Source organism: Lycium barbarum, chromosome 12 (genome assembly GCF_019175385.1).
Source record: "Lycium barbarum isolate Lr01 chromosome 12, ASM1917538v2, whole genome shotgun sequence".
Lineage (NCBI taxonomy): Eukaryota > Viridiplantae > Streptophyta > Magnoliopsida > Solanales > Solanaceae > Lycium > Lycium barbarum.
The window spans coordinates 76,800,541-76,872,629 of NC_083348.1; the positions used below are offsets into that span (position 1 = coordinate 76,800,541).

At 36.2% G+C, this 72,089-nt stretch overlaps 7 protein-coding genes and 1 pseudogene across 11 annotated transcripts in view; 5 read left to right on the plus strand and 3 right to left on the minus strand.

Moving 5' to 3' along the window:
• Positions 1-5,769: 5,769 nt before the first annotated feature.
• LOC132622703 (probable carboxylesterase 17) lies at positions 5,770-7,135 on the minus strand. Its single transcript, XM_060337353.1, has one exon. The coding sequence runs from the start codon at positions 6,979-6,981 to the stop codon at positions 5,980-5,982; it is 1,002 nt and encodes a 333-aa protein (XP_060193336.1). The 5' UTR covers positions 6,982-7,135; the 3' UTR covers positions 5,770-5,979.
• Positions 7,136-9,489: 2,354 nt separating this feature from the next.
• On the minus strand, positions 9,490-23,480 carry LOC132622963 (protein ANTI-SILENCING 1-like). 5 transcript variants are annotated; one of them, XM_060337655.1, is made up of 18 exons: positions 23,302-23,480; positions 22,449-22,616; positions 17,030-17,419; positions 16,772-16,940; positions 15,120-15,269; positions 14,931-15,041; positions 14,710-14,829; positions 14,559-14,627; positions 14,315-14,452; positions 14,146-14,222; positions 13,507-13,533; positions 13,210-13,302; positions 12,020-12,098; positions 11,827-11,920; positions 10,171-10,279; positions 9,967-10,083; positions 9,788-9,862; positions 9,490-9,664 (listed from the first exon to the last, which is right to left on the minus strand). In XM_060337655.1, exons 3-17 carry the CDS (start codon positions 17,378-17,380, stop codon positions 9,809-9,811), a joined length of 1,758 nt encoding a protein of 585 aa, XP_060193638.1. In that variant the 5' UTR covers positions 17,381-17,419; positions 22,449-22,616; positions 23,302-23,480; the 3' UTR covers positions 9,490-9,664; positions 9,788-9,808. The 5 variants fall into 5 exon arrangements, with proteins under 5 accessions (XP_060193638.1, XP_060193637.1, XP_060193636.1 ...); XM_060337654.1 differs by lacking the exon at positions 22,449-22,616; XM_060337653.1 differs by lacking the exon at positions 23,302-23,480 and having other exon boundaries at positions 22,449-22,728.
• Positions 23,481-45,411: 21,931 nt separating this feature from the next.
• Positions 45,412-50,793, plus strand: LOC132622936 (uncharacterized). The gene is made up of 2 exons (XM_060337628.1): positions 45,412-45,596; positions 50,169-50,793. The coding sequence occupies exon 2, from the start codon at positions 50,175-50,177 to the stop codon at positions 50,607-50,609; it is 435 nt and encodes a 144-aa protein (XP_060193611.1). The 5' UTR covers positions 45,412-45,596; positions 50,169-50,174; the 3' UTR covers positions 50,610-50,793.
• Positions 46,556-47,749, plus strand: LOC132624470 (uncharacterized). The gene has a single exon (XM_060339247.1). The coding sequence runs from the start codon at positions 46,556-46,558 to the stop codon at positions 47,747-47,749; it is 1,194 nt and encodes a 397-aa protein (XP_060195230.1).
• Positions 50,794-61,848: 11,055 nt separating the features above from the next.
• On the plus strand, positions 61,849-63,154 carry LOC132624471 (putative germin-like protein 2-1). Its single transcript, XM_060339248.1, has 2 exons — positions 61,849-61,963; positions 62,622-63,154. Exons 1-2 carry the CDS (start codon positions 61,849-61,851, stop codon positions 63,152-63,154), a joined length of 648 nt encoding a protein of 215 aa, XP_060195231.1.
• A 5,160-nt stretch (positions 63,155-68,314) lies between these two features.
• Positions 68,315-69,385, plus strand: LOC132621288 (non-specific lipid-transfer protein 1-like). The gene is made up of 2 exons (XM_060335500.1): positions 68,315-68,738; positions 69,124-69,385. The coding sequence occupies exons 1-2, from the start codon at positions 68,407-68,409 to the stop codon at positions 69,131-69,133; spliced, it is 342 nt and encodes a 113-aa protein (XP_060191483.1). The 5' UTR covers positions 68,315-68,406; the 3' UTR covers positions 69,134-69,385.
• A 140-nt stretch (positions 69,386-69,525) lies between these two features.
• On the plus strand, positions 69,526-71,260 carry LOC132621285 (putative germin-like protein 2-1; annotated as a pseudogene).
• A 109-nt stretch (positions 71,261-71,369) lies between these two features.
• Positions 71,370-72,089, minus strand: part of LOC132621287 (kxDL motif-containing protein LO9-177) — a 3,098-nt gene continuing 2,378 nt past the window's right edge. The window contains exon 3 of the mRNA XM_060335499.1: positions 71,370-71,751. Within this exon, the coding sequence (XP_060191482.1) occupies positions 71,649-71,751 (103 nt within the window). The 3' untranslated portion in view covers positions 71,370-71,648. The remainder of the gene's footprint in view (positions 71,752-72,089) is intronic.

A 72,089-nucleotide genomic window follows, 5' to 3' on the forward strand; every position in this document is an offset into this window, starting at 1 on the left:
GCCACCATAGGATAAGGGTTGTCAGCAAGGAGGCAACACCTTCATTATGCAGTTTGGATCCTTACATGCTTATTATTACTTAAATCTCATACCCCTGGCAAGGTGTGAGTGTTCTGATGGTAGGACGCAAGTACCAGAATCATGTTGTCGGTTATACTATAGCATTCCCCACGTTACAAGCAGTTTTACATACATGTATTTCCATTGATTTACTGTTTTCAGACTTTACTCACGTTTTATGCTCATGTCCAAGTTACATTCAGTTTCAGTTCATGTCCTATACCTATACTGTGCCATGTTCTTCATTTCAGCAGGTTTTACATACTAGTACTATTCACCATGTACTAACGTCCCTTTTGCCCGGGGCCTGCACTTCACGGTGCAGATACCGATTTTCAGGAGCATACACCTGCGCAGTAGGATCACTTCAGTTATCAGCTTATTGGTGAGCCCCACTTCTCTCGGGGTTCAACATGGAGTCTGCATTAGTATTCAGTTTATGGTAGTCCAGGGCCAGGTCCTGATAGTTAGTATTCAGACATGTTTTTAGAGGTTTCATAGACAGATATTAGTTCACAGAGTCAGTGGTGTTTTTCCTGTTTGCAGACTATTATGTTTTCATGATATTTTATGCTATGAGATAAATTCAAGACTTTATTCCGCAAATTTACATTTTCATGATTTATTTAAATTGCATCATATAGATTATATTGTTTTGATGCCCATGTTGACAAGCAAGCCATGAGGTTCGCTCGGACACATGCAAGCAAGGCCCGAGTGCCGTGTTACGCCCAGGCCATGGTTCGGGGCGTGACATCTTCCGCATAACGCAAGGGGAGACCGAGTTGCTCCGTGACTTCGTCACCCGGTTCTAGAAGGAAAGGATGTTGCTGCCCGTGGTTCCGGATGAATGGGCAGTTGAGGCTTTCACCATGGGTCTCAACCCGCTGAGTTCAGATGCTTCATGAAAACTCAAGAAAAATCTGCTATAGAGTTCCGGGCAACGACGTGGGAAGATGTTCACAATAGGTATACGTCGAAGATTCGCGTAGAAGATGAACAGGTAAATATACCGACATCTCTTACGGCCCGAAATCAAGGTCAACTGAACTTTGATCAGAGGTATTCAAGACACTGGTTTGAACCATACCCGTCCGAACCACGGACTGACAAAAGGCAGGAGCGTTTCCGGAGCGAGTCACCGGAAAACAACTCAGATGAAGAACAATAATGTCTACAAACACTGGGACTGTTGCATCAAATCAGCGAAAACCACAACAATAAGTACCGGAAGCATATGAATGGCTCCCGAACAATAACAAAAAAAACATTGTGCCCAAAGGCATCATATCGGAGATAGCCCGAACTGGCTCCGGAATAAAGAAAAGAAGTAGGGGCTGCCAGATCAATCCCGAAAAAATAGAAGGAATCAGGATCAGGAATCAACTAGACCCAATAAATGTCAGCCCGGCCATAATTCTCTTGCAATGTATTTTTGTTCATTTCCTGTATAATGTCGTATACGCGAAGTTGTAAACTCTTGTGTACATTCGAGGAATGGAATGAAGCAAAACTTGCAGCTTCTAAATATTCCCGCATACGTCCAAATGAACAAAATCATTCTTAAATTTGCTCACGCTTAAAAGCAAAAAAGGATTACGAATCCAAACACTTGTGCCCAAATGAATATGAGACGTCTTCTTCATAAGCACCGAAATAAAAGGGCCCTCTCTTAAAAGCCATCTAGGCAAAAGGCTAAATCCGGATTCTTTGATTCCCGATCATAAAGTTAAACAGACATGTTATTCCGAACTTTACCAGAACCAGAAGATTTAAATTATTGGTCATTAATATCCCCAGCCTCCAAGGCTGCGAGGTTATCAAAGTTTCGGGTATACTAAAAACCCTAGAGTCAGGAACTCTAAAATTAAAAGTTAGGGGTACAACTAAAAACCCGAGAGTCTAAACTCAACAATAAAAGTTTTGGATAAATACTAAAAATCTGAGATCAAGCTTTCTATAGTGATGGTACTTTTTTTGTACCAACCAGCCATTGACAGAAGAAAAATCAGTGGCAGAGTTGTCATCTAAATCCCTAAGTCCTGCACTCTTTTTCCCTTGGCTCGGTTTTTGTCCTAATTGAATTTTTCCGACAAGGTTTTTAATCAGGTAGGCGGAAGAATGATTACATGACTTTTCGGCAAGAAGGGAAAAATCTTCCATTTCCCAGTCACATCTAAGCGAGTAACCAGAAAGTGGGGGGACTATATGCCTAGGGTAAAATCCGTCGACTCCAAGTGGACGTATCAAAGGATGACATGTGGTGATGGTTGTTACACCCCGTACTTTTATCCGTAAAGTTTCGTCGTGAGTTAGTTGACAAAGATTTAAAAAGGCAAGGTTGTCGTCAAGGTCATAAGGAATTATACATGCTCATTATTCATACATGAGAGCTTGGTATTAGTAAGTATCGGGAAGGTTGGATGTTAAGCGAATTGAAGAAATTAAGTTTGTTGAAACTTTGGGAAAATCTGGCAGAATTCCGGATAGAATTTTTGGGTCAACTTGTAAGAGGCATATCTCCATAAGCTATGCATTTATAAGTTCAGCGAGTCTAATTTCCAATGCAACTGGCAGATTTTCATTTGTACATCGAAGGTGGGAGATATGGACCGTCGAAGTGTCGATGATTCCATCGCTGCACATCGACGACCCGTCGATTTTCAGGCGGTGCAGGTGCTATATATATTCATCTATTTCCTGATTTTTCTTATTTCAACTCACACCAACAGACCCTAAACTCTCCCTAATCCTCCCCAATCCTCTCCCAACCTTTCTTTATCATCCAAGTAAGATCCGAGCCCCGAAAACCCGAGCTAGTGAAGGAAAAGTTGTTCCTAGGATTTTATTTAAGTTGTTGAGCTTAGGAGTTGGATTTGGAGTTTGGTTCTTGGAATTCCATCCCCTTTAAGGTATGTATACTATTCTTATCTTTGCTATTAAGTTGATTACCAAAAGTTTTAGTGATTTAAAGTGAAGGAAAAATAGTTATGAAAGCAGTAAGTTAGTTGAGTTAAATTAAGATTAGGGGCTGTTTTGGGAGATGTTTTTGGCATGGATTTGATTATATTTTGATATGTAAGTATTGACATAAGTTGTTTGTGAAGGAATTCCTTAGTTTAGAGTAAAGGAAAAACATGATATAAAGGGCCTAAACTAGTTTGTTGAAGTGGCCTTGAAGGCTGTTTTGATTGGAAATTTTGGAGAGATTTCTACTTGTGTATGTTGTTGTATATTGTTATTGTAGTTGTTGATGATGTTGTGTATGTTGTGAATCATTTGGCAGTTGGATTGGAGTAAGAATTATAGGGGAAATGCTGCCCGAATTTCTTTAAGCTTCATACGTACTTGAAATGGGTAGTAAGGGATATATATGACCTAATTGTAATTCATGTTATCTTGGTTGTAGTGCTACAAGCTCGGGAAGTAAGCATTGGACATTAGGTAGACTCCAAGGTATGTTAAGGCTATCCTTTCTTTCATTTTGGCATGATCTTATGATATGAACGAACAAACGAGGAAATGAGCTTCCATATTACTTTACTCTTAGAAGCACTAGGAGTACTTCAGTCTTTGATGTTCCTGTATCCCTTTTATGACTGTTCCTTCTGTTCATGGGTCTTGAGAGTTCTTATATTGATGATATTAGCTCAAAGATGTATATGGGAGGTAGTACGACCTTATGTCACTCCGAGAGTCCTATGTATTCATTTTATTTATGCATTGCATTCATTATACATATGCACATTGACCTATGACCAGAAAGCGTTATATACACGTATATTATATGTATATGGGGTATGGGGAAAGGGATAGGCGTTATATATGCATTACCACCTGATCAGCTGGTGCACAGTGATGATGATGATATATGGATCGGGCCGTATGCTCCTTGGCACTATAGGGTATATGGATCGGGTTGTACGTTCCACAGCACTAACAGTATATTATGACTTATGCATATGATTTTATAGAGAGCATGCATATTATACGCCCTGAGAGGCACCTTCAGCTATACAGAGTTATTCAGACAGTTTCAGATATACAGTCATACAGATATACAGATTGACTCTCATGTCAGAGACTTCTTTCATGATTCTTGTGTATATGCTATTTCATGTCTTACATACTCGGTACATTATTCATACTGACTCCCCTATTGCTCGGGGGGAGGGGGCTGCGTTTGATGCCCGCAGGTCTGCAACTATAGGTTAGTGATCCATCTATTAGGATGTCAGCTCAGCGGATGAAGTTGAGGCACTCCATTTGTTTTAGAGATGCCAGGAGTTAGCATGGTCTTAGGTATATATAGATATGTGCACACATATGTTTATGGGTATGGCGAGGCCCTGTCCCGGCCACGTTATGTTATGTTTCCAGTAGAGTCTTGTAGACAGTTATGTATAGTCAGATGGTGTCCATACTTGAAATTGCATTTGTCATCACGGTCGGTTATGATAGCCTTACCAGCTCATATAGCATGTTCAGTATTTTCATACAGATGAGTCTTTCAGAGCAGCTGATATATGCAGGTTCCCTGTGAGTTATTGTGAGTCACATGATGGCCCTATTGGCCCACCTATGTTCATATTTATGTCAGATGCATGTCAGGTGGTACTTGACTAGTACGGTTAAGTGTCCGTCATGGCCCTCCAGTTTGGGTCGTGAAAATGGTGACATGTCAGATTTGAGTCAGCAAGCAAGGGGCTCCGGGAAAGCATAATGACGCTCCGGAGGAGTAACTTGACAGCCTCTACCGGAGACAGAAACTACAAAGGGTTCAGAGAAGTATGATAACTCACCGGTCAAACGTTATTCAATGTGCAACCGTTACAGGAAATCCCAAGTCTTCCTCCCGTCTTAAATGTGCATTATTGCCCTTCACTGTCATAACATTAAATCCCTTTATTACCTTTAATTACCTTTGGCATTACTATTGGTAATGAAGAGGACATGATTTGTGAATCATGCACCTCATAGCTCTAGTATAAATAGATGTGCTCATCTCATTGTAGAGATCATCTGAAACTATATACAAGAATTACCTTGCTCTTATTTTGCTCTTAGTTTCTAATTGCTTTTGTTCAACTAAGCAAATATCTGATTACTCGCTTGTTCGAATACTCTAGCTCAAAAGCTTCTCCAAGGCTCAAGTTATTGCTTTAAATTCCTTTAGCTTTCTTTATAATTATCTTACTTAATTTTAGATATTATCTCATTATTCGGTCATTATTGATCTATGTGTCATTGACCACGTACACAAATTCAACGGTAACTATTTTCCGTGTAAACAAAGGCTACTTGAAAAATGTTGTACTAGCACTCATGATCCACAGTTCTACACTTAAACATCTTCATCTTAACACGTAACATTGACATTTCATGAACACCTTAAGTTGACATGAGTAAGTTAAGATTTCAACTTTTTACATTCGCAAAAAAGCTAAAGCTTCCGAGTACGAAAATTTTACTTCAAAATAATATTTGAACATTTTGTCTGTTTTTTAAAAAGGAAAAAAATTACAAATAAACTTTAAGTATCCGGAAAATGTATTTTTATGCAAAGAATACAAATTAAATTTGTTTTTGAATTTTTAAATTGTCAAAATAATTTAAAACAATTATTTTTAAAAATCACAATAAATAATTTGAAATTGAGGAAGTATCACTCTACAACAAAAGGCTAAAATAAGATTATGGATCATCTGCTAACACCAAAAAACTGAATACAGCAACTATATTTATTTCAATAATAATCTTGGCAATTAAAACGTGACAACAACAAAATTAAGATAGACAGTACACCAAAATCTTCAACCTGCAACAAACTAATACTCTTGCAAAGCTCACAAATACCCATGCTTAATTATTTTTGCCATAACCTTATAAATACTCATGCAAATATCTTTTCTCCTTCAATTAATGCTTGCTGATAAACTCTGCAATGGCTTCAAAAAGCTTCTCAGTTTCAGAACCAGTAACAGGATCCATTTCAACTGCAATTTTGTTCAAATAAAAACTATGTCCCACTCCATTATTAACAAACAGCTCAACATCTTTTCCCCCCTTTTTCATAACTTCGTAAAACTCCATTTCAGTATCCTTAAGCAAATCCTTATCAGCCATACAATACAAATATGGCGGCAATTTCAGTTCCTCAACCGCAGCCGCCACGTCACCCATCGGACAAGTTATCGGATGATCCTTATTGCTCCCTACCGGTAAAGCTAATCCGATAAACTTATCCACCATATCTAATGTTAAAAACGGTGTTTGCTCTTGTTCTAACTCCGATTTGCTCCGTTTCGATCTTACAAACCCTGGATGTATCGGAATTGCTCCGGCGAGTCTCACCGGAGATAAATCCTCCTCGCCGGCTCTGACGGCGACTTGATGAACTATGTTGCCGCCGGAGCTGTCTCCGATGAGAAAAATACGGCTGAAATCAGCGTATTCAGTGAGCCAGGGCTCGTTAAGTTGTTGCCGGGAAATGTCACGGAGGCGGAGGAGGGCGGCGAAGCCGGCGTCGCAGGCGGCGGGGAGGCGGTGCTCAGGCGAGAGAGGGAGGAAGACGGAGATGATGATTGATTTGGTCACGCGCGCTAGGCGCGTGTAGACAGTGTAGTACATGAACCAATCGGCTTGGCTAATGCAAAAGCCGCCGCCGTGGAAGTGAAGAATGACGGGGAGTTTGTTGTCGTTAAGTTGAGGTAAGTAAATGCGTAAACGGCTGTTAGAGTTTTCGTTAGTGAGGACTACGTCTTTAACGGCAACGCCGTTAATGAAGTCGTCATGTGGGGGGACTGGTTCGGACATGAATTTGACTTCGGGTGGACCGGTCCATGTCCGGTCTACTGAACCGTCTTCGAAAACTCTAAGCCAACCGGATACTTCCTCTATGACTTTCTTTTCATTAACCATTTTGGGATTTCAAGAAAGTTAAAAAAAAAAAAAAAAAAAGGAAGTGTTTTTTTAGAGTTATTAGAATTTTGTTTGTTGGGTACTTTGATTTGCATGAGTATTGGTTGGTATTTTATAATGGTGAGGGAAAAGAGTGGTTGTTTATAGGAAGGTTCAGTGAGTTTTACAGAATTTTGGAGTGTAGATAAAGGGAAAACAATGGCATTTTCAAAGCATTTTCGTGACAAGTTCATAATGAGTGATTATTCCACATTTGAAAAGTATATTTGGTGGAAGTCAAACTCAATATCAATGGTCGTTAAGTGCAAGATAGCAATTTAGATAACTATTTACTTTTTTATTTTTTGGTTAGACTAATAGTAACCATGCCACAATATGGTGGTTAAAAAGCTTCGATCACATTTAATGTAAAAAATAATAAATCACATTGAGAAAGAAAACGGGGAGTTTAAAGTTTTCTAAAAGCACATAAATTTGATTGAAACTATGATTGACCTACAAGAGATTACTCATGAACACAAGCTGATTTATAAGTACAAAGAATAGGAAATGAGAGTGCACGCATCTGAGCAGTATCGACTCTATATTATCATTCATCACTTTGCGCTATTTTAGAAAAAAAATTATGATAGGGTTTGTGCATGTTAATTTTATTATTTTTTGCATTTACGAAGCTATCTTAGATGTCATTCACTTCAAATAAGTAGATGACGTTGGATTCGAAAAAAAAATAAATGAACTGGTTGTCATGATGCTGGGAAGAAAGTTAAAAATCCGACCAATTTCAAGTTTTCAACTTATTTCTTACTGTTTCCAATTCATGTGGGATCATTTTACTTCGCAACGAGTTTAAAAAAGATATAGACTTTTAAAATTTGTGGTTCAAAATAAACCTTAAATATTTGTGTGATTGTAAATCACCTCATAAAGTTAAATTGCTTTTAAATATAAAAAAATGACATTCTTTATTGGGACAGAAAAATGTGCCACATAAATTGAGACAAAGGAAGTACTATTTACTACTCTTAAAAGCTGATCACACATGAGAAGAGAAAAAGGAGAGCAAATATCTCAAAAGGTCACTTAACTATGAGAAATTATATAACAAAGTTATTGAATTTTGTTTTGTATCAGTAAAGTCACTCAACTTAAAGCTTTTCTCTTATAAAATCACTCAATCAAATTTGTCATAAAAAAGTTCCACTTTGCCCCCTTAACATTTTGGGTTTGAGAAATAATATCCCCTTCACATTTTGAATGGGATAATAAACTCCTTTAATCTTAAATCAATGGCTAGAAATGAGTTGAATTATTACGTCCTTTGAACCAAATTTTCAGGAATAGCACTGTACTTCTTAAGAACAAAACCCTTTACAAGTAATAAAAGAACTGCATGCAAATACACGCATAATAATAATTTACATATTCAAATTCTTCTTAAAAATCACGATTATTTTAAACTCTCTTTCATAATTAGTAGAACCTATTTTTTTAAGTTGCTGGTAGATATAGCAAATTAGGTATAATTCCAGAAGTTCTGGTAGGCAATAGTAGTTTCATCGTCAGGTAAATAGAACCTTGGTGGACTAAGTAACATCCCTTCAGCCATATTTAAAAGAACATTAGGCATATCATTTTCCCCATCTTAGTAGTAAACTTTGGTTATTATCATAGCTAGCCACGAATAATACCTTGTAACACGCCACACTTCAAAGTTAACAAATTTTTCCAAAGTAAGTACTAGCAGCTACTTGTGTTTTAAAAATATATACAATAATCCAATTCATTTCTAGTCATTGATTTAAGATTAAGGGAGTTTATTACCCCCTTCATAATGTGAAGAGGATATTATTTCCCAAACCCAAAATGTTAAGGGATCAAAGTGGAGCTTTTTCATGACAAATTTGGTTGAGTGATTTTATAAGATAAAGGGCCTAAGTTGAGTGACTTTATTGATACGAAACAAAGTTCAATAACTTTGCTACATAATTCCTCATAGTTGAATGACCTTTTAAGATATTTACTCAGAAAAAGGATCATCTGGTAGCTTGTTAGAGTTATTCATGTATCAATAATGCAGAGATTAATTATGCAGAATTCTTCTATTCTACATAAAATAATACGTAAATTAACCCATTGCTTATACATGTTTTATTTATGTGGAATTATAAAATGATAACCAAACACCATACTTGGTGTACAGCATATGTAGAACAACTAAAAAACTACCCAACATGATATTAGGTAGTTATGCTAAAATTTAAGAGCATGAATACTTCCTAACAAGCAACCAAACGACCCCCAGAAAATGATCAAAATTATCCCTAAGTTAAAGGGTTGGTTTAACTATGCCCCTGTTATATATAACAATGAACATCAATACTCCTTTTAAGCTTGCAAAACAAGGACACTTTTGGTCCACCCAAACAAAAATGTCAAATTTTAACGGATCTAATGAGAACCTTCTTAAATCAAGGGCTGTTCCTAAAGAGGCTATTTGACTAATCCTATAGCTAACTGCCTACAACGTTGGAATTCACACCAACACACTGAATAATAAAAGATGCATTATTGTGCTGCACAAAAAGTTGCATTCTATCATCAAACAAAATATCTGTACTACTCTGTGCTTTGGTGCGCAACCCCATATCCATATCCACAAGAAAATCAACAAAACCAGTCCCTGTGTAAAAGAAATGAAATCAATTTTCTTAAACTTGACAATAATACAAGGACAAGATAAATAATAATCAGTGCAAAGGTAATCAAGACTAAAAGGAAATTAAAACTGGATTAAACTGTTTACCGTTAGATCCTATACAGAGTTCTAAATAAGGGTCTTCAACTTGCTACTAAGACGTTCAATTTCCGCTGCTTGTTCCTTGCAACAAGAAAAAACATAGACTTAGAAAGGACAGGCAAAAATCAGCAACTATTTGGAGAGAATAAAAAACAGATTGATGGGGATAAACACTTCATAATCACCTGATGTAGAGCTTTCCACCTCAGGCTAGACTCTTCCTGTAGGACACGCCAGTCGATGGCCATCTCATTTTCGATTGTGTTACTCTGGGAGTAGTGTGATGTTGATACCGCTTTTCTCTTTTCAAGAGAAATCAGACTATCAAAATTGGATCATCAAATAGCAAATTACGGGAGAGGAGGTTATTTGTGCAGTGAAATGCGTACCATTTCTTCTCCTAGCTTCTGAAATTTGATTTTTCCAATGGACAGATGGCCAGGAAAGTCTCTACTTTTCCCTGGCTCTTCTATTATTCCTCTTCGAGCAACAACTGGCCTTAACAAGACATAAACAACGGCTACATTATCTCCCTCACCTTAATTATTTTCCATATTTCATTCAGCTTTTTCCAATAAAATAGTAATCACAAAAGTTCCTAAACCCAAAATAATTTCAAATAAAGCTCGCCATTAAGAAGCACAGGCCAACTATCATTACTGAGAATTACATCATTTCTCTTTCCAATAAGACGCACAAGCCACTATCATGACTGAGATATACATCATTTCTCTTTCCAGTAACAAGAACAGGCCACTGTCATGAATGAGATTTACATCATTTTTCTTTCTCCCTCTACAGTGCACAGATTTTGGGACGGCATATTGGAGGGAAATGGAGTAGAATAGAAGAGATTCCTGGCGCGACAAGAGAACAACTCAACAAAAGCTTGTTTCATGGAATGGGTTCACGATGTCACCAACGCCTATGACTAATTCTATTACCTTTGAGAAGCGATTCTCCCTAATCATTTCTCTATATGACAAAACCCAGTGCCATGAGATGGTTGAATATAAATAACATATATTGACTTCTACCATGACGATCATCAGATGAATTACATAGATAAAGCTGACAGTATTAATTATCTTAATTAACCTCTAGGCTTCTCGATAATTCTATAAGACAGAATAAAGTTAATATTACACCATCATAATCAATGTTTTCAAAAGCATTTTCTAGGCGATTCACGGGGCGAGCCCTGGAGCTAGGTGGGCTAAAATCACACCGAGATGGAATGGTAGACAGCAAGTATCGCGGGGCATAAGTTTCAACCTCCCTAGCATTCGCTTCGGCGTAGGTATCAATCTTCTGGGTGTTCATTTGGGGCGTAAGCTCAAAAAACTTCCCAAATTTGAAATCGAAATTGCTTAGCAAGTTTTCTTATCACTAAAATACTCAAAATTTATCTAATTGTAAATTCTCAATCTAAAAAAGAAACTCAAAAGTTAAAGGCCTTTTTTAATTGTTTGCCCTAATTTCATAATCCTCATCTTTGTCTTTTACTGAGCAACCAATTATTCTTTGGCTCTTTATCTGCAAAGTGCAAACTACAAAGCAAAGGTTTTGTGCTCAAATGCTTGCTCTGCTTTCATGCTTGCGATGCCTTTTCTGTGCTTTCATGTTTTATTTTTTGAATTATTAGGAACGATCATTTTAACTCTAACCATGCTACAGGTGTCATGCATCTTTCATCTTTCACTTTTCCAAGTATAAAAAATAATTATATATATGCTAATTTTATAATTTTCTACAATTTTATGTAATTTTACGTTTTTGTGATTTATATGCTTATTATACTAATTTCTAAAATATACATGGGGCTTACTCCCCATGTTACACAAAACGCCTTCCCTAGCACCCGTGCCTTTTAAAACACTGCGAGCTAACTCATGTCATCAAGTGATTTAAGACCATTGCACATAGCATAGTTTGTAAAGAAACGGATGGTAACTAGCAAGGTGTATGTAGGAACAATGCATAAAAACATCTTATCAACAAGACAAGTAAAAGGTGAGACCAAAATAGCCAAGTCGATCTAGTACCTTCCATCACCTAACATTAGGCACCTCCTTTTCAACTCAAACATGGCATTCTCTGCAGCCTCACTTGATCTGAAGATAACAAATGCTTTTCCTGCTAGTATTCATTCGAATAAAAAAACATTTGAGTTCATTGAGAGAAAAAATTCAATAAATTTTACTCCAGTATTTAAGCAGAAGATACACGATAGCCTACCATTTAGGGGATTGGAGAAGGTGTTATGCTGCAACATTTTTGCACTAACCTTTTGCTCTAAGGCATGCCAGACAATATCCTAGAATACAGTTGACGAGAAACTCAGAAAGATAAATGATGATACATGAGGCAAACCATTACATTAAAGTCCGAAGACGCAACTTGTGTGCACCTCAACTGATTCACATGATAGCTTGTCAGCCAATAAGCAAATTGTCAAGTTAATTTTGGCCAACCCATGTCAGATCCTCCAAAAATGCACAGCTTTTAAAGGATCCGACACACAGCGACGGTATTTTTGAAGAGTCTAGGCTCAAATCATGTGTAAGATGGGATTCTAATCCTAGGCCCCCAAGTTGTTACTGTATTTCTCAACCACTAGGGCGTCCCCTTTGGACACACATTACTAATTTTCTTTAGATTTGAAAGCACTTCAAAGTGTTTTAAAACAAAAATATTGCTCCTACTACTACTCAGAATCCTTTCCTTCACAGAACTTGACCAAACACAATAACTCTCCAAAATAATTTTTTTTAAAAGGAGAAAGTAACTACTCCAATCTAGACAGGCTTCAAAAGTCTCCTGAGCTCTTATAGATATCAACTTAAGTAAAATATCTGAAAAGCTCCATCATGTTTCTTTTTTCATGCTTTTCCTCCTCCAACAGAGTCACAGTGGCACTATGTTTTAGGTGGTTGAGACTACCCTCACCACTAATAGACTCACTAAAGATAGTGGCTTGAAGATAATGAGCATGTGTTAAGTGAAACAAATTTTGTAGAACAAATCTGAAACTAGATGCAATAATCTCGGTTAACCGTTAACCTAAGTTGAAGTAAGGTTATTTACAAGTTTGCTTATGAAATTTTCAAGAGGTATACCAATAACTTAAAATAAAAGTTTATGTAAAATACAAGAAATGTAATTCAGGTAACTTATATTTTCATTTTAAAAAATGAAGAAGAAAAGAGAAAGAAAAAGGAAAAACAAGTGTTCACCGCATACATTCGGACTCACAAGAGCTTTAAAAACAATACTCCCCGAAATAAAAAATGGAAATATACGCATGTCTACAAAATGGATAAAAAAGTGACACCTAAAGACACAACTATATTTCATTTTTCATTACTCAAATGGGCAAAATAAAGCACATACTAAACTGAAATAGACTACAAATTCATTCCATGTACCACCACTTCTGCTGATACATATGAAGGATCAAGATTCTCAAGTAACACAAGTGTGCCTCGCTCTTGAGCTGCTTGGAGTCTTTCATTCCATGGCTGGACAGAACAAAATAACATATGTAAATCACAAAATATAGAGTAAATAACAGCTTTGAGGCTAAAGCATATCATGTATATGTTCTACTTTTCACTAAACAGTTGAAGCTTACTTACAGCACTTTCCCAAACTACTTACTTTTTTTCATCATACCGGAAGTAAACAGTTTGGCATAAATATAACAATTGAGATAGGAGACTAACCTGTTCCTTGAACCATGTGCTAGCACCCTGCAAGTAAAAAGATATCATATCAGAAAAGTAACCAAATTCAAAAGAGGTGAAAAGGCCCCTTACTGTATCCAATCATTGATATCAGGTACCGACGTGAGGTTTAGTTACACAACAGATGATGCCAGCAAACAGATACAAAAAGGAACAAATAATCAAGCTATGAGCAGAGGCGGATCCAAAGTTTTATGGGTTCAACATTTAAGGTTCTTAGCTTGAAACCGTTATATCTTCAAAGTTATTTGTTGCAACTTTCGTGAATTTTTACATATAAATTTACTTGCAGGGTGCTAGCACACCGTATCGGTATGCTCTGCGTCGAAAGTGCCAGGTTCAGATGAAACCAGTATCGGTATGCTACATCCGCCTCAGTACAAACCAAGAAACCAATGTCCATTCCCATCAAAGCAGGATGCAGTACATAAAAAATCGGGAACTAAAAAAGAAAAACTGCCAGATATGAGCAATCAGAGGTTTCAAATTATACGGGGGGAACCTCAATATTCAATTTTCTTAGCAGTGCGCTCAAAAAGGAGGAAAAATGTTTGCTATGTAAATCAAATCCTTCACTGATCCGTAATACCCAAAAAAAAATAAGGGAAAAGGGAATACCTCCTTCACCCTTGTTGTTACTTCAATGACCTGACTTGTCGATTTCATGACCTTTCGTTGGTCAGATGAAGCAGTACCTGCAGGATCATATCCCCAATCTGGCATCATCCATAATAATTCATTGATTTGTTTACTGAGTCTAAGAGAAAGTTACAGGTAAGAAAGAAACCTAATGAGTCTTGAAGCTTTCTCTTCTTCAAAGCATGAGAATCAGATGAGTTAGTAGACGAGGTACAATATGAATGCTTCTCAGTTCTGGCAACAGTTTTGTCCGTCTCAGAAATATTGCCCTGTCTGCCTCGTCCACCTAAAATTAATGGTGACACTGTTCAGTTCTGGGAATGATCAGATTAAAGTTAAGCTCAAATATGAATTTACAAGAATAAGAACCCATTATCTTTTCAATTAATCACCTTTTTCTACCACTTCTGTCACCTGACCCTTAGAGTGCATGACATTGTGTTGTTCAAACAGTGCAGTACCTGCAGGATCATCCCCAAACAGTCGACGTCCATAATGACTTGTTCACTGATTCTAAGAGCTTGTTACAGGTAAGAAATCTACCTGAAGAGTCTAGAAGCTTCCTCTTCTTCAAAGCATGAGAATCAGATAAGCTAGTAGGCGAAGTACAATAAGAATACTTTACTTCATTTCTGGCACTAGTGCCGTTTGTCTTCTTCAGTTCTGGGGATGACAAGATTAACAGTTAAGCTCAAATATGTGAATTTACAAGTAAGACTGCGAACCATAAAGACTGTGAACCCACTAGCTTTTCAATTTACCACCTTTGTCTACCGCACATGTGTTCATAGAAGACTGCTCCATTCTGACCATAGCAACATCATTTGTGGAGGATTTATTTTGCTTGACCAGAGTCCCAGGTGGCAGCATCGATTCTGCAAAATCCAAATTGAAAATAAGCACGTTTTGTTGACATAACTAAAACTTTACCTCACATGTCTACAAGTAGTTACGAGTGTTTCTTCCTGGCTGGCCATCTTTCAATGCCGTTTTTGTTGTTGCTCCTCCAAATGAAAGTGATGCGTGTGGCTTTTCAAGACTTCCTTTTCCTCCATAATGAAGAGGCTGCTTCTGATCTTTCACCTTATTAAAGAAGTGCTCCACTGCAGCAGGAGTGAGGTAATGCCTCAAATAATTAATTTTCAATATTTAAATGCCTCGGAGGAAGAATGTGAAAACTGAAGAAACAGATTTTACCACAAACTTATTAAGAGCTCAGAGACTAGTTTTCCAATATAAGCTTTCACGCATACAAGTAGGCAATAGATAATTTGGTTCTTCCCGAAGAAATATACATCATACGCCTCACTTATCTGGTGAAGTGTGATACAACAACAAGATCACATGTCCACTTCGGTTAACGCCAGCATCTTCCCTATGCTGACAACTCACAAGTCACAGCAAACACTCACATCGAGTCATTGGAAGATGTTTCTTCTTTATTAAGTAAACAGGATTCTGAGGAGAATTTTACAAAACTTGGATTGGATTAAAAGCTAAGCAAAATGCCGACCATGCAACGTAAAATTATCATAGATATGACTACATCTCTTTAGATATGTCCACCCCTACAGTTCTTTGGTTAGTAATTTATCCAGCGTCTTCATTCAAAGGAAACTGTCAGCCACAATAAAGATTCCAAGGAACTTATACCAATATATCCATCACTAGGGCTCCTTACATTCAAGAACTGGAGCCATGACTTAAAAAGCAGCAAGAATGCAAGGCAAAAACTGAAAGAGACATGATCTTGCTCTAATCCAAGAAATTGAAGAAATACCACATCAGAAGTCATACAGCTTCGGAGAGTCCTAGGAAAACCAACTCATCCAGACATGCATCAGATTAAAGGCAGCACAAAAAAAAAAAAAAAAGAGGCTGAAACGGAATGCATGAATGGCTGTAAATAGCCATGAAGAGCTCATCATCCAGCTATTACTATTCTACCATTTCCCACCTCTACATAAGGAGCAACCTGAATGCTAGCAATATTGTCTTCACATGCCATAATTTGACTAAAACCACTTGAGTGAAATAGTATATTAAGATGCTCTGCTATCTATTCCACAAATCATCTATTTCTGTCTAGTATTCTTTTGTCCTATCAAAAGATAAGAGACATTGAGGTGATGAAAACTTCCTGAAACAAGAACATGCAAGGAGGAGAGCAAAGAAAAACCAATAAGCGCCGGTCAGTTAAATTTGAGTCCTACCCCTTTTAACAACAATGTAGTGGGAAATTCTTTATGGTACTTTTATAACTCTATCCTTGTACTCATTTCATTTCTTCATTTAGACAATGTCCTCGAGTGTATTGCATAATCTTAAGCAACAAATAAACTGAGGTTTCCAGAGAACTAAGAAAATTGTCTTCAAATAAGTTACACAGAAGTTTGAGAAAACAAAATTCTGAAAGATAGTATCATATGTTAAAGCAGTTCTAAAGAAATAAACTAAATGTATGACACAGCAATCTTAGAAGCGGGAACCACTACTAAATGGACAAGTTCAAGGTTCAAGCCTTTAAAAAGCTGTTTCATCCAACCGTAAATGGATAATACTGTAGGACTGAACGAAAATCAAGCAACAGAATTATAGTTACTACCTTCAATTTGCGCAATTGAATTTGGAAATTTCTCAGATATCTGGCGAGTTCCAACATCAAAGGTGCGATAAAAGAAGAAGTCAGCTGTTCCCAAATCTTCGTCTTTTGGCCGAGGGTTTCTTCTATCAGTTGATGTGCAGACAACATTGCATTTACCGGTGATGGCTTCCTGTAATAAAATTTCAAAGAGGTCATGCCATAACATCTGACACGGATAACACTAATATTATTTTCAAAAAAAGTGAGTGAAATAATAACCACAGGATTTCGATTTGAAAGCCCTATGCCTTCTCCTGAAGCCAAGAGTAACTCATTGGGAAGCACCTTGATATGACCCAACCAATGAGTTACCTCGGTGGGACGGAAAAACCAGACCACCTTGACTATCCTTTTCTGCTCTGCCGTTTCCCACACCTTGACTATCTTACCAATGTCAGGCTCAGTTTCACCGTGACGACACATGTAAACACAATCATATAAGTTGAATTCAACTCCATCATAAGTGAATGACATGTAAAATTGGACGCCCTTATTATGGGCACCCTTTCCCTTCTTGGCACCCCAACAAAATTTAGGACTATCTTCTTCCTCTTCTTGAAGGGGGAACATGTGACACTTGTCCCAATGTGATGTTAATCTTTCAAAGATCTGAAATGGAAGACATAAGCTTGTCATTGACAACTGAAAACCATCTAAAAGAAAATATATGTGCATATTCCAACAATTGTTGACTGCCAACAATTACTAAAACATAGTAATAATTATGTTAAAGGTCCAAAATTCATGGAGAATTAGTAGAAAGTAGAAACCCACACACTGAGGCCGTGCTTTACAAGAAGAAAAAACAAAGAATGCAAAAAAGGTAGAATCTAAAAGAAAAAACTTTCTTTGTTTCCCTATTATGTTTTCAGTTCGAAGTCGGGACTCAATAATTGAACATATGAAAAATTCAAAGCGTATCTTAGCACATTACGTAGAACTTTGTTTTTGTTAGAGACTAAGATGGATCATCGCAATAAATGATATATCTCATTTCAGAAAACATACCATAGGAGGATTACTAGATTTACATGGAAGAAGAGAAATGCTAGATGTTTCGAAGAGAAAATAGAAGACAACAACAACAACAACAACAACAACCCAGTGAAATCCCATAACGTGGGGTCTGGGGAGGGTAGAGTGTACGCAGACCTTACTCCTACCAAAGTAGGACGGCTGTTTCCGAAAGACCCTCGGCTCAATAAAAAGCATAAAAAGAGGTCAGATAAGGCTAAGAGATTCAAAGCGTTATGGAAATGAAATAACGCAATCGACACAGATAACAGAGGATAATCAAAGCACAGGAAATAACAGATAATAGCAGAAATCAGAGCACAAGAAATTATACTGCGATAATGCGACTACTAATAAGAAGGGATAACGAGACTATCTACTAGCATTCTACCCTAATCTGGGTCCTCCAAACCCTCCTATCTAAGGTCATGTCCTCGGTAAGCTGTAACTGCGCCATGTCGTGTCTAATTACCTCTCCCCAATACTTCTTCGGCCTACCCCTTCCTCGTCTGAAACCATCCATGGCCAACCTCTCACACCTCCGCACTAGGGCATCTGTGTCTCTCCTCTTCACATGCCCAAACCATCTCAATCTCGCTTCTCGCATCTTGTCTTCCACCGAGGCCACTCCCACCTTGTCCCGAATATCCTCATTCCTAATCCTGTCACTCCTGGTGTGGCCACACATCCATCTCAACATTCTCATCTCGGTAGCTTTCATCTTTTGAACGTGAGAGATCTTAACTGACCAATATTCCGCCCCATACAACATAGTCGGTCTACCCACCACTTTGTAGAACTTGCCCTTAAGTTGTGGTGGCACCTTCTTGTCACATAGCACTCCGGAAGCAAGCCTCCATTTCATCCACCCTGCCCCAATACGATGTGTGACATCATCGTCAATCTCCCCGCTGCCTTGCATAATAGACCCAAGATACTTGAAACTACTTTTCTTCTGGATGGCCTGGGTACCAAGCCTCACTTCCAAGCCAGTCTCTTGAGGTGTTTCACTGAACTTGCACTCTAAGTACTCTGTCTTGGTCCTACTCAGCTTAAACCCTTTAGACTCCAGAGTATGTCTCTAACCCTCCAGCTTAGCGTTAACTCCGCTACGAGTCTCGTTGATCAGGACTATGTCATCCGCGAAAAGCATACACCATGGCACCTCACCTTGAATTTGCCGCGTCAATCCATCCATCACCAAGGCAAATAAAAACGGACTAAGAGCTGATCCTTGATACAACCCCATCACAACTGGAAAGTGCTCTGAGTCTCCTCCTACTGTCCTTACCCTGGTTATGACTCCCTCATACATGTCCTTGATCACCCTAATGTACGCCACACGTACACCTTTAGCCTCCAAGCATCTCCATAGGATCTCTCTTGGAACTTTGTCGTAAGCCTTTTCTAGGTCGATGAATACCATGTGTAAGTCTCTCTTCCTCTCCCTATACTGCTCCACCAGTCTCCCCACAAGATGGATGGCTTCTGTAGTTGAGCGTCCCGACATGAATCCGAACTGGTTCTCTGAAATTGACACGCCTCTACTCACCCTCATCTCCACCACCCTTTCCCACACTTTCATAGTATGGCTTAGCAGCTTGATACCTCTATAGTTGTTGCAACTCTGGATATCTCCCTTGTTCTTGTATAGAGGGATTATTACACTCAACCTCCATTCTTCGGGCATCATTGCCGTCTTAAAGATGACATTAAACAACCTAGTCAGCCACTCCAAACCTGCCGGCCCGCGCTCTTCCAAAATTCCCCAGGAATCTCGTCAGGTCCGGTCGCTCTTCCCCTGCGCATCCTACGAACAACACCCTTAACCTCCTCAACCTTAATACTCCTGCAATACCCAAAATCGTGACGCCTTCCTGTATGCTCTAAATCTCCCAACACAATGTCTCTGTCCCCTTCTTCATTCAAGAGTTTGTAGAAGTATGACTGCCATCTCCGTCTAATGAGAGTCTCCTCTACCAATACTTTGCCATGCACTTCACTTGATCCACATCACGTGCCTTTCTCTCCCTCGCCTTGGCTAGCCTGAACAATTTCTGATCCCCTCCTTTCTCCTCTAGTTCAGCATAAAGGCGTTCAAAAGCTGTCGTTTTTGCCGTCGAAACCGCCAACTTCGCCTCCTTCCTCGCCATCTTATAAAGTTCCCTATTCGTCCACTTCTCCACCTCATCTTTGCTTTCTATCAACTTTGCATACGCCACCTTCTTTGCTTCCACCTTCCCTTGAACTTCTCCATTCAACCACCAGTCCCCTCGATGTTGACCACGACTACCTGTCGAGACCCCCAACACTTCCCTTGCTACCACCCTAATGCCACTAGCTGTCCTATCCCACATACTGGTCGCATCCCCACTACTATCCCAGGCCCCCATATCCTTCAATTTCTCTCCCATCTCCGGGGCACTAGTCGTGGTCAAACTCCCCCATCTGATCCTAGGTCGCTCATCCACGACCCTCTTCTTTCTCGTCATTTTGATCCCTAAATTCATCACCAAGAGCTTATGTCGGGTTGTAAGGTAGTCGCTCGGAATGACCTTACAGTCTTTGCACAGACCTTTATCATCCTTCCTAAGGAGTAAAAAGTCTATCTGAGTCTTAACCACCGAACTACGGAAGGTTACCAAGTGCTCCTTCTTCTTTGGGAAACTCGAATTGGCTATCACCAACCCAAAAGCTCTTGCAAAATCCAAAAGTGAGACTCCTCCTCCATTCCTGTCCTCGAAGCCAAAGCCTCCATGCACATCATCATAACCTCCCGAAATAGGCCCGATGTGCCCATTGAAATCACCTTCCACGAAGAGAAAATAGAAGCTGTACAGAAAATTAAAATCTCATGCTTATGGCTTTCGGATTTTTGGTACAACCTACAAGATGTTGAAGATGAGAATAACGTGACTAATTTCATACTCACTGCAGGAGTAGAATCATGTATAGATGGAACCATTGTAATTTCCTTGTGTTTTTCTTGCAGAAATGTTCTAAGCATTGGCGTTGAGTTAGGCCCAAGGTCCGTTTTATCACACACACTCTAATATTCCAAAGAATAGTATGATAGATGTAACAGATAGAGCTATGAGAATGCTATGCAAAGGAGGATACCCACCAAAATGAAAGACAAGTTCAATAGACCAGCAACATCACATGAGTAAAGTTTATGCCTCTAAAGTCCAACATATCCACAAGATGAGTATCGCAAAAAAACAGATATTAAGATTGTTTGGTCGTCATGCAAGGTTGACTAGACAGGAATGATTAACATCAAATAATAATAGGTACAAGTAGCACATATATAGGACATACTGATAGAAGATTGCTTGAGACGAAATGATTGGAAGTGTTAAAGGAGACGGGATAAACCCAAAATCACATGGAATGAGTTATTTCAGAAGATTTACAATTTCTTTAAATCCACGCAAACTTATCAAAGAATAGAGCACAATAAAAGCAAGAGATCCATATTGACGATACCGGCTATTTGGGAATAAGGCTTAGACAGCATGTGTACATAAGTTTGTTTGGAGATGTGTATATTGGAAGAAAACCAAAATGAAACCCAAGTTCCAAAATACTAACACATTTGCACAGAAAGGAAATGACCATTATCCGCATTTCTAACTGGAGTAAGAAACTTTAAACAGAAAAAGGGAATGATGGACTTTGCAGTCAAGGGTACCCTACAGTATGGTGTCAATAGCGAAGTTCACTATCAAAGAGAAGATGATAAAAGCCCTGCTGACTATTTTGCATATCAAAATCAAAACATAAATCATACAAATTTCTAGACACTTAACCTGTAAAAAAATATTTTACAACTGCACCCAAATACACATATTATCAATAAAATACAGTATAAATAAAATTTGGAACCATAAAAACCAAGAATATATACACAATGCAACCAGAGAGTAAAAGCCAAAAAAAAAAAAAGTACTGGCAATCAAAGGGAACAAAAAAGAGCATACACAATCCAATAAAAGGAAATAAAGAAAGGAAAAAGAGTATAGACAAAACAATCAATGGAAGATGACCAAAAGACATACAAAACCATATATACTATTAGAAGTTTCTAAGAAAAAAAAAATCGACAATTACCCACAAATACAACGTGAACATTCGTAGAAAAAAAAAAACAGAAAAAAAAAACACCCAAAAAGCCCTGTAGACCCTTTTTTATTTCGAAACATAAAGATCATGAGAGTACAAAATTTTCCGCCATTTTTCTAAAGGTTGTAGAAAGACATAGCTATACGAAATGTAAACATCCATACACAGTTATGATCGAAACCCAATGATCCATATTCCATAAACACTATGGACCAAAATACTGAAGAAAAACAAGTTACCGAGAGAGAAGGTGAAGAGACAGAGTGACAGTACTGTAAAATGTGCAGTTCGTATACTCAAGTATGCAGCCAAACAAGAGAAATATATGATCAAAATCCTAAAACCTTGTAGAATATTTTATCAAAAATAAACATACAACACAATACACTAGAAGTTTCTAAAAATGACAATAACCCACAAATACAACGTGAACGTCCGTACACCTAAAGAGAAAGAAAAAAAAAACACATAGACGGAAAATGTAAATTTTGATTTAAACCTGAGTCGGGTTTGTTGCATCAAATGGAGAGAAAAGTGACAGAAATGCAAATAGACTATCTCTGCAACAAAAGGACAGACTCTTTACTAGGAGTGGTGTAGTATTCTCTCTACTCTAATTTTTGCAGAAATGTGACACTGCTAATGTGCACTGGCTGTGATTTTCAACCTGCAAGTTTTACTACAAATGAGAAGAGTAGTACTCTGTTAAGTAATCATAATCACCATGCTTTGGATTTAATTTCGTTTTTAGCTTAACTCAATTTTTGTTAAGTTCGAATTTATATCAAGGGTGTCTTTATTAAGACACTCTTAATTGAAAAAAAGGGAAAGAGGTTTAAAAGCGGTAAAAATCAAAATAATAGATCATACAAATTTCTAGACACTTACGGAATATTTTACAACTTCACCCAAATATGCAGATGAGCAATAAAATAACAGTAGAAATATAAATTGAAACTATATTAAATAAAATAAAGTACTTACAATCTAGGGGAACACATAACCCAAAAAGCCCTGCCACCATTTTTTTTTTAGAAAAATAAATTATAAAAAAATCGTTGAGAACAGTTTTTTCACCATTATACAGCCATACATAACGTAAGATTCATAAAATGTGTAGACTGTAGAGTGTATATTGAAATATGCAACGAGAGAAAAAAAAAATGATCATAAACCCCATAATCCTAAAACCCTGTAGAACATTTTCTAAACGTACAAAACCATAGTAACTAGAAAAAGAAAAAAGACAATAACCCACAAATACAACGTGAACATTTCGTACACCTAAAGAGAAAGAAAAAAGAAACACATAAACGGAAAATGTGACAAAAAAATGGAGGTTTGATTCAAACCTGAGTTGGGTTTGGTTTGTTACATCAATGGAGAGAAAAGTGAAGGAAATGCAAATAGACTATTTTGTATTTTGCTAACTAAATAGAGTATCTCTGCAACAAAATGACAGACGGTTACTGTGAGTGGAGTAGCGTATCGTGCTGTCTCTATATTACATTTTCTGCAGTAATGGGACACTGCTAATGTGGCGGTGAGCAGAAAGTTTTACTATAAATGATACGAGACTCTCTTTTGACTTATTTCTTCTCAATAATAATAATAATACTAATCACCGTCCTTTCGATTTAATTTAATTTTTACTCTGCATATAGTATAACTCAGTTTTTGTAAGTTTGCATTTATTTCAAAGATGACTTCGTTAAGACATTCTTAATCAAGTAAAAAGGAAAGAGGGTATGATTACGTGGAAAGTGTGGTGATTTTCATTTGGCACTACTCTCCCCACTTCCAATCCCATTAATAGATCATGCACGGAACAGCATGTGCTCCCTTAATTACTCTACTCTCCCCGCTCAATTTTACTAACACCGTCTCAAATATTTGACATATTTCTCTTTTCTGCGTTAACAAAATATTAAATTATGACGGGTTTTTGACATTTTACTCTTATTTATATATTAAGATATAATTTATAGTCATAAAATATTTATTTTATTTATGTATTGTAATTAAAGTGTTTGTAAATTTCAAGAATTATTACCATTAAGGATAAAATAAAAAAAGAATTAATTTTATTTTGAACTTCTCGTTGTCGAACTTGCCGTTAAAGAGTAAGAAGTAGATTCTATAGCAACTCAAGTTATCCAGCAAATTTAACCATGATTATACTTAGTATACAATGTTTATAAATAATTATACAAAATAGTTACATTAATTATACACAATATATAGTGTTTATACATTATTATAATATGTAATGTTTATATATGGCTATACAGAACAAATACATTATGATAAGCCATGCTACCTTGTGTTTTGGTGTTTTGATGACTTGATAAAAACTACTTGAGGAACCAGTTACAATCATAGGAAGACCAAGTCTCCTGAAGTGACGTACAGTCAACTCTACAGCTGTAAAGCTGCTGTCACTATATCAGTACAACAGAGCAGCATACAGCAGCAGAGTTGCTTTCTAGGCTGTCATCTTCACTCTTTCTCTAAATATTCAAACATCATGCTAAAGTGAAGATTTGATTCTTGCAAAATCCAGAAATTGTTCATATCTAAAAGTGCAAGTCTCAACACATCAAGGTGAGTTCAAGAACAAAGCTTCAACAAATCCAAGGACCTATTCTTCTACAACTAAAGTTGTGTTAAGTCCTAGGAGGTTAAGTTTCTGTTCTTTTGTTCTTAAACTTGTAAACCTACTCTTCTCAAAAGGAAGCTGTTGTAGCTACTCTGAATACCGTTGGAAAGATATTTCAAAGCTCTACAACTTTCATCAAGGAAGTTTTCCCAAATTCCAAATACGTTTTGAAATACAGGCCATATTTCGAAATACGGTCCGTATTTAACCATTTGACATCCAAATGTCAAATTCCAGAATGCTCAGAAATCCTTGGTACCAGTTTACGACTTGAATTACAGCCCGTATACTGAAATACGATCACTGTTCATGGGCGTAAACCCCCATCTTACAACTGAACAGGGAATTCCAAGTCCCATATTCTTTATCTGATTTTCTAAGTCTAGGATCATGGTCAAAGCTTAGGTGAAAGGTACGGGGTGTTTGTAGACACATGATTTTTGACCCTTCCCGTGTGTTTCACCTTATAGTTTTTAAATATTTCTTTTAATTTTAATTTTGATGTGTTAGCTTTATTCTATTTTTATTTAGTAGACTTATTTGCGAAAATAAAAAAAGAACAAAAAATATTTGCTATTTTTAGAATATGGGTTATGTTTTAATTTGCGACAAAAGAAAGAAAATTTCCCAAAAAATATGTTTTCTTAGTTTCTAAAGTGCTCACAACTTTTGAGTTTTATAAAATAGTTTTAAGCTACTGTAATAGTGTTGTTTAGTTGGGAGAATTATTTTTCTTGTCATTTTGATTTCGTTTCAATATTTTGGCTGATATTTTATTTCATTAAATTAGTTAGTATATTTTATTTTAGTTTAAGTTTTCTTTTAGATAATTCAAGAATATCTCATTACTTTTGTCTTTTTCCCTAACCAACTCACACATGATACCACTCCCATTTTGACACCTCACCTAGAATAATTCTTGCTCACCACTCCACTCTTCCACAAAAATACACACACATCACACAAAAAGACAAAATAGAAAAACAGATTTTTAATGGGAGGGAACATGTGACAAAGGGGAGGAGAAATATTATTTTGGGGTGGTCCCCATAATCATTTTGATAAAAGAATGCACATCGGATGAGAAGGGGGAGATTTATTATTTTTAGACAGGGAAATAGATAGATGGGAGAATATGAATAGATAGTAGATAGAGAGAAAAGGACGGACAAAGAAAAAAATCCCATCATCTTCTTCATTATATCATCATCTTCATCAAAAAAAAAAAAAACCATCATCACCACCATTTTTATCTTTCTACCGAACCACCCATAACCACTAAAAAGAATCTTGTTCCCCATTAAACTACGTTCCGTCACACTGAACTACTAACAACCAAACAGCCCCCCCCCCCCCCCCAAAAAAAAAAAAAAACCACCCCCACGCACCACCGTGATAACCCACCGGAAAATCCCCATTAAACCAAAAAAAAAAAAAAAAAGGGAACAAACACACACAGAAAACGCAAAGAAATACGTAAAAAAACATAGCACCAAAACCCAAAAACCCGTCTCCATTTTCTCAAAAATCGCCCGCACAACTTGAGCAAAAGAAAAAAAAAACAGAGAGTTAAATGTTGTTAAGTTAGTCAATTCATCGTCTGTTCGTTGGGGTTTCGCGTTGAGGTCATCGGATTCCGGTCAAGGCGTCGCGGCATTTGTTCCGTTCGATTGGAAGGTCCATTTCAATCCCATTACTATTCTTAATATATTGCACATTTGAAGTTGTTAAAATTGTTGAATGTTTACTGTTTTTTGGCTGGTTAATGCATATGGATTATGGAAATTAAAATCATCGTTGGAAAAATTAAAAATTATTTTTTGCAGTTTCGGTTAAAACTAATTCAAAGATGGAGATTTGATTAGGGACACTAGGGTTGGTTATAAATTCAGATTAATATCTCATTGAAGCTTTGTTTTACGATTAAGGTCCGTAGGCAAACGTTAGGGTCTTTTAATTTGCGTGTGTTTTCTTTTTACTCGCTTTTAAATATTATGTATTCATTCCCGGGTGGGATGTCCCGGAAGAAAACAAAAATGTAAAAAAATGGAGGCCTCGGTTTTAGTGATAAGATTAGGGGTAATGTCGTTTTCTTTATACTCTTCTCTGTTTGGATATTCTGTAATTAATGGAGGTCTTGTTAATTTAATTATTTGGTCGTATAGTTGCTCAATATATTTCTTAAACAAAAGAATCAGGCCAAGACTAACGGTTAAGGCCATATTAATTAATTACTAGCGTGAGTTGAGCGAGATGGGATGCGAATTGTTTCAAAACCCGTTATCAAGAGATTGAAAATTAATAATAACCAAATAATAATAAGTCTCGGATTTTAGAGACAAATAATTGCCTTTAACGCTAGATGAGCTTTAGGCACGTTTCAAGACGTTTGTTTCGATTAAGAATGCGGTTACGCATCTTATTTCGAGATGTTTTTTTATAACTCATGGATGCGGTTACGCACCTTGGCCGAACTCGTTTTAATAATTAATTGTGTTTCGAATAAAAATGCAGTTATGCATCTTACTTTGAGACGCTTAAAGGATTCGGAATGCGGTTACGCATTCGGTTTAAGACCAATAAATGTTGAACAATAAAAGTACGAGCAAATCAAGGCTCAGATATATAATATATTCAAAGATTAATTTAAGCTAAGTATAAGTCGATAAAGCGACCGTGCTAGAACCACGGGACTCGGGGAATGCCTAACACCTTCTCCCCGGTCAACAGAATTCCTTACCCGGTCTTCTGTTTTCGCGGACCATAATAAAATAGTCATTTCCATTTGATTAGGGATTCATAAGGTGGCTTGGAACACCAAAACTCAATTCCAAGCGACGACTCTGTAAAATAAATAATCCTTTTTCAAAACCGTCACTCCAAATAGAAAAATCCTCTAATAATAAAAACCTGCGCGTTTATCGCGTGGGGGCCCAAAAAAGGGGTGTGACAGCTCTGGCGACTCTGCTGGGGACCTAACCAGAATTCGAGCTTTGTGATATTGCCGTATATTTGGATTTTATTATTAGTATTTGGATTTATTATGTGTTGTTGAACCTAATGTGTTAATTTTCGTTCATTTATCGCTTTGATATTGTTGAACTATATCATAAACTGTCTTCTCCCGCGTACCCTTCTGAGTCTCTGAAACACTTCACACACAGTCACAGGAATGCAGTTATGCATCCTACTTCTGTCAAGATAAAGCCGGAGCGTCTTGGCGCCCGGTGAAGGATTTTAGTCACACATGTTAGGCGGGGCTGGATAAGCAATGAAGTCAGAATAGCACTGCTACCGATAGTATTGCCCCTCCCCGGCTCGAGTTGTCCGCTCGGGTTAGCCAGTCTAGACACCGTTTTCCATTAGGTTTTAAACCTAGCAAAACTGAAACGCAGACATGATTATCCCTAGTAGGATCCGCTTATATGCATCACTTGCATTTGACATAGTGGGACTCGGCACAGGGGTCGGGTCCGTCTAGGACAGGTATCCCTTTTTCTGACTGACCTGTGCATCTCATGTGCTATTTGCAATATTATTTTAAGGCTTGCTTGATTGTGGATCGACTTTAGGCTAACTAGTGAAATAGAAGAGAGAGAAGCATTCATCTGACTTTTTACGCACCCATTTTCCTTAAACCTCTAATTTGTCTGGCTCTTGCTAAAAATAAGAAAAGAAAAGTTCAACTTGAGACGAGTTTATTTATTTAAAAAAAAACAACTTAGCAGTCCAGTCTGGACGAACTACGCACACCTGATTCCCGTCCCTCGGGGCGACGATACGTAGGCAGCCCATATCGGGTTCGGTGATCCTTATTCAAAAAAAAAAATTTTAAAAAAATTATTTTTATTTTGTATTAGAAAATTCGAAAAACAAAGGAGATAGTTCTATATAAAAAAAAAGATAATAATAAAAGGAGGAGATTCCTTTTTAACGCCCTATCCAAAAGAAAAAGGAAAACTCAAAAAGATTTTACTTCGAGTAGTATTTTTAGCGGGGTTTCTTTGGAGGAAATTTTATAATCAAAATCCAAAAAGATTTTTTTTCAAGTTTTTGTAGTTTTTTTTTCCTCTTCCTAAATTTAAAAAAAAAAAAAAGAGAAGTGAAAATTCGAAACAATTTTGTTGATTAGTTTTTTGCCGAAACTTCCCGAACTACGCAAAGATCTGATTCATGTCCCAGCATGATACATAGGCAACCCAAGTTGGGTTCGATCGAATTATTTTCAAAAATAAAAATGAGTAGTGAAAGAGCGGAGAAAAAAGGAAAAAAGTGTGGAAAGAAAAAGAGAGATAATCATAAAAAAAAAAAAAAAAGGAAAGAGAGCGAGTGAATCGAGAGGCGTGGAAATGAAAATGAAAGAGAGAGGATGGCCAAATCTAGCGGGAACTGGGATGATGCCAAAATGACATTATTACCCTTAGAATCATTCTAGAACTGATAATTGTGAATATGTGCATTGCAAGAAATTCCCTAACCCATATTTTTTTTATGATGTTCGATTTTAGAAAGTGGTTGGTTTGTGGTACACTGGCAACACGCATCCACTTCACTAGATCAAAAGGAAGTGTGCCAATGTCGAGCGAAAATGAACTCCCAATAGTCAATACTGAGGAAAGACAAGGACATGGTCAACATGAATCAACCGTTGTTGAGGAAAATAGGTTGTTGAGGCAACGTATGGTGGGGATGTCACAAGAATGGTCGAATGGTAGGCAACCGCCCCAGGCAATCCCTAGTTTTTCTGACATCACGCCTATGGAACATGCATATACTCAGGCCTCACTCTCCATATCAGAAGATCTAGTGCACCTTTCTGGGTTTGCTCATGGTCTGGGTGACTATACCAATTTGCCTAACATCACTGAAACCTCCACAAGTCGTTCTCCAAGGGTGCAAATCAGGACTGATATTCAGGGTATCGCAACAGCGTCGCCCGTTTATACATTCTCGCAGCCTAATCCTATGGTTGTGACAACTACTGTGCCAGTTGACATGATTCCCCAACCCACTATGGTGCAAAGACAAAATCATGTGCCACAATTTGTTACCCGTCAAAATCAGTACTATCCTTCGGATTTCACATTCATGGGCCCAGATCCTCATCACTTTATTTCACAGTTTAATTCTCTTATTGACATTGAGAGACCGGCGAAAAATGCTGAACATGAGGACATGGCTGGAAAAATGAAAAGCCTGGAACAAGCTATGAAGAACTTACAAGGATTGGGAGGTTATAAAAGTGTCTCGTTTAGAGATTTGTGTATGTTTCCTGACGTTCATCTACATCTCGGATTCAAGGTCCTAAAGTTTGACAAATACGATGGACATGGTGATCCTATGGCCCACTTGAAGAGGTATTGTAATCAATTGAGAAGAGTTGGGGGTAAGCAAGAGTTGCTTATGGCCTACTTCGGTGAGAGTTTGACGGGTTTAGCCTCAGAATGGTTCATTGATCAAGACTTCACTAAGTGGCATATTTAGGACGACATGACTCAAGAATTTGTGCAACAATTCCAATACAATATAGACTTAGTTCCTGACAAGAAGTCTCTGATCAATTTGAAGAAGAAAACTACAGAAAATTTCAGGGAATTTGCCATCAGGTGGCGGGAGCAGGCTGCAAGGGTGAGACCACCGCTGAAAGAAAGCGAGGTTATGGAGACTTTTATCCAAGCACAAGATGAAGAATATTATCAGCACATGCTCACTGCCTTAGGCAAATCATTTATTGAAGCCATCAAAATGGGGGAGATGATAGAAGATGGGATTAGAACAGGACGTATTGTGAGTTTTGCTACCTTTAAATCCACCACACATGCAAGTGAAAGTCAGTCAAAAAATCTTGGGATAGAGAGGGATGGAAATTCTAAGGTTGCAATGATTGGATCTGGACAAGGTCAAGGTCCGAGGGGCCGCCATCGTCAATATACTCAGCATCAACGTCGATCACCAAATTACACACAATGGCGAGCAACAACACCATAAAACCCTCATCCGTCTCCACAAAATTTTCAAGCATCATATAATCCCCATTCGAGGCAGGAGTACGGCAAGAGACAAAGGCCAAGGGATAATTTCACACCCATTGGAGAATCTTATACGAGCTTGTTCCAGAAATTGAGGCATTTGGGCATGATCAATCCTCTACTCGGGTATACTCCTGACCCGCATTCAAAAAGTTTTGATCCCACCGTACGATGTGCTTATCATTCTGATATTCAGGGACACAGTACTGAAGACTGTCGCACTTTAAAAAGAGAAATAGAAATAATGATTCAAGAAAAACTGATTATGGTACAGGACAGCGACACTCCAAGCGTCACAGAGAATTCTTTAATGACATGGGATGATGCACACTTCGTAGCAATGAGCGCATTGGCCAAAGGGACCCAGAACCTATTTGTTGAGGATAATGTAATCGACATTGGTGAAGGTTCTAATAGTATTGATATGAAACTTAGTGGCTAAGGTGTCAAGCTCAGCAATTGGGGAAGTCACTCCTTTTTCCACTTGGAAGGAGTATTGGTAGTTTGTTTTGACGCTCTTTCTGTTATTCGAATTATTCAGGATTGTAATCTGGATTTTACCTTGCTTGTTTTGATGTTCGAACCCTTCTATCCTTTTTGTTTAATGAAAAAAAAAGTTTTTGTTTTTGTTAAATTTTTAATTCATTTTGTTTCGTTTTCTTTTGTACAGTTTGTTTTAGGCTGGTTCTAGTAACATGGCATGCATGCGGATTTTTTGGTCAAATCTTAAAACCTGATCTAGCCAGGGGACAAATGCACCAAAACTAGAAAATTGTGAAAAAGAACATTTGAGGAAACAAGCAGAGACAAGTATGAAGGAAAAGTGAGAGACAATATCCAACAATGCATTTGTTGTGAAGAGATACCATGTGATTTTCATTCCTCATTCTCAAATCGCATGTTTTGTACTTGACATTTTTAAGGATTGGTATGACGAAGGCATTTCATTCTGCTATCTAAATGTTGTGTCCCCATTTGCTACCCCTGTTGAACCTTAGTCTTATTTTCTTTCATACCCCTCTTTTGGAATCAAAATAGAATTAAAAAAAAAAAAGGACAACGAAAAGAAAAAGAAAGAAGGAAACAAAATCACACAAACCAAAAAAAAATTAAAAATTAAAAAAAAAAAAAAAAAAAAAAACACAAGAAATGAGTTGCCGGAACTACGTCTGACCTGATTCTTGTCTCGACAGGATACGTAGACAACCCTATTCTAGGGTTCGGTCCAACCAAAATAAGATTCGAAATTTCCCGTTTCAAAGAAACTGGGACAGAAGTTATATTTCCTTTTGAGTCGATTCCAAAAGTTGTAAGTCTCACCCTTATTAGTTTTTTGTTGTCTTCGAGCCTCCACGCCATCCTTTTTTTTCAACCCTATTCAAATCCACGTTACAACCAAAGAAAATACCTTCAGATCAATCATTGAGAATGTCAAGGCTGAGCACGCTATGAGTACAAAATATTTGCTAACGTGCATCACCTGTCTGCGTAGGCATAAGGGAAGTGGAAGAAGAGAATGAAAATGAGAGAGTCTTATTGGTGAAAGCCTTCACAGGCACCATAAGGCGATGAAGGTCTGAGAGAAATGAAAATGAGAGTCTCTCACTGGTGAAAACCTTCACAGGCACTATAAGTCGACGGTGAGTTGAGAGAATGAAAATGAGAGAGTCTTACCGGTGAAAACCTTCACAGGCACCATAAGGCAATGGAGATTTGAGAGAAATGAAAATGAGAGTCTCTCACTGGTGAAAACCTTCACAGGCACCATAAGTCGACGGTGAGTTGAGAGAATGAAAATGAGAGAGTCTTACCGGTGAAAACCTTCATAGGCACCATAAGGCGACAGTAAGTTGAGGGAATGAAAATGAGAGAGTCTTATTGGTGAAAACCCTCATGGGCACTGTAAGGCGATGGTAAGATGAGAGACAAATAAAAGAGAGAGGTTTAGTGATGAAAACTCTTCGGAGCGCCACTAGCCGAATGAGAGTCTTGAGCCTGTTGAATAGGTTGAGATATGAAGCCTTGATTTCAAAACAAGTTGTGAGAGCACAACAGGAGTTAAAGAATAGATTGGTTGAACATATTAGGCCGCTCAATCCAAAATGCATGTCATGACCATTGGAGCCAGCGACCACATTCAGATAAGTGTCTTCTTTCCTTTTCTCCTAATAAGGGACATTTCCACTTCTACATCTTTTTACTTCTTTTGTTTTGTTTCATTGAGTCGTCCATATAGAACGGGTGGAGAAAGGATTTCAAAACTTGCTACCAGCTTTTCCAATTGCGAAGCAAAACATCTGGCTAGCACATGAAGGTAGCATGATTCAAAGTGGGTAGAGTACCTAATGAGTTATCGTTCATTGATAGATTATGGATTCATGAAAATATATGGGATCAGTAGAGTTTGAATTAATAGGCACCATGAAACAGAGGTATTGGTATTGGTTTTGATTTAAAGTCACCGAAAGTCACTCCGATAGCCAGAATTTGGGTCAGTGATCCAACGAGCCGACAGCGAGCACAGACTATTTGAAATCACAGCTAAGTAGAAAAAGTGCATGAGCAATCACCTTCAGAACCAAGGCCACAAACCAACCACCACATTTTAAAACTCACAATTTTTCTTTGTTTGAAACAGGAATAGATATTATCCTCAAATCAAAGGGTCAAAGCTTCAAATGTACAATGTCTTATTTTCGCCGATGCAAAAGGCAATGTCACAACATATGTTTGCAAGCAACAAAAATTGATCGACTTTTCAATTATGAATACTGTCACCCCTAGGAGATGCACTTCCTAGTCCAGGTTGTAGGAGACACACTTTCTAACCCAAAGCTCTACTCCTAGGAGACGCACTTCCTAGTCGAGTCTTTCAGTTTAACCCCTGAGAGACGCACTTCTTAGTCTGGGTCTTCCTGGGTTTTGATGTTTAGGAGACGCACTTCCTAATGCAAACCTTTACTCCTAGGAGACGCACTTCTTAGTCGAGTCTTTCAGTTTAACCCCTAAGAGACGCACTTCTTAGTCTGGGTCTTCCTGATTTTTGATGTTTAGGAGACGCACTTCCTAATGCAAACCTTTACTCCTAGGAGACGCACTTCCTAGTCGAGTCTTTCAGTTTAACCCCTAAGAGACGCACTTCTTAGTTTGGGTCTTCCTGGTTTTTTGACGTTTAGGAGACGCACTTCCTAATGCAAACCTTTACTCCTAAGAGACGCACTTCCTAGTCGAGTCTTTCAGTCTAACCCCTAAGAGACTCACTTCTTAGTTTGGGTCTTCCTGGTTTTTGATGTTTAGCAGACACACTTCCTAATGCAAACCTTTACTCCTAGGAGACGCACTTGCTAGTCGAGTCTTTCTGTCTAACCCCTAAGAGACGCACTTCTTAGTTTGGGTCTTCCTGGTTTTTGACGTTTAGGAGACGCACTTCCTAATGCAAACCTTTACTTCTAGGAGACGCACTTCCTAGTCGAGTCTTTCTATCTAACCCCTAAGAGACGCACTTCTTAGTTTGGGTCTTCCTGGTTTTTGACGTTTAGGAGACGCACTTCCTAATGCAAACTTCTACTCCTAGGAGACGCACTTCCTAGTCGAGTCTTTTAGTTTTACCCCTAAGAGACGCACTTCTTAGTCTGGGTCTTCCTGGTTTTTCACTTTAGGAGACGCACTTCCTAATGCAAACTTCTACTCCTAGGAGATGCACTTCCTAGTCGAGTCTTTCAGTTTAACCCCTAAGAGACGCACTTCTTAATCAGGGCTTTTAGTTTTTACATTTAGGAGACGCACTTCTTAGTCAGAGTCTTTCGATTTTAACTCCTAAGAGACGCACTTCTTAGTTTGGGTCTTTCAGGTTTTTCTTTTAGGAGACGCACTTCCTAAATTGAACCATTACTCCTAGGAGACGCACTTCCTAGTTAGATTTTTCAGTTTTACCTCTAGGAAACGCACTTCCTGGTTAGAGCGTTTGATTTTACTTACATCATTGAATTATCTTACAAAGAGTTTATGATTTTGCTAACACTCACAAAAAATTTCCTAGTGCAAACTGGGGCAGAAAATTTTGTTCGTGTTGTTTGTCTTTGATGATTTGCAGGACCCGCCTGAAGAATGGGAGCTAGAGGTGTCAATATGGGCTAGCCCAGCCCAACCCAACCCAGCCCTAAAGGGCCAAAGAATTAAATGGGCTAGGACGGGCTAGTCTGTTTAATTGAAGGGCCTACAAAATGGCAGCCCAACCCAGCCCTAAGCGGGCCGCGGGTTAGGACGGGCCAGCCCTTTAAGTTTTTTCGTCTTCCGAAATAACATTTTCTAAGTTATTTTTGGTACAATTTGAACATGAAACTTTGCAATATGAAATAGAATCTTCTACCACACCTTTCTTAAGCAAAATCATATCATAGAAGAAAAAAATTTAAGAGAACAAATATAAATTATTATTTTTGATCGCTAATTCAGATCACGTTCAAAAGAAATTAAGCATAATATAAATTCTAAGACTAAAAAGTATTACTTTAGTTTCTAATTTACTACTTAGTAGTGAGTACATTCTTTTTTTGTCATTACTTTTATCTTTTTGTTTAATTTACTTATATTTTTTTTTAAAATTAATTAATTTATTATTCTTTTCTGGCCTCAAGGGCTGGCCTCAGCCTAACCCTTGAGGCCAGCGGGCCAAGAGAGGCTGGGCTTTTGAGCCTCACTTCTATATGGGCCAAAGAAATCCTAGCCCAACCCTACTTAAATGAAGGGTTGGGTTGGGCCGGCCTCGCGGGCCAAGCCCATATTGACAGCTCTAATGGGAGCAAGTCAGGACCCGCCTGAAGAATGGGAGCAAGTCAGGACCCGCCTGAAGAATGGGAACAAGTCAGGACCCGCCTGAAAAATGGGAACAAGTCAGGACCCACCTGAAGAATGGGATGATCAGGAACCCGCCTGGAGAATAGGGCCGCCTGGAGAATTTCAAGTTCAGGAACCCGCCTGGATAATAGGGACATTTTCAATTTCAAGTTCAGGAGCCCGCCTGAAGAATAGGGTGTACTTTCAGTTAGAAGTAGCAGGAGCCCGCCTGAATAATAGGGTCAACATTCAACTGCTTTTCAATTTCAAGATCAGGACCCCACCTGAAGCATGGAGTTTACTTTTAAGTTCAATTCGAGATCGAAGTGTTTATCTCACACTTGGGAAAACATGAAGATTCGGGTCAAGATTCAAGAGAAGCTCCATAGCTAGGATCCTGTGCTTGTATTTTCTTTTTCATTTTTGTCTTTCTTTTGATGTAATAATAGGACCGCGTACCGGAGCCTCGACAGGACCTCGCTCGACTATTCACCTCAATATGTTTCATCTCCCTTCTTACTCTTGAACTACACGTGACTTGATTCCCTTATAACCCGGGATATGTAGGATGCCCAAAACCAGGGCTCGGTTGCATCATCTTCTTTCTTTCCCTTCATTTTAGAACAACGGTAGGGTCAAACTAGTATCTTTGTCTACTTGTTTGTTTGAAAACTCTTCGTGTTCCCAATCAAACAGGGGCAGCTGTAGACACGTGATTTTTGGCCCTTCCCGTGTGTTTCACCTTATAGTTTTTAAATATTTCCTTTAATTTTAATTTTGATGTGTAGTTTTATTCTATTTTTATTTAGTAGACTTATTTGCGAAAATCAAAAAAGAAAAAAAATATTTGCTATTTTTAGAATATAAGTTATGTTTTAATTTGGAACAAAAGAAAGAAAATTTCCCAAAAAATATGTTTTCTTAGTTTCTAAAGTGCTCACAACTTTTGAGTTTTATAAAATAGTTTTAAGCTACTGTAATAGTGTTGTTTAGTTGGGAGAATTATTTTTCTTGTCATTTTGATTTCGTTTCAATATTTTGGCTGATATTTTATTTCATTAAATTAGTTAGTATATTTTATTTTAGTTTAAGTTTTCTTTTAGATAATTCAAGAAATATCTCATTACTTTTGTCTTTTTCCCTAACCAACTCACACATGATACCACTCCCATTTTGACACCTCACCTAGAATAATTTTTGCTCACCACTCCACTCTTCCACAAAAATACACACACATCACACAAAAAGACAAAATAGAAAAATAGATTTTTAATGGGAGGGAACATGTGACAAAGGGGAGGAGAAATATTATTTTGGGGTGGTCCCCATAATCATTTTGATAAAAGAATGCACATCGGATGAGAAGGGGGAGATTTATTATTTTTAGACAGGGAAATAGATAGATGGGAGAATATGAATAGATAGAGAGAAAAGGACGGACAAAGAAAAAAATCCCATCATCTTCTTCATTATATCATCATCTTCATCAAAAAAAAAAAAAAACCATCATCACCACCATTTTTATCTTTCTACCGAACCACCCATAACCACTAAAAAGAATCTTGTTCCCCATTAAACTACGTTCCGTCACACTGAACTACTAACAACCAAACAGCCCCCCCCCCCCCCCCCCCAAAAAAAAAAAAAACCACCCCCACGCACCACCGTGATAACCCACCGGAAAATCCCCATTAAACCAAAAAAAAAAAAAGGAAACAAACACACACAGAAAACGCAAAGAAATACGTAAAAAAACATAGCACCAAAACCCAAAAACTCGAAAACTCGTCTCCATTTTCTCAAAAATCGCCCGCACAACTTGAGCAAAAGAAAAAAAAAACAGAGAGTTAAATGTTGTTAAGTTAGTCAATTCATCGTCTGTTCGTTGGGGTTTCGCGTTGAGGTCATCGGATTCCGGTCAAGGCGTCGCGGCATTTGTTCCGTTCGATTGGAAGGTCCATTTCAATCCCATTACTATTCTTAATATATTGCACATTTGGAGTTGTTAAAATTGTTGAATGTTTACTGTTTTTTGGCTGGTTAATGCATATGGATTATGGAAATTAAAATCATCGTTGGAAAAATTAAAAATTATTTTTTGCAGTTTCGGTTAAAACTAATTCAAAAATGGAGATTTGATTAGGGACACTAGGGTTGGTTATAAATTCGGATTAATATCTCATTGAAGCTTTGTTTTACGATTAAGGTCCGTAGGCAAACGTTAGGGTCATTTAATTTGCGTGTGTTTTCTTTTTACTCGCTTTTAAATATTATGTATTCATTCTCGAGTGCGATGTCCCGGAAGAAAACAAAAATGTAAAAAAATGGAGGCCTCGGTTTTAGTGATAAAATTAGGGGTAATGTCCTTTTCTTTATACTCTTCTCTGTTTGGATATTTTGTAATTAATGGAGGTCTTGTTAATTTAATTATTCGGTCGTATAGTTGCTCAATATATTTCTTAAACAAAAGAATCAGGCCAAGACTAACGGTTAAGGCCATATTAATTAATTACTAGCGTGAGTTGAGCGAGATGGGATGCGAATTGTTTCAAAACCCGTTATCAAGAGAGTGAAAATTAATAATAACCAAATAATAATAAGTCTCGGATTTTAGAGACAAATAATTGCCTTTAACGCTAGATGAGCTTTAGGCACGTTTCAAGACGTTTGTTTCGATTAAGAATGCGGTTACGCATCTTATTTCGAGATGTTTTTTTATAACTCAAGGATGCAGTTACGCACCTTGGCCGAACTCGTTTTAATAATTAATTGTGTTTCGAATAAGAATGCAGTTATGCATCTTACTTTGAGACGCTTAAAAGATTCGGAATGCGGTTACGCATCCGGTTTAAGACCAATAAATGTTCAATAATAAAAGTATGAGCAAATCAAGGCTCAGATATATAATATATTCAAAGATTAATTTAAGCTAAGTATAAGTCAATAAAGCGACCGTGCTAGAACCACGGGATTCGGGGAATGCCTAACACCTTCTCCCCGGTCAACAGAATTCCTTACCCGGTCTTCTGTTTTCGCGGACCATAATAAAAGAGTCATTTCCATTTGATTAGGGATTCATAAGGTGGCTTGGAACACCAAAACTCAATTCCAAGTGGCGACTCTGTAAAATAAATAATCCCTTTTCAAAACCGTCACTCCAAATGGAAAAATCCTCTAATAATAAAAACCTGCGCGTTTATCGCGTGGGGGCCCAAAAAGGGGTGTGACAGTGTTACAGTAATATCCTGTGTTATTTACTTACTGCACTGCATCAGGGAACTGATAAACAACCAGGTCCCTCATATATTGTTTGGTGGACGTACAACCTCCATCACATTATATATACACTGATGATACAATCGGCTACATTGACTGCAAACTAGATGTTTGAGCCATATATATGAGTTATCTCCCAATATTTTAATACGTCAAAGCCAATGAACATGCTCAATTGGCCGCAAGTTCTGCCTTATAATCAAAAGTCACATATATTCCACAATTGGTCACAAATTATTACAGACACGGGTAAGATTTGACAATATTCATTCTACTTATCATGTTAAATTAGTCGTAAGTTGTGATTAACTGACAAAAATTATTTGTATCATTCAATTGTTCACAACTTTTGCTCTATTTTATAAAGAGTTATTCTTCTAATTCACAAAATAACGTTTAACATTTCTTAAATTGAAAATGTGTATTGTTAAATTATTGTTCAAAAAAATACAATTGACTATGTTCATGATTAATTTCAAAATAAAGTGACCCAATCAACACAACTGAATAATCATGCCTAATGGGCAACAAATTACACTATCTTCAATCTGTATAACGTATTGAAATGCATCAAACTCCTGCCTCATAGCCAAAACTAACTTATGCGCATATTACAAGTAAAATTTATGCATGATGGGCAACAAAGGTTCTACCCAGCAATTTTATTTAAAAAAAAGTTCAGGTCATTAAATGAAAATTTTATCAAGTTGGGGTTCAAGACCATCCTTATGATATCCTATTAATGCAATTTCCCCAAATCAAAATGTACAAGTTTCTTGGGCTAAATAATGAATCATAAATTATAACCCAACACGCCTAACTCAATTATTTTGTGTTCGTTTGCTTGTTTCTATTTTAAAGTAATTGATCTTATTATCAAACTAAACTAGTAAAAAAAAAACTCCTTTATCATGACTATATTCAACAAATCAAATAAAAAAAAATTATCAGTGTATTGGGTTAGTTATAAGTCCAATTTGACCTAATTTCTTGGACGGGTTAACTTGGGTATTGCCCAAACTGATCTGATAATAATGATTTGCTCAACCCAATTACGTAGTAATAGATGTTTCACAAAGAAACAACAACATACCCAATATAGCCCCATCATGTGGGATCTAGGGAGGGTAGAGTGTACGCAAACCTTTACCCTACCTTGTGACGGGTTGAGAGGCTGTTTTCGATAGACCCCTAGCTCAAGAAGAGATGAAAAAGCATCAGTAATAGTACACAATACTAATAAACAGTAGTAGCAACAAGATAATAAAAAATAAAGTGAAAGAAACAATTAGATAGTACTAGGGATCACAAAGAAAGAACTACTTTAATTTCCACACTCAAGAAAACATAACAAGTTGGTATTTATTATTCCACTAATAACTAAAACGGGAGCTTATTTACATCTATTTATAATGACGGTCTGTTTAATTCATCACAAGTCAATAGTTTATTAAACCTCACTTGTCCCCATACAATTAGGATTCATATTTAGTCTTTATTTTTATTTTATTAAAAATTAATACTTGGGTCACATGACTATTGTTTCAAGTTATGACCAACCAACATGAAGTTCTAATTTCAGCATTCCCTCGCCAAGATATTGTTGATAAAAAATAACAAAAAAACAAGTTTATTTTTTGAATTATAAAGACCAACAATGAAGAGACACAAATAAATAAAATGGCGGGGGTGGGGGGTGGGGGGGAGGATATGGCAAGAAAGCTCCAAACTTGGATTCCTGACCCAATCCAAAATTACTTTATTTGTTTATTTATCATTTTTTATCATCTGGTCCTACCCAATTTATTTTTGTTTGGCTTATAAGCTGCTTTAGATAAGCTAAGCCAAACAGACCCAATATTTTTTTTTTGGCTTATTTTAAGCACAAAATCGCTTATAAGTTGGTCAGTCAAACACTCAAAAAAGCTGAAAACAGTTTATAAGCTGTTTTCAACAACTTATAAGCCGATTCAAACTTGCTCTAATACAAATTGTAGGACAATACTAAGCTTTAAATTCAAGTCCAAGTTTCTATGCCCCCCTTCTTCAACATTGCCAAAAGTAAAGGGCTTGTCTAGTTTCTTGATAAAAGGCTTTGTGAAATCAACAGGGTCCATCTCCACATCTTTGTATACTTGACCCCTTGTGTTCATTTCATTGAAATTTGGTTGTTCAAACCTGGTACAAAAAACAACATAGCCATTTCTTCTTGAAGGAAATTGAGAGTGCCCTTGTTTAGAATCCAACTTGAAACGTGTCTTCCTTGACACCGAGAACCTGCAAATAATAAAATGTTAAAGGAGAAAATAAATTGTCTATAAAATTTGTAGCACGCGTTTGTTGAGGCATGGTAAATGGATGTGATCCCTTCACCTTTAATTAGAAGTCTCATGTTCGAGCCCGGAGATAAGAGATACCCTCTGGTTGGAAGTGCTTCCCCCTTCAATGGACTTAACCCCATACAAATCTAAATTAATCAAATTAATGGTATCAGATATATACCAAACATTGTCTAGTGGGATGTATCGCCCTCCATTTTAACCAAATGTTTATGGTTAGAACCCGAGAATGGAGAAACACTCTGGTTAGAAGTGATTTCCCCTATAAGGAAGCTCTCAGATAAGTTAAGAATAAAAGGTTGGTCTTTCTCCGATAAGGAAGGTGATTTGCCGATATCAGAACCAGAACGAATTGCCACCTTAAAAGAGGTAACAAAATAATGTCCTATTCGACGCAGTGTACTTTACGCGGAATGGTAACATATATATACCCAACATGATCTAGTAGGATGTATCGCCCTCTACTTTAACCAATTATTCGGGTTCGAACCCGAGAATGGAGAAACACTCTGGTTGGGAGCGTTTTTCCCTATAAGAGACTTCTCAAATAAGCTAAGAGTCCAAAGTTCGTCTTTCTCCTATAAGGAAGGTGCAGATTGGCCGACGTCGAAATCAGAATGAATCACCGCCCTAATAGAGGTAACAGGAGGATGCCTTATATGCCTCAGTGGACTCGACGCGGCACAAATATAAATTAATCCGATCCATAGTATCAGATACATACCAAATTGGGTCTAGTGGGATTTATGTAATGTCTCCACTTTCAACCAAATGCTTCGGGTTGAGCCCGAGAAAGGAGAAACACTCTAGTCCATAGCGCTTTCTCCTATAAGAAAGTTCTCAAATAAGCTAAGAATCCAAAATTTCTCTTCTTCCTATAAGGAAGGTGATTTGTGGATAGAACCAGAGTGAATCGCCGCCCTAAAAGAGGTAACAAAAGAATGTCCTACCTGATATATATATATAAATCTAAAGTAAGTGAATAACGAATACCAAATAATTATAACCAAAAAAACACCAATATTCTTACGTATGGTCTTTACCATTACGTTGTATTGATGGAGTATAACCTTCTCTTTCATGAACCTCATCAAAATGATAGAGAAGGGTACAACATGAGGAAATATCCGGCCACAAATTTGACATGCAATTGCATTCGTATAAGCCACCATGATTATGTTTTCTCTTAGCTGAGCTGATTTGATATAGAGATACACTTAATGCTAATTTACTTACTGGAACTCATGAAAATATATAATTGTGTGGAAGGGTAAAACTGCAGATGTCTATTTATAATTGTATAGGAGCGACAATCTTGTAAATTTAATTGATTTTAGATTATTACGGTGAAGGGTTTTGGACAAATGGCAAATATTGCATGGAATAATGCAATCCTTTGAACTGCTAAAGTTAATTCGTCGCCTTCTACTGTTAAAGGGGAAAATAGAATTAAATGTTGATTTATCAGTTCGTTGTCTTCTACTGTTAAAGAGGAAAATATAACTAAATGCTGATTTGTCGGTTTACAGAACAAATTAAAACGCATTCCGTATTTTGGCTGTCAAATCGAAATTCGAATTATCAAGAAAATCTTGCTCACCATCTTTTGATTACAAGCTAAGCAGTCCAATTGTATATAACATATGAACTAACTCAAATCCCGAACATTTAAAGTTCAAGTAAGAGTCTGTTTAGATGGGCTTATGCCTATAAGCTGTTTGTAGCTTATAAGCTAAAAAAAAATAAGTTGGGGTAGTCTAACTTATTTTTTTTTTTGGCTTATAAGCTGTTTTCAGCTTATAAGCTGCTTTAGATAAGCTAAGTCAAATGGACCCAATTATTTTTTTGAGCTTATTTTAAGCACAAAATGACTTTAAGCTGGCCAGCCAAACACTCAAAAAAACTGAAAACAACTTATAAGTCAATCCAAACGGGCTCTAAGACTAGTTATAGTAAGAGAATAGAACAATCTAACTACATACGACAATCTAACTACATACTTTCTCCGTCTAAAGTTATATGCCATGGTTACTAAAAATAATAGATGTCAGATTATTTGTCATTTTAGAAGTTCAAGGAACAATTATTTATTTTTTCCCTATTTTACCTTTAGTAGAATTCTATCATTAATGGAGATGGACATAAATAGAGTAAACATTTTATAAAGATAGATTATAACTTATAAATAAATAAGGGTAAAGTTAGTCAATTACCCCTCATAATTAATTAATACTCCCTCCGTTCACTTTTACTTGTCCAATATTCTAAAAATAGATTTTCACTTTTAGCATATCAAGAGAAGACAATTTATTTTTTCCTGTTTTACCCATAGTATTAATTACTCACTTCAAATCATTTTTCAAATCCAATAAAAATATGCATCAATTAATATGGGTATATTGGTAAATTATGTATTCCATTTATTATTTCTTAAACGGGGTGAAAAGTTCAAATTAAGTGGACAAGTAAAAGTGAACGGTTGGAGTATTTTTTAAGGGGTGTATAAAATAAAAAAAGACGTGTAATTTGAGACGGAGGAAGAAACAAAAAATATTCTCATAATTAAGAAGATCGGTTACTGTAATTTAGTATTCTAATTTGAGTGAAGGAGGGATAAAGTATTACATTGGTCCAAAGTTTAACAGATAAATTAATGCTAACTTAGTGAACTTATTCCTCATAATTGTTGCAATGATTAGAGTGCGTTATTAAATTTATTGCAATCTGTACTGTACTTATTGAAATTATATAGAGTATTTAATACACTTCTAATTTTATTGTAATCATAAATATCTCCATTTAAGTGAAATTACATTTTGGAATCGTTTTATTAGAATATATATATTCGGATTATATTATCACCTTATGTTTCTCTTGTTAGACTAGTTCCTGTTGTCCAGAGTGTTTTGGAGTTTAAGAATATTGTTTTAAAATTTACTCTTATGGTGTGAAAGCATCAATAAAGATTTTACTAGATCGACTCTTACAAAAACTACACAACAAAAACGTGTAACCTTTAAGATTATCGGTTTAATTTGGTTTTGGTTTTGATTTTTAAGAATTGGGGTTAACATCATATATGGCTTCAAAATTACACTTCATAACACTAAAGTCATAAAATTGTGTTTTATCACATCAGAATAATTGAGCTTGTTTTAGTTTAACGACTGCGAAACTATTATTTGTCACAATAAAATAATCAAATTGTGTGTTAGTTGTTTAGAGATTACAAATAACAAGAAGACCAAACTTTTGGCCCTGGGTAATGATATGTCACTCATTGCATCAGTGCTTTGTAGTTTGTAGTAAACAAAAACAATATCAACTTCACTATTATAGTATGTAAAGTCAAATGACAAAACATGGGTATATACGCATTATTTAAAAATAAAAATTAGCGACGGACAAATTTTGTAGCTAAATAATAAAATTCATCACTATTCACTAATCCTATTTAACAATGAATTAATGATAGATTATCAAAAAATTATGTTAGTTTCGAGCAATTTAACGACATATTAGCTAGTTAATTTCAGTTTATCTGTAGTGACACTTTATTTTAGGCTCATGCGAGAAAAGCTCGCAAATAGTCACTTTACGACTTGAGAATAAGCGATAGTCCTAAAACTATTAGAAATTTAGCAACTTTTTCATGCAGACATAATACTTAGATAAAAATATCCCTAATTTTAAAAAGCAGAAAGCCTCACTTTGTCATACTTTTCAGAGTTTCTCATTCTATAATTCTGCTGTTGTAACTTAAAACTCGATGGCACTGCCCTTGAGTTCGAAGCTGAAGAACATGACTACAAGAAAATGTCAAAATTGTGACGGAATTTTTGAGACGGATGAGTCCATCACAAATTGTCACGGAATTTTGACGGATTCATGACAAATTAACCTCATCTAGACGAAATTTTTTAAATAGTTTTTTTTTTCTATAAAAATTCTGATAGTGATGGATTTGTGACGGAATTGTAACAAATATTTAATATAATTTTTGTGACAAAAAAAATTCCGTCACAAAGTTGTCGAAATGAAAATATGTGACAACAAGTTGTCACAAGTCCGTCACTAAATTTGTGACAGATTGTTCTTTCCGTCACAAAATGTAAAAATATAATAAAATAATAAATTCTTAACTTTGTGACAAACTATTTTCGGTCACAATTAGTTTTTGACATCTTTTCTGATACAATTTAAGAAAAATTTGGTCAACTTTTCAACATTCCCGCAATATTTTCGTTTCCCACCCCAAACCCCTTTTTCATCTTCCACCGCAATATTTTCGTTTCCCACCCCAAACCCCTTTTACGTCTTCCACCGCAACATAGAATTTCAGGAATTCATTACCGACCTCCGGAAACCTTTTCTCAGAGCCTTTCTCTACTCTCATTGTCTTCTCAGTGCCTTTGATAGCTACAAAATTGAAAATAAATAGTGATGAGTACGTCTCTGTGCAAAAGAAATTAACAAAAATGCCAAAGGCACACTTCTAGACTTCACAGGTTTGTATTTTCTCTGTTCACTTCATCTGTTTAGTTCATCTATAATGAATAACTTTTGGGTCCTTTAACTCTTGCTCCAATTTGTCTCCATTCTTCTTGAATAAGTTTTCTTAAGTGAATAATTTTTGAGTTTTGTTGTTAGGTCCTCTAATCTAAGTTAAAAAAAACTCCGATTTAGGCTAAAATTGATCTTTGATCTTGATCAAACTATTAAATTGGGTCCTTTACTGAAGTGGATTTGAAGTAATTTTTAAGCTTTTTGGTTCATTCTTTAGTGTTTTATTCATTTGGGTTTCTACCATTTTTGTTCTTTAGCTAATGCTTGTTGGGTTTGTGCTTAGTTTTGTTGATATTTAGTTTATCAACATATGTTCAACTCATTTACTGCAATTATTTTGATGTTTATGTGGTGTGAGTAGAAAATGGGTTGTACTTTATTCATATTTTCTGGTGTGAATGCATTATATTGGTTTCCGTTATACACAGTCTTCTCAGTTCTCATTTTGCTTTATTGTTGAACTCTTTTTTTACGTTTTTTTTTAATGTCTAGAAAAGACTGCATTTTGTGAATATTGTGGTATGGATGCACTATGCTTATTTCCATTATGTTTGGTTTTATTATTCTCTTTTTTTGGATCAGGTTCTTCAACATTTAAGCAAAAGTCAAGCATATTCCTAGTGAAAAGATAAAAAGAAAGTACGCAATTTCAAGTATTTTTCGTATTTATATAGTGAATGGTAATCCTTATTTCAGTATTGGCATTGTATTTTTGCTTTGGTTGGAACTTTTATTCCATGCTAACACATATAATCGTTGAAAGTGCTTTCATTTAAATAGAAAACTTGTGACTTTTCTTATTATATTTGGATCTTGTCAAATTATTTTCCTTTTCGGTCAGAAATAACTTATCATCATTTAAGCTCTAACATGTATTTGTCTTTGTGTCAGAGAGCACAATATGAATAATTCTAATCGTGAGTGGATGTATTATAGAATATTGGAAGATGGATTTATAAATCCTAGGTTTATTGATGGGGTTGAGGACTTCGTTGCATTTGCTAAAAGACATCCACAATGCATGGATGGTGGAAAGTTAAGATGTCCTTGTAATCATCATAAGTGTCGCAATAAAAACATTTTGGATGAGTTTACAATCATGTCACATCTTGGGACTTTCGGCTTTGTACCGGGTTATTACTGTTGGTACCACCATGGAGAAAGTTATCCCTATCCAAACGTGCTTAATGATCATCTAGGAGAAACTTTGGGTGAAACTGTGAATTCTCAGTCTGATAATGCATTTCGGTCTATGGTTTTTGATGTTGTTGGGCCTTCTTATGATGGCAACTTGGAAGAAGACCCAAATCCAATAGCACAACATCTTTATGATTTGCTCAAAGCGTCAGAACAGGAAATTTGGGCGGGAAACCCACACAGACATTCACAATTATCTGTCGTTGCTCGTTTATTGAATCTAAAGGCAGAACATCATTTTTCTGAAAGGTTGTATGATGAGTTATGTCAATTTTTATCGGAATTGATGCCAACTGACAACATAATGACAGATAGCTTCTATAGTACCAAAAAGCTAATGCGAGGATTGGGTTTGCCGGTAGAGAAGATTGACTGTTGCAAAAATAGCTGTATGATTTATTGGCGTGAAGATAGTGAACTTGTCAATTGCAAGTTTTGTGCTCACCCTCGGTTCAAGAGATCAAAACATCGACGTTCCAAGCAGCAGACTAATATTCCTTATAAGCAGATGTCTTATTTTCCTTTGACTCCGCGTCTGCAAAGGTTGTATGCATCTAATGCTACGGCAAAGCATATGAGATGGAATTCTGAGCATGAAAGAGATGGTGTCATGCGTCATCCCTCAGACGCTCCTGCTTGGAAGCATTTTGATCAGGCATATCCATGGTTTGCATCTGAAGTAAGAAATGTTAGATTGGGTTTGTCTACTGATGGGTTTCAACCGTTTGGTCAATCAGGCAGATCATATTCTTCCTGGCCTGTGATAGTTACGCCATATAATTTGCCACCCTGGATGTGCATGAAGGATGATTCCATGTTTTTATCTGTGATCATTCCTGGTCCCAAAAACCCAAAACAAAAAGTTGATATCTTCTGCGAATTCATGGGATGTCTTTAAGAAGCTGCACAAAAGAAAGGATGGCAGCTTTGTTGATCCCAAGTCTAAGAGCATTAATGGAAGTTTCTTTTGTAACTTAACGATCTGCAGAACGGTTATAATTTTGGGTTAATTTTTGCAATGAGTTTTTTTAGTACTTCCGTTTTGGGATTAGTTACTGGTTTACACGACCTGTTTGCAACCAATATAGCCAAATTGCCAATATTTCCCCTGAACCATCTGCACATGAAAAGAGCAGCCTTTGTGCAGATTTTCCTGTATCTTAGCAAGCTCAGCACACCAGCGATAGAATGAGTTTTTGTTCATATTGTACCTTATAATCCCATGATGCCTTTAAAACTTTTCAAACCATCCCCTATTTGATAAAAAAAAAACAACTAAAAATCTGGAAATTGCATCATAATTAAGTGTAAAGACCAGATTTTGATCATGAAATGAACAAAAAAATGGTTCAGTGAAGTGGTGAAATGCCAAATATCCTCTGCAAAATCTGATTTTTGCATATATGGCCTTTTCTGCTGTTGTGATACCATATGACATCTGGTGGTTTCCTTGTCCTGCAAACCAGCAAGTTGATGTTATTTTCTTTTGCCTCATCAGTTAAAACCATTTGTACATAACCTTGTATATCTGGCTTAGAACCATGAGAAAGTCATGTTATTTTCTTTTGCCTCATCAGTTAAAAGTTTATCATTGTGTTTTTCAAGTAGACTGGCCAGTTGCTAATGTAGCTCTGAAAGTTGCACTGCTCTTGACAGATGATAAGTAGACTGGCCAGTTGCTGATGTGTTAGAAGACCTTATAGTTTTGGCTGAAATAGAGGAGACCACTTTAGGAGTAGAAGTAGCAGTGATAATGATGACAATGATAATGGTGAAGTTATTTCTCATACTAACAATGAGTTAGAAGATGATAAGGACTTGTTTGGGTCTGATAATGAAGATTATGTTAATGCTCTTTCCAAGAGTCTTTTCCCTGTTCCTGGTAATTTGTTCATATTATTCTTCTTTTTTAATTTTGAACTTTTTAATTTGGTTTGATAGATGAACTTTTTGGGAATCGATTACTCTCTGTTTGATTTTGATTTTTTTTTTTTTTGTGTAGTGATTGTACTGTTTCGATTTCACTTTCTGGTAATCGATTACACTGTGTTTCATAATCTTTTGGTAAAGTAGCAGTCAATTTCACTTTCTGTGTGTTCCTGCTAATATTAACCTAAACATTATATAGGTAGTCAAGGTATAAAAACTGTTGGTGAAGCTATTGGGATCAACGTCAACGGTAAACCGTTTGATGAGTATCAAATTTCAGCAGTTTTAGTTATAGCAGTGTAGTTGTAGTTTTATAAGCTGAACTGATGTACTTCTTCATTTTGTCAAATTTCGGAATCACAACTGTTACACTTCTATTATTACTATCTGTGTTCACCTGGAATACATTTGCCCATTGAATATAAGAACCGTGGCTTATAAACCTGCATCACAATGCTTATTTGTTGAGTTTAAGTTTATGAACTGTTTTTTAGTAGACTTTTATACTTAGAAAATTGTACTATGCTTGAATATTGAAAAATGAAGTTAGTTACATATTTGGGGACAAAAAGGGTACTAGTTTATAAGTTTACAGTAGTATTCAACTGCTACAGATTGAAGTTGGTAGTATATTTGGCTCAAGAGAAATACTAGATGCTTTTTGTGGCAAGACTAAAGTGGTCTCTTTAAATCTGGACCTATAGTCTTCAAATTAGGAAGACTGTCACAAACTTTTCCTCCTTTCCACACCAGCAATCAACTCCAACCATATTTTCTCCTTTAGTTGAGTAACACCAGTAACCATCAGGACCCTAGCTAGTTTGCTATAGTTCATTAATGCTGCATCTGTGCAGAACTTGTGCCCCATTCTAGCCTTCAGCCCCATGTGTACCAATCACACACTGCTCCACCCAAACTTTAGTTGCTGCATGCAGAGTTTTGCCAAGTTACTGCATGAGAAATTGCAGAAAAATTAGGCAATTCTGCAAATTCAAAGCTGTAATGTGCCATGCTGACATTCATGTAATGCCTTATATTCTTGTCCAAACAAGATCTCCTGTAGGCATGGTTTGTATCAGCAACAACATCTCTCCTTGTTTAAATGCCCACATTACTTGCAAACTAGCACAAACCAGCAATGATTTTTGTACCATAGCTGATTCTCATAGTATTCAATTTTTAAAATTTTTATATCTGCTCTTATGCATGTAGGCTCAATGAACCGGTAGCATAAATCTTCCATATGAATAGACTCCATGATACAAGTCTTCTTCTCCTCCATGTGAAATTGTATTTCAACATATTCCTGATGTAGTTATTTTTCTTGTAATATGTACTTATTTGTAGAAAGCTTGGTGTTTGGTAGCTAATTATTTGGGTATTTTCAGGATGAAATGGAGGCTAGGGTGGCTGCTGCTATAAGCTCATCAGATGATTCACAAGAAGTTCAAGAACTCGATGTAAATAGCATATACTTGGATGTTGTGGGTGGAGAGAAAAAACGACGTGTGTATGGATTGGGCTCTCAAGCTTTGACTATGTATAAAGATTATAATTCTGCCACTTCATGCAATATAGTGACTGATCGTGCTGCTGATCAAGAGCGCATCAAATTACTTGAGGAAGAGATGTTGCGAATGAAAGAAAATCAAGAGAGGATTCTTCAAGAGCGTGTAGAGGCGGAAGTGCAGCAACGCGTAGAGAAGGAGGTCTCGGATCGGTTTAAGTCTATGGAGGATCGATGGTCTCACATGATGAGCGTGATGGGTTTATCTTCTCGCTCATCTGGTAGTCCTACTCTCCCTAACAGGGACTCACCAAATGGTTAAGTGTTTAACATTTTAGACTTTGGTTAGTTGGATATTCTAAGTGTTGTTTCCAACGTTGTCAGACTTTTGTTAGTTGGATGCTTTGTAAGTTTAAAAATTTTGTAGACTTTTGCTTATTGAAGTGGTGTATTTGCGTGTTTTAACTGTAAGTTTTTGTATTATAAATTTAATATTATGTTTGTCATATTTTGGTGGTTAGTTATATTTTATGCTTTTAGCTAATTTACTATATATATTGAATAATATTGTCAAATTCAAAAATATTGTTTAATTATTATTTAGTTTGTCATAATCTATACTAAATATGTCACAGTAAAAGCAGCATGGCAAACAATTTGTGACCAAAGATTCTGTCACAATTTATTTGTATCAAAATATTCAGTTACAATTGTTGTCCTAGATATAGAAATTTGTCACGGAAATTATTCTGTCATTGTTTTGTGACGGAGAAAGCCGTCAAAAATCGGGTCTCAATTTTGTGACGGAATTTAAGCCAAATACAAGGCTCTATATTGTAACAGACTGGGTTGTGACAATTCTGTGACAAATATTTGTGACGGAATTTAAATCCGTCACAAAGATTTTATGACCAAGGGTTCTGGGACATCCGTAATTCCGTCACAAATCCGTCACAATCGATGATTTGTGACGAATTTGTCTGTCACAATTTTGACATTTTCTTGTAGTGAAGTTGGAGTTTAAAAGATGGCAGTCCAAACTCTAAAAAAAAAATGCTACAGTTTGAACTAGGGCTGGGCATAAATACCGAAAATCGAAAAATCGGACCGAACCGAATTGAACTTCAAAAAACCGAAATCGAAAGAACCGAAACGAACTAGTTTGGTTCGGTGTTCGGTGTCCACCTTCAAAAAACAGATGCCGAAATAGCCGAACCGAAGTTTGATAAAACCGAACCGAAGAACCGAAAACACACCAAAATTTAATACATTACCCAAAAAAATTAAAATAGTCCAGGCTCATTAAGTTTAAGCCCAAAAACAACTCAATTGTAACAAGCCCTCTTTTGCTTTTGTATCCCTAATTTTCCACTTCAGTTGAGAAAATCAAATAGCCTTAACAAAGGAAGGTGACTAGGGTGTGTCTTTAGGATTAATGTATGTCTTTTATGTGTTTTCTTAGTTATTCTTACTGTATGCATAGAACACATAGTAATTCTATATCATGGTTATGGTTTACTGTTCTTGTGTATCCTGTTTGTTTGATTTTGATTTCAATTTATCAGTTTTATGTTTTATTGCTTTTGAGAATATGAATTAGTGTAAATGGAATCGCTTCTAATATCATATCAAAAAAACCGAATTGAAAAAACCGAAAACCGAAACCGAAAGAACCGAACCGAACTAGTTGGGTTCGGTGTTCGGTGTCCACCTTCAAAAAACAGAAACCGAAATAGCCGAATCGAAGTTTGATAAAACCGAACCGAAGAACGGAATGCCCACCCCTAGTTTGAACCTTTTATGGTTTTTCCTTGGATCTTGACATGCAATTTAAACCTTTATCAATTCAGTAGTCGTTTGGCATAGGATTTGCGGCTCAAATTTGAAGTTTTGATTTGAAATCGGCGTTTGTTTATGAAATGTGAACAAATTTCAAATTTAATTTTAAATCATGATTTCAAATCTTAATTTCACCAAAAAGAAGGATTTCCAATTTCAAATTGTGATTTCAATATTTTTTAAATGTAAAACTTAACCCATAAGTTTATATTCTCCAAAACATAACCATCAATTTAAATTTTGCAAAAGAAGACTCATGCTCGACGTGAAGAGATCGTCTGTACCATATAGAAGAAATATATTAAATAATAGCTAGTTATTGCTATTGTTGATACTTTGGACCAGTTGTTCTTTGTAAAATTATGTGTATTTGAAAGTTTGTAATAACATGTGCTGCAGACGTTTATTTATAAAAGGAACAAGGAGACATGCTATTTATTCGTGCGGCGCCTTAGAATATGTTAGGGTTTGCCCTGAATTTCCACTTTATTTAGATTCTACAATAATTGTGTCTTACTTCAAAAAGATTTCTTGGCAGAAAAGGTTTCATTTGCGGAAAATGACTACCATATTTATCCCTTTTCTTGGAGGAGACGCTTTGGACTTCTATAAATAGAAGATTCTTTCTTCTCATACATAACACAGTAGCATCCACAACGTAGTCATTTAAAGTGTCTCGTTTAGGGGAGATTTTTTCTCAATAGTTTTTATGTTTTTATATTATTTTTTCATATGTAGATCAAGTGATCAAACCATAGTAGAATACTATACCTCTTTTAGTATATTTTCTTTATTGTCTGATTTATTATCGTTCAAAGTTTGTAATAATTATTAGCTTCCGCATGACGTCCTGATTAATTCGATCCAACAAGTGGCATTAGAGCCAACTGCTAGCAGTCTCACATATAAATATCCTTGAAGGAGATGAAGGAAATATACAAGAGAGACAGCTTATAGTTGGAGAGGCTCTGTATCAACCATAAAGAGAGTTAAGAGTTAGAGTGGTAGTAGAAGATTACCACAAAAATCCATTGTACTAAAGATCAAGGGTGTGTTCGGTATGGAGGAAAACATTTTCTCATGTTCGTTTGGTTAAAAATTTTGGAAAATATTTTCCTCAAAATTGAGGAAAATGACTTCCCTAATAAAAGTAGGGAAAACAAGTTCACAAGTTCATTCCACCAACCACCCTACCACCACCCAACCCAACCCCAACCACTCCCAACCCCCCACCCCATGCCCCCTCCCTCCCCCGCCCAAAAATAATTTTGGAAAAAAAGTTTTGACATTATTTTTGATTTTTTGCACCCCCACCCAAACCCCTCACCCTACCCCTCCCCCCCCCCCCCCCCCTCCCGCAAAAAAAATAATATTTTTGAAAAAAAAGTTTTGACATTTTTTTTTTGGTTTTTTACACCCCCAAACCCCCCCCCCCCCCCCAGCCAAAAAAAATATTTTTTTTGAAAAAAAGGTTTTGACATTTGTGTTGGTTTTTTGCACCCCCCCCCCCCCTAAAAAAATTGAAAAAAAGTTGAAAATTATTAAAATTGAATGTTTGCGTGGTTAAAAATTAAAACTTTTGGAGGGGGTAATGCGGTATTTGGGGGGGGGGGGGGCGTGGGGGTGGGTAGTGAAAAGATTTTTTTTGGGTAGGGGGTGTCTAGGGGTGCAGAAACCCGCAAAGCCAATAAAAAACTTCAAAAAAAATGTTGGGGTTGTGGGGGGGTATTGGTGTGGTATGGGTTCCACGCAAGGGGGGAGGGGGGAGGGGGTGATGGGGGATGTGGTCGTGTAGAAAATTTAGAAAAAAAATTAAAAAACTTCAAAAAAATGTTGTGGGGGGGGAGGGGGTGCGTGGGGGTAGGGTGCGTGGGGGGTAGGGTGCTGAGGGAGGGGGTGGTGTATAGGTCACGGGAGTGGTTGGGGGTGGGGGTACAAAAACAAAAACAAAAAAAATGGAGGCGGTGGGGGCATAGGGGTGGGTGGGGTGGGAGTGGGGGTATGGGGTTGGGTTGGAGTTGGTGAGGGTTGAGGGTGGGGGTGGAAAAAACAAAAAAAAAATCAAAAGATTTTTTTTTGGAGGGGTGCGTGGGGTCGTAGGTGGGTGGGTGGGAGTGGGGTGTGGGTTGGGTTGGGGGGTATGGGGTTGGGTTGGAGTTGGTGAGGCTCGGATGAGTATTTTCCGGAAAACGTTTTCTATCAACCAAACGAACATGAGAAAATAAGTGACAATAGGAAAACATTTTCCTCCCTACCGAACACACCCCAAAAGAAGTTAACAAAGAAAACCCTTGACTCAAGGATACTGGACTAATTAAGATCCATATTGAATCCCAACAAGTATAAGAACATATGGTGTCGTTTACTTTACTACACTTTACTTACAGCCTATATTTCCAGTTTATACTTAGTCGACTGTTTATTCAGTTAGTCGACTCAAGTGAGAAAATTACAAAAATACTTACAATTCATCCGCCCTCTTGTTCATCCTGCATCTTTTCCCAAAAAAATGTGAAACACCCAGCAAACTATTGAGCAGTTCTCTACTCCGGCTAATAGAATTATTGCCATCAATATAAATGAAGCTTCAACATATAGGTGTAGAATAAGTAATCTGCCATGTCAGCCTCAAGTGTTTCATAGACACTTTACCCTTACTTCAATTGTCTAATAGGGTGATTTGTCCTTAGTTAAGGTGTCTATATGGAATATCTTGACAAGTTGTATAATACCATTCCAGCCCAGGTTGCTTTGCATGTTATCACCATTCCTTTGGGACACAATGATGATGAGGATTATGCTATATGGTTGAATTCCGGAGATGGTCATTTCACCAACAAAAGTGCATGGCAAGTGGTCAGAGCTCAGACATCTCAGAACACAAATTTAGCAAAAGTCTGGCACAACTCCATACCTTTTAAATTTTCTTTCATGTGTTGGAGAATTTACTTTGGCAAACTCCCATTCCGGGAAGCAATGATCTGGTTGAGTAACAGAGATGACATATACTGTCCTTGTTGTCCAACTCCTCAAAATGAATCAATTCGACATGTCTTTATAGAAGGAGTTGCAGCAAATCAATTATGGAACACTATGGCGGCTCCTTTGGGAATTTCTCATAACCATATCTCTATTAGAGATGTTCTACAGAAATGGTGGAGTATTAAACCGAAGAATAGGGTGCATAAGTTTATGTTACATTCTATCCTAGTCATTATTTGCTGGGAAATTTGGAAATCTTGGACTACTTGCAGGTATGGAAACAGAACTAGTTTCTCTCAGCATCATATGATTAAGCAGTGCATTTGGAACATCAAAGTTGGCATTAATGATTCCTTTCCTAGTATTGAAATTAATGGCAACTGAATTAGTATATGTGACAAAATAGAGAGGTTGTGTCCTGTGATTAAGTGCAACTGAAATAGTATATGTGACAAAATAGAGAGGTTGTGTCCTGTGATTAAGTGCACTACAGTCTACTAGAAATCTCTGGCAAGGTGTCACGACCCAACCCCGTAGGCTGTGACTAGTGCCCGAGCTGGACACTCGTATGTACCTGTTAACTATAATCATCCACAACTAGCATAATACAGACTTATCAATACCAAGGCAAGACGTCGTCTCAAAACTGTCGCATTATTTAGACGTATCACAACAACCTGTCTCATGGGGAGGTACAACTTTCAACAGACATTATAGTACATAAGCCGACAAGGCTTTCATAATATATAAGGGAACATCCCCGCCATAAACGAGCCGACAAGGCTATCATAACACATTACTTCTCAAAACATATATATATATATATATATATATATCTACGCAAGCTGACAAGGTTGCCACTACGAATGGGAACGTCCCAAAACATAAGTCATATAGACACAACTGAACAACATCGATACACAACCCACACATATGTCTACAGACCTCTAAGAGTAACAACAGTATCATATGACGGGACAGGGCCCCGCCGTACCCCTGGATAAAATACATATACACCACAAAGATTTTGTACCAAAATCTAGGCTCCGAAACAAGGGAGCTCTCCGAGATAGCTGAATAGGACTCCTAAGCTGGCGGGTTACCAACGTGAGCATCTGTACCTGCGGGCATGAACGCAGCCCCCCGAAAAAAGGGGGTCAGTACGGAATATGTACTGAGCATGTAAAGCATAAATACAATAAACAGGATCATACTGAAGTGAGGAGTACAGAAAACCAGTACAATAACCAGAAAACCACAAGGCTTACCTTTGCATCATAAATCATGGTGTCAATATCAGACTTAACTCGTTATGAAACTTAATGTCACCATTAGAGAATCATCTTGTTCATATGCATATGTATAACGTGTCCCGACCCTCTAGTGAGGGACTCGGTAAATAAAATCATATCATCATCATGTATATATATAACGTGTCCCGGCCCTCTAGTGAGGGACTCGGTGAATAAGATCATCATGTGCTATCCTGGCCGCCATCCCCATATCATCATATCATCATGTCATCATATCATCATATACATATATATAACGTGTCCCGGCCCTCTAGTGAGGGACTCGGTGAACAATGCAGTGAAACTGTGCACGAAAACGTGTCCTGGCCTGGGACTCAGTGAAAGTTATATAGAGGCATGCACGAGCAGAGTAGTGAGAAACCATATGCAAGTTAAAACACATCTGAGACTCGATAGAATAATCAAAACGAACTATCATTTGAAAATCAAGACAATAATCATATCAAGTACCCTTCGAATGTCACAATGGATTATATCAAAATAGAACTTCTGGAATCATAGACACATATTAAGACATAATGAAATAGCTTCTGGAAATCAAGAACATTAGCCATCCTAGTGGCTCTAAGAATAGGAGCTTCTTTGGAGTCATATATATACGTCGTCTGTTTGTTTCATAAAGATCATGCCAGAAAGAAGGAAGGGTTAGCTTTACATACCTGTCGTAGATCAACCGTAACCAAGCTTACTTCGTCGCTCCTTTAACCTATTTAATATGAGAGTAACACTATTGTTAATAAACTACGATTTCCCAAACTTATAAATCTACAACCAATCACTTATGGGAATCACTTCTTAGTTTATACTTCTTGAGTAGTATTTTGATTAGTTAAGAACTTAACGAAAATCGGGCAGCATTTCCTCTATATAACTCGCCTAACCCAAACTTTCAATTAATTTCCGATTATCACAACAATACCAACAACAACGATAACAACAATTTCATATCAAACTAGAATTAAATCCATCCTTAAATCACTTCCAAAACAGCCCAATATACATTCGTATACCAACACTTGTATACACTTCTTTATTTTCGTATATACATAGTATAACGACAACAAAAATAACAACAACTAAAACTACAACCAATCCCATGATATTCCAGCCCACAAAACAATTTATAACAACCACCAAATAGCCCACATGATAACAACAACAATAACTTATCCGATTTCCCGCAATTAATTCCGTAGTTCCCATCTCAAATTTTAGCTATAACGGGGGTGAATTTAAATATGCTTAGGAGAGAATAATTCTTACCTTATATTCCAAGAAATGATCTTTTTCCACCTTACTTCACTTTGAAGAAATCCCGGATTTAACAACACGACAAAGCGAAGCAACGAGATCGAAGCAGTGAGCAAAACCCGAATATTGTTCTTGAAATGCAATATACTTTTCTTCCTTAAAAAGGAAATCATGTTGCTGCTACTAACATTCACATTGCTGCTTCCATAATATTGTAGGATATAATGTTTTTCTTCCTTCAATTGAACCCCAAAGACCAAAAACGTATGCTTGCAATTCTCCTACGTGAAAAAGACTTGATGGTCTATTTGCTTAATTAATATTGCCAGAACCGAATGCACAGTTCCATTAGTACTACGTTCTGCCCATAATTATATTAGGAAAAAGTTTAGCTAAAATGTTCCTCAAGGGTTCTATATCTAATAGACCATGGGTCCCACCACTTTTATGAAATGTTAAATTTATTTGACTATTCCATATGTGTCACTAATAGGAATGTATTAGTCACTTGGTCATCTTTGTGCTGAGTACACACGTGGACACACTATTTTTTATACTTATCCACTATTTAATGTATTATCCTCCCACTAAACATCCAATGTTTTAACAATTAGCCACATAATTAATTTCTTGACCCAATTCACTTAAATAACAATCATTTTTAATACACTTTATATACTCATTATCATAAATCATGAAATATGCTACTACTCCGTAGCCTCTTTTAGCACACATAAAATATTATTTCCAATCACCGTCACCATAATAGTTAAATCCTAAATTATTTCGGAATTTCATTCTTTGTACACACCGAGTTCTTGATTTTCATGCTTGAATATGACCAAATCCTTCGGGTTCGGGTAAATTTGCTCATGTTGGACGTTTTAATTTCCTAGTCCAAAAATACGGATATTATAGCTTGGACCGTATTTCATTCAAATAAATTTTGAACCTCGACGAAACTTATTTTCTTCGATTGGTTTAACTTCAAATCCTTACGATACATGCGTACCATCACTTTAACCACCTATAAGCTTGGGGGATAACCTCGTGTCTGTTACTAATATCATTTAACTCGCACACTTTCTAACGTATGAAAATAGGGGATGTAACACAAGGGGGATGATCAAATTGAACACCGATGGGAGTTTCATTAGTACAAATGGAAAAGCTGGTATAGGAGGAGTTGTGAGGAATGAACACGGAGATTTCATTATGTGATTTTCTATTCCAATTAACAGCTCTAGTAACAATCATGCTGAAATGGAGGCTGCAAGCTTTGGAAGTAACTGGTGTATTCAAAATGGTTTCACCAATATCCATATTGAGTTGGATTCCTTATTGATAACTGAGATGTTGATCAAGAAGGACACCAAGAATATGAAACTCAAGCATATGGTGAAAGCTACCTAGACACATTAAGAGGAGCTAATGTCATTTTCACTCACTGTTTCAGAGAAGCAAACTAGATTGCTGATTTTTTGGCAAAAAGGGCTACAACAAGTGGTGACAGGGCCTAATATCTTTCTTATCAGGATCTCCCTAGAGAAGCAAAGGGCCTGCTTCAACTTGATAAGTGGCAACTTCCTACGTTTAGGAGGAGGTTTGAAAAATGTAATTTTTTTGTTAGTTAATTTCACTTATTAGTCTCTGGGAGGAACATTGTATAGGCTAACTCCTTCCAATGGATTGCATAGTCAATCTATCTTTTGTAGACTAGAGGCAAGGTTTTCCATGTCCCCCTCTAGTCATTGTAAGATTATTTTATCAATATAACATGGTAGAGGTCAAGTCAACCCCCCACACCTTAGGCTCACAACCTAATGGCGATGACTTATTATAAAATAAAATAAAAAAGGGGGCCTATTGAGCCTTGTCTTAATCTTGTCATTCCTAGGAACACACAGTTTGCAACATGCAAGCTATGCTTGTAAGTATGCATGAAATTTGACATTATCCTATTTTATGGCACTTTAGTAAAACTGAAATTCGAATTATTAAGAAAATCTTGCTCACCATCTTTTGATTAAGCTAGAATAGAAGCAGTTTAATTGTAACATATCAACTAACTCAAATCCTGAATATTTAAATTCAATTAAGGCTAGTATAGTAAAAGGACAAAAGAATCCACCTATAAAGGGAAAATGACATAATAATACCTATTTAAGACCCTATATTACAAAACATAAGAATATTTTTTCGTATTTACAAAACATACCAACTTAATTACAAAACATAACGAATTTAAAAAAATAAAAAACCCAACCTCCCCCCCCCCCCCCCCCTTTTCCCCGTTCTTTGTATTAATAGATCCCCTACCCTTCTCCCTTTTCCAATTCTTTTGTTTCATACAAATCCAAAAACCCACCCTTCCCCCTTTTCCCTATTCTCTGATTACCAGATCCTCACCCTTCACCCCTTTTCTAATTCTTTGTTTCACACAGATCCCCACCTTTTCCCCCTTTTCCCTATTCTCCAAATCATACAGTAAAGGAATTTTTCTCTGTTGCTCCGGGAAAGGATCAAGGTGATATACACTGCCGGTAATTTGACAAAATTGTGAAATTGGTATTTTTTTCAGATCTGCAATTTTCTAGTTCCGTGTTCTTCAACTAGTGTGAAGCAGCAAAGCGGGGGGAATTTGTGCTAAACAAAGAATTGGAAAAAGGGGATCTGTATGATACGGAGAATAGGGAAAAGGGGATCTGTATGATACGGAGATTCAAATTTGTATTAAAATTTTATGATAGTTGTATGCCGAGTTTGTATGAAAATTGTAAATTAAGTTTTCTATGTTGTTGTTGTATTAAATTAAATTCGTATGAATAATGTATGAATGTTGAATACAATGTTATTGTAGTTGTTTTAAATTTCCAAAAAGCTAACATGAACTTTATATAAATTTACACAGTTATATACATATTTCATACCGTTTTCATATAGTTTTCATATAAAAACAAATGTGAGAATTCTAAGCCTTAAGCGAGATATAAATATTTCACACAGTTTTCATACACAAAGTTTTGAGCATAATTTTTAAGCCTTGAGCGAAATATACACATTTCATACAGTTTTCATACACAAAAAATTGAGCGAAAATTTTAAGCCTAGAGTGAAAATTTTCGTATATGTTTTGTAAGAAATCTATAGTTATATTTTGTAAATTGAAAAGTATCGTCATATTTTAGTAAATATACCCTATTCTTATGTATATATATGTTAAACACCCTAAAATAAAACAAATCTTTTCATAAGTAGATTGGTTAATTTAGTTTAATATACTTTACTCTGAGTGAACCAAGGATAAAGTATTAAATCGGTCCAGAGTTTTAGAGTTTAACAAATTAGTGCTAACTTAGTGAACTTATTCCTCATAATTGTTGCAATGATTAGAGTGCGTTATTAAATCTATTGCAAATGCAATCTATACTGTACTTATTGAAATGATGTAGAGCATTTAGTACATTTTTAATTTTATTGAAATTATAAATGTCACAATTTGGTACTATACTTTTAATTGCAAGTATATTTTGAAATCATTTCATTAGAATATATAGTTGGATTATATTCTAGTTCTAGGATCCTGTACGCGTTTAAACCTTCCCGAACTCTTATATGATGACTGATGACTATAATACCAATAATAACACTCAGATAAAATCTAATATCACCTTATGTTTCTCTTGTTAGACTAGTCCATCTTGTCCAGAGTTTTAGAGTTTTTAAAAAATTGTTTTAAAATTCTTTTCCCATCTCCACATTTCCCCTCCCTCTCCCCCTCAGGCCAGCTATTACAAATAAAAACTACTCACTAATAAACAAAAGTAGAAAGGAAGAATAAATAAACAAATTAAATGTTCGGCAGAGGTTAGAATCCATCGGAAATCTGACAAAAGAATCAACATGTATATCATTACCAATTCTTACGTTTGTCTGTGAGCACTGAGAATCCTTAGACTCATTCTATTTACGTTAGACTCATTCAATTCTGTTGGAGTAGTCTATTTAGGATACATAAGAAGACATTAAGGTTTGTTGACTTAATTCCCTTTCGGCATCGCTTATCCTATATATCCCAGTCCTTGGTGAAGCCATTTTTGTGCAACTCGATCGAAAAAGCTTTCTCTATAAGCAATCCATTATTTCTAATTAAAACTCAAAAGAAAAAAAGTATAAATGGCTTTAAGGTTCTTTGTGTTAGGGGTCTTGTTTGGAATTTGTTTTGTCGTGTCTTTAGCAGCTGACCCAAGTCCACTTCAAGATTTTTGTGTAACAGACTCCACAAGCTCAGGTATACGAGGCTGAAAAATAACTACTTATGAACTTTCCTCAAATACTACAACTTTCTACTCTTATTGACATTTTTAATTATTCTTTTTTTCTAAAAGAGTGTTTCTAACTAACTCATGACGGAAAATGAAGAATTGAACATGCATAAAGAGCTACATATCTTTATACAAAAACCAGACCAGTATCTTTATAGTCTGGATTATTACATGTTATATACTTTTAGATAACATTAACTTTCAAGATTCTTGAACTGGGAAGATGTAATTAAGTTCAGATACTTTCGAAAACCAAATCGATAAATGCCACAATCTAAACCTAGAGTTTGCAATATATACTTTATGAGAACGAGCAGAATACCTGAAAAGAGAGTGTAGGCATAGCAATTTCGCCTTTAACTACTATTAATAGATTGTACATCAATAATTCCTTGCACTCGAAATAAATAATACAGTAATGAAAATAGTTAATCTAATGGAAGCTATTTTTAGGTGCCCTCTCGTCTCTCAACCTTTAATTTCCATGAATGTTATAATACAACCCCCTTGAGATGTATCGTCCAAATCATCGTTCCGGTCCTAGATATTTGTAATGCCCTTTTAGTCGAATGAACCGAATTGAGTACTAATCATGTGTTTTTTGTTTTCTAAAAAACTGGGCAGTGCACGTGAATGGGAAGGTTTGCAAGGACCCAAAGCTTGTGGAAGCAGATGATTTCTTCTTCAGTGGCTTGCACTTACCCGGCAACACATCAAACGCAATCAGATTCCAAATAACTTCGGCAATCATTCACGGATTCAACACTCTTGGCATTGCCATTGGCCGTGCAGATTTTGCACCAAACGGATTCAGTCCTCCTCACACTCATCCTCGTGGCTCAGAGATCGTGCTTGTCCTCGAGGGTCGTATTGAAATCGGGTTTGTAACTTCACACCCGGAGAACCGTCTCTTCACGAAAACACTTGAAGTGGGTGATTTTTTTGTTGTTCCACAAGGTCTTGTACATTTCCAGAGGAATGTGGGCGAGGCTAATGCAGCTACCATTACGGCTTTTAGTAGCCAATTCCCTGGGCTTATTCGCGTTTCAGATGCTACTTTTGGATCGGACCCAAAGATTCCTAGTGATCTTCTCGCCAAGGCTTTTCGAATTGATGAAAAGACGGGAAGCCAGATACAAAAGCGTTTTTCTGGTTGAGTATGAAGAAATTTAAGGATTTAAGAGTTGTTGCGGGATTTTCTGATTTAATTGTTACTTCTATTATGTAACATTATTTTCTTATTAATTCGTTCAAAAAGAATGATATCTTTAAAAAATAAGGTAATATTTTTTGTCAAGCTTTGAAGTTGTGATTTGCTCGATAATTTTTTACAAAAATGATGGAGTACTAACATATGAAATGTTTCTATATCAAATAACATAACTATAATTCCTAATGAAACTAGCGTGCATGATCCTCAACGCCCCCCCCCCCCCCCCCCCCCCCCCCCCCCCTCCACACACACGAGCCAAACACACACGAAAAAAAAAAATCCCCTGGCCACAGATAATAAGTAAAATAAAACAAAAAGTAAGAATAAGAGGAGAAAAGAAACAAAGGATGTCTGTCAATGTGTCAAGATTTTATTAAATCACTTAACTACAGTAGCTTAAATTGATTTGATGTAAATACTCCAGAGAACAAACATACCATCACAGTTACCTTATTGTGATTGCAGCGCCAGTTCACTCCATGCACAAAGCACATTTCCAAAAGCTAAACCCCAACCTCTCTCGCTGATGATTTAATCTCAACACCACCAACAAAAATACGTACATAGAATTCCCAATAACTCCAGTTATACGTTTTGCACATCATATGCATTAAAAGCATGTGTAAAAGGGAAATGACAAAGTTAAATGCATATATAAATTGATGACATTTCAACTTTACTAACTATTATCTATGTATTAGTTTATGTGACATTATTTCCTTATTAGAATGTTTAAGAAAAATATATTCTTATATCTTTCTATAATTAAACTTTGAACTGTTCACTTTTTCTTTAGTGAAATTTTTTTATTATCACGCGAAAGTTATGATATGTTTAAGTCTTTAAGATAATAACTTCACGAGTTTCAAAAGTTTTATAGTCGACATATCTAACACTAAAGTTTAAAAACTCTTCTCAATTTAACATCTGAAGAGTCAAACTATATTGCATAAATTGAAATGGAAAGAGTAATTAAATTCAACTTTCTTTACAAATTCTTCTTAAAAAAGAGATCGAATTTCTTTAAAATTGTTTTCCAACCCCTTGGAAAGAAGAACATTTTCCCATATTTTTCCTCTACTCATATCTCCAAGCCTTGACATCCAATAATTACGTTCAGGTGTTACTTCATCGTGTATTCAGGTGTTTAATTGAAACTCACCGTAGTTTGTAAGTGTCTGTATAAAATTTACTAACAAGTTTAAAGAATTTATCAATGGATTCAGCCAAAAAATGAACTTCAATTGGCATCTCTAAGTTTTGCCGTCCCCCCTAAGCCAGCCCAAATAAAACAATGAAAAATAAAGTAATAAGGATGAATTAACAAAGGTTCGGCGAAGAGGATACAACACATGTGGCATCTGCTAAAGAATCAACATTACTATTATATATAAGAGCAAATGTTCTAGTCCTCACGAGAAGTTCCCAATTTTTTTTAAAAAATTTAATTAATTACTTTTATGTTCTAATCTTATTTATTTAAGTTAATTTTTTTATTTTTTGTTTTTTGTTTTTAAGGTCTACTTTTCAAAAGCTATCGAACCTTGGGACTTTTGTAGTCCTCACAATAATTTCCAAATTTTTTTAAAACTTTTTAATTAATTATTTTTAGGTCCTAATCTTATTTATTTAAGTCAATTTTTTTGTTTTTTGTTTTTAAGGTCTACCTTTTAAAAGCTATCGAACCTCCTACCTCATTTTTCATGTTCTTTGGTTTTCTGGTTGGTGCTCGATATCCGCATTTGAGCCCAATTAATCCAGATAATTCGCACTGTATCGCGCCTATTCGGGGGGAGCGCTTCCTCCAAAGATTTTTTCCATATCCATGTTCGAACCCCTAATCCCTAATTAAGAGAGGAGCAGCTCCATCCGCTGCACAAGTTAAATTATGTATTTGTCTTAAAAGTTCATTAACTATGTATAAATTATTTATTTAGAACTAAATAACTTCAGAAAATTAGGATACATAAGTTATAAATGTCAAATTCTGGCTCCACATTTGATTTGAAGTAAATAATTTCATCAAAATGGAAGTTAAAATATTAAAGGAGTGGAATGAAAATTTTGCTTTCATATAACTACCCACTTGTGGGATTACAATGGGTATATGGTGGTTGTTGTTGTTGTTGTGCACTTGTACTAACACAAATTATATTTCTTTAGTTAAAATATCTACTTTTATATCTTGAGTTTGGGCCCGGGCCGAACCCCTAATTCCTAATTAAGAGAGGAGCAGCTCCATCCGCTGCACAAGTTAAATTATGTATTTGTCTTAAAAGTTCATTAACTATGTATAGATTATTTATTTAGAACTAAATAACTTCAGAAAATTAGGATACATAAGTTATAAATGTCAAATTCTGGCTCCGCATTTGATTTGAAGTAAATAATTTCATCAAAATGGAAGTATATATAGTATATATAGTATATATAGTATATAAGTAAGTATATATAGTATATAGTACATATATATAAGTATATATAGTATATATATTAAGTTATACATAGTATATAAATATATATAGTAAGTATATATAGTATATATAGTATATAAATATATATAGTATATATATTAAGTATATATAGTATATAGTATATAAGTAAGTATATATACACTATGTTCAAAACACGATTGATATAACACTGTAATTTTTGCTCCGTATCTAAAACTTTATTATATTAGTGTTTGCTAAGAATACAAAATCTGCACTTTTGTTTTTGACATTGTTTATTTTTTTAATATGGGATTCACTTTATATATATATATATATATATATATATATATATATATTGCTTGATTTTGTCAATATGGGATACTATGTTCAAAACACGATTAATATAACATTGTAGTTTGTGCTCCGTATTTAAAACTTTATTATATTAGTGTTTGCTACAAATACGCATGGTGTTTCATATGGGGCCCACAATTATTTTCACATTTATTAGAGTAAGGAAAAAATGAAAAAGTAATTAAATTCTATCTTATTTTAATATATAAGTATTTTAAGTATGTTACTGTACAATAATTTTATTTGCTCCCACTAATGGATTGAAAATAAATAAGTATTTTAAGTATGTTACTGTACAATAATTTCATTTGCTCCCACTAATGGATTGATACGCACGCGGTAATGAATCCATCATTATTGACTTAATGAGATACTTTGAAAATTACATGAATATTGTTTGATTTTTTAATATGGGGTGCACTTTTTTTTTTTGGACATTATTAATTTGCATTATTTTTATGCATATATATATATATATATATATATATATATATATATATATATACTATGTTCAAAACACGATTAATAAAACATTGTAGTTTGTGCTCCGTATCTAAAACTTTATTATATTAGTGTTTACTACGAATACGAAGTCTTTTTTGACATTATTTTTTTGAGTATGGGGTTCAATTTTTTTTTTTTTAATATTGCTTGATTTTGTTAATACGGGGTCCACTTTTTTTACCGTGAGTTTAAAGATGACGGATTTCACTTTTTTTTTAGATATTGCTTGATGTTGTTTAGTATGGAGTCAATATATATGGGGCCCACAAATGGAACAGACGGGGACAACTCAATGACACGTGAGCTCTTTGAAGTGACAGGGACAGCTGGACTCGAAGTGAAATTACAGGAATACCCTTCGTGTGTCTCTAATGATAACTATCAGCTAGAAAATATTTTAATGATTTAATTATGATAATCAAGAAACTAGAGGTGAAAATTATTTTCCTTGCTTCATGCTAATAATTGGACAACAAGGTTAGACGGAGAAAAAAACAAAATAAAACGTTGAAAGAAGAACAACCAACGTGAAAAGGCATGAACGAACGGCGAAATAACACGTAGCTTTAGAGAAATTAACATTCGTACAACACCTTAAATTCAATCACATCAAGAAAAAGCATTTAATTGTATTTCAACTTCCCACCGTCCAAGCATCTAGCTAGGGTGTGCATTCTTCAGATTAAATCGGAGAATTAATTCCTAAACAAATTGAACTTTAATTTGGATTTGTTTTTCTGTTTTTCGGTTTTGTTTTGGATTTACAAACCAAAAATTGTGAAACTGTTGTTTAACCCTCCGTTTTATTTTGTTTGTCTTAATTTGACTGGACATAAGAAGAAATTAAGACAAACAAATTGAAATAGAAAGAGTGATATATATAAATATTATCTTATTTTTTTATTTAACATATACTAACATTTGGGAAGTTTGTGTATTTTATCACTTTCAACCTTTCTTACTTACCGGCTCTATTTGTATTACGGTATAAAACTATTCATTCTCAATCTTTAAGGTATTATTAACATGTATTTATATGCTTTTAAATATTGTGTATTACAGTTTTACACGTGACATACATTGTAAAATACATTTAAGATCGAGATTTGACGTTATTACTTTTCACTCTCTATATTATGTATTATTTTCCACCATTCAAATATATATATTTAATTATGTTAATTATCTTATATGACGCAACCAAATAACCAAATCGAAACAATGGAAAAGAAAAGAGAAAAACCAAATCAAATTAAACGAAAGGTTATTTTGGTTCGGATTAGACTGTATCTTTTTTAAATCAAAACCTGGAAAACCGAAATCAAATCAAAAACCGAATGCACAACCCTACATCCAGCTAATGAATTTACTTGCCCTAGCAGACAAGAATTCTTAGGTACAAACTTCTCTACATAAGCAGCTCTCTTTTACAAACCTTTTCACACACCAAGTAGAATTCGCAAAAGCCAAAAACCTTCCATAATACATGTTTTATCAATAGTACTTATTTCAATTTTAGTTGCTTAATAAATTGGACGGCAAAGATAAAAGGGTTAAAAAAAGAAAAAGAAACAACAATAAAACAAGGAATAATAGAAACTTCAAACTGTGAACACATTACTCCTGAAACTCAAGAAAAGCTAGCTTGTAATATTTCGTACATCAACTTAAATTCAATTAGGTCAGGAAACAGTACGGAAAAAAGCGGCATTCAATTGTACCCAACTACCAACCATACCTAGCTAATGAGCTTACACCTAATTCTGGCTAGATCCGAATACTTGGTTACAAACTCCTCTATATAAAGAGCTCTTTCACAACCTTTATCAAACACACCAAGTAGAATTTGCAAGAACCAAACACCAGTCCATAGCACTCTTTTGTAGCAAATACCTATTTTAACATGGTGAAGGTAGCATTGTTGGTGGTCATATGCATGGCAGCAGTAGCTGCCCATGCAGAAGCAGCTGTTTCGTGTGGACAGGTCGTTTCAAGCCTAACACCATGCATAAACTACGTTACGAAAGGCGGTCCTCTTCCAGCAGCATGTTGCAGTGGGATTAAGACCCTCAACGGCCAAGCTACCACCACTCCTGATCGCCAGGCGGCTTGTAACTGTATTAAATCTGCTGCTGGAAGCATCAGCGGCATAAACTTCGGCATTGCTGCTGGTCTCCCTGGCAAATGTGGTGTCAACCTTCCCTACAAGATTAGCCCTTCCATTGACTGCTCCACGTACGTTTCTAATAACCTTTATTTTAATTCTCTAGCTACTCCACCTCTACCCAACGATCCTCACCAGTGAAAATTGAAAATTAATTTTTTTCTTAAATATAAAAATATATCATTATTTATGGAACATAGAATTAAGAAATTGGTCAACATAGATTGAAATTAATAGAGGAAGTAATAAATCAAAATGCTTAGACCAACAGCCTAGGCCCCCACCGCTTTTGTCAATTGAGCTTGATCCTTTATTAGTAGTACCTTATACTAAATCTATATATGTAAGAACGTTTACATCAATTTGCACAAATCTGTCAAACTATACGTCTGTTCTTTCCTTTTTATTTTTTAATTTCTCTTTTCTTAATTATTTGGTTGTTTATGAATGTCGCAGGGTGCAGTAAGAATTGTTCAGTAACTTATGCATGGTAGCAGGAGGCAAAAAATATAGAGCACACAAGATGGAATAAATAAGACTAGTACTATTGGAGTAGATAGCTGATTAAGCTTCTGCAGCACTCTATAGTTACTGTTGTTCGGTCATCTTTATGTTTTAGTAGTGGTGTGTGTGTGATCACCATCTAGCTTCAAAGTGTCATCAAAAGACTGTTTCCCTTTAATATAATGATTATAATATATCCTGCTGCTTCTGGTAATTGCGTAATTGCTGCAATCGATATAATTCCTTTTTATTCGCTTATTACTACCTTTGCCAGTAATTAAGCTTCAACTATAATAGAGTCGACAGGAGAAAGGGCAGAACCGTTAAGATAATAAGGGCAAAATCTGTACAAATTAAGATTATGCATATGAGAAATGAAAATTTTGCTCTTATATATAATAGTAAATTAAAGGAGTGGAATGAAAATTTTGCTTTCATATAACTACCCACTTGTGGGACTACAATGGGTATATGGTTGTTGTTGTTGTTGCTATACACTTGTACTAACACTAATTATATTTCTTTAGTTAAAATATCTACTTTGATATCTTGAGTTTGGGCTCGGGCTTAGCACGGGCCTCACATAACTAGTATATATATATATATATATCATTAGTAGCCCGGGCCTCACATAACTAGTATATATATATATATATATATCATTACTAATTCTCACAGTTGACTGTGAAATGAGAATCATTAGACTCATTCTGTTGGTGTAGTATATTTAGGATCCATAAGAAGACAGAGAGTTATGTTAACTCCTCTTTGCCGCATCACTATAAATCCCAGTCTTTATTGACATCTTTTTTCTTCAACTCGAATAGCTTGCTCTGTTAGCAATCTATTATTTTTAAAGCCCAAAAAATAGAAAAACTAAGTTGAAATGGCTTCAAGGTTTTTTGTGTTAGCCCTCTTGTTTGGAATTTGTACAGCATCTGATCCAAGTCCACTTCAAGATTTTTGTGTAGCAGACTCCACAAGCTCAGGTATAATATATAGTAACTTAATTTCTAATCCTGTGGCCATTGCTTCATTTCTTGATATATGTCACAGTCTAATCTGAAAAATTCAAGTTTTACCCTCATTTTCTAGTTCCCTTTGTTTCGATTTAATTTAATTTTGAACTCTCATTTTACTATAATATAATCAGACAAATTCCAAAAGTCAAGAATCTGATGTCTAGTCAAACAGATTGACATAAATGAAACAGAAGCAGTAACATATAGTCTTGTTATCCATGACTATGTGCTTACTGTGTGTAAAACATGGCAGTACACGTGAATGGAAAAGTTTGCAAGGACCCAAAGCTCGTGGAAGCAGAAGACTTCTTTTTCAGTGGGTTGCACATAGCAGGCAACACATCAAACCTATCAGGTAACATTGGGACTAAAGCAATCATACCAGGGCTCAACACTCTTGGCATTTCAATGACTCGTGGGGATTTCGCACCCTCTGGGTTTAGCTCTCCTCATGTTCATCCTCGCGCATCGGAGATGGTGCTGGTCCTTGAGGGTCGTCTGGAAGTGGGATTTGTTACTTCCAACCCTGAGAACCGTCTTATAACAAAGTTCCTTCAAGTGGGTGATGTCTTCGTAAAGACAAGGTCTAGTACATTTCCAGCGTAATGCAAGAGGAGATGCTAATGCTGTTGTGCTTTCGGCCTTTAGCAGCCAAAACTCAGAACTCAGTCGTGTTTCAATTGTGTGTTTTGGATCGAATCCAGAGATTCCTGTTGATCTCCTTGCCAAGGCTTTTCAAATTGATGAGAAGACGGCAAGTCAGATGAGTTCTTCTGGTGGATTATGAAGGAGGATCGGAAAAAATAGGAAAATATGTACTACAGTACTATTTTTATGATTCAAGCTGTTTTATGCAATTTCTAGTTCAGTTATTTGAGTTGTTTGGATAGTGTGAACTTGGAATCATATAAGTATTGTTACTTTAAATACAATGTTTGTTACCATATTTACTAAAACTTCGACTAATCAGATTGAAAGCTATGAACCTTAATCTGTTAATCTTGTCCTATGCTCTTTTGAACTAATACAATTCTAAGCTCTATCAACACTGGATTTAACATAGCCAACTAGTTTTCCCTCAATGTTTCCCTTCAACCCCATTGTCAAAAGAGCACAGCAGATGAACAATGCCATGCGCATCAGAAAAATCCTCATTTAATAATAGCAATGCATACATTTTCATTCCGAGAACGAAATATCTGCTCTTTCATATCATCAGCAACGTTTTAATGCGAGGCTCAGAATCCTTACAATAAACAGACAAGTGCCTTGTCTCCAGGCACAAAGCACAAATCAAATATCACAACACGTCTTGAAATATACAGCTGCAGAACTATCAGATAAAAACAGTTAAGCTCTATCATAAAGTATCCACCCCAAATCAACTTTTCCATATCCACAATGGAAGAAATAGAAGAACTAACATTTCCCCAACATTTACAGTACCAAGCTTACTTATTGTGGCATTTCAAGATCAGGCCTTTGATCAAGTGCCTGAATTGTTGTATTATCTGGAAGAGCATCTGGGTACGTTGATATGATTTTTGCCTTCATGCTCCTGAAAAGGGAAAATAAACATTTAAAAGTAATAGGAAAAGATTGAGTACACTACAAAGAAGCTCCCCAATTTTGGGAGTAGAGCCAGTAGTCTAAGAATGTACGGTTATCTCTATGTAACATTACAATACCATCCAAAATTCTCACAGAAGGACTATGAGGTTGGATGAAACTGCAGAAATGGTAGCCCAAAGTATCACATGAAACAGTTGAAGAAAGTAAGATGATGGCTTTGATAACAAAATGCATCTTTTAAAAGAAAATCAGAAGGAAGCAACATATACTTTTGGTGTTCCACAGAATTCACGGATGAAAAGGTTGAGTAGACTCCAGTGAAAA

Coding starts and splice junctions, on each gene's coding strand:
- LOC132622963 (XM_060337654.1), bottom strand. CDS start 17,380: ATGTTCCCCCTTCAAGAAGAGGAAGAAGATAGTCCTAAATTTTGTTGG. Junction 10,280..11,826: donor CTAATGTTAGGTGATGGAAG/GTACTAGATCGA, acceptor TGTCTTGTTAAG/GCCAGTTGTTGCTCGAAGAG. Junction 9,863..9,966: donor GGTGGAAAGCTCTACATCAG/GTGATTATGAAG, acceptor TCTTGTTGCAAG/GAACAAGCAGCGGAAATTGA.
- LOC132622936 (XM_060337628.1), top strand. CDS start 50,175: ATGGAGGCTAGGGTGGCTGCTGCTATAAGCTCATCAGATGATTCACAA.
- LOC132624471 (XM_060339248.1), top strand. CDS start 61,849: ATGGCTTTAAGGTTCTTTGTGTTAGGGGTCTTGTTTGGAATTTGTTTT. Junction 61,964..62,621: donor AACAGACTCCACAAGCTCAG/GTATACGAGGCT, acceptor AAAACTGGGCAG/TGCACGTGAATGGGAAGGTT.
- LOC132622703 (XM_060337353.1), bottom strand. CDS start 6,981: ATGGTTAATGAAAAGAAAGTCATAGAGGAAGTATCCGGTTGGCTTAGA.
- LOC132624470 (XM_060339247.1), top strand. CDS start 46,556: ATGAATAATTCTAATCGTGAGTGGATGTATTATAGAATATTGGAAGAT.
- LOC132621288 (XM_060335500.1), top strand. CDS start 68,407: ATGGTGAAGGTAGCATTGTTGGTGGTCATATGCATGGCAGCAGTAGCT.